This window comes from Lacerta agilis, chromosome 2, assembly GCF_009819535.1.
Source record: "Lacerta agilis isolate rLacAgi1 chromosome 2, rLacAgi1.pri, whole genome shotgun sequence".
In the NCBI taxonomy this organism is placed as follows: Eukaryota; Metazoa; Chordata; class Lepidosauria; order Squamata; family Lacertidae; genus Lacerta; species Lacerta agilis.
In genome coordinates, this window is record NC_046313.1 from 23,048,678 (window position 1) to 23,120,766 (window position 72,089).

Here is a 72,089-nt window from a genome sequence, read left to right on the forward strand (position 1 = left end):
ACCGTTTTTAAACAGCTAAACCACACCCCGCCCCCGCCCCAGCCAGCCGGATTGGCTGGCCAGGGTGTGTGATGTGGGCAAAGGATTCCAGTGACGGAGGGACCCAGCCATGCCCCCCATGAGCGCTGGAAGCAATTCCCACTCACAACTCCTCCCCTCAGGGAAGAGGAGAGGCTCTATTGAAACCATTCAATTTGCCATCCACTGTGTCTTCCCACAAATCCTTTCAAGGGGTGGGTTTTGTTCCTGTGTTATGTAAACATGGTGTAAAGTGAAACCACGTGGGTGGAAGGTTGTTGTTTTTTTTAATATCCCAGGAGTGATTAGGATGCTACACTTGCAACCGCAGAAGTAGAGGTAATTACATCATTTGAATGTTACATGCAAATGGTCTAAGTGCAAATATGTAAGTTCTAGGTGGTCTAAATGCAAACAGAATCTAAATGGCTGTTTTCCGTGTAAAGGTGGTCACACAAGAAGTGGATGTGATCTTGTAAACTTAATATAGCTTGTTTTTTCATCCTATGCCAATGCACTGTGAAATACTCAAGTCATGAGTTATGTTATCAAACTGTGCACATTTATTTTATTTTATATAAAAAGGAATAGAGCTATGACTTCATGTAACTAAATGCTTATCTTGCTTTCAAATTGTAGTCTAACTGGAGGAATTCTATATGGAATGCATACTGGGAATTCATTTCCGACCTTAACAATACTTAGTCATATCAGTCACACTTGAAAGGAGATTGTGGCAATGTCAAGTGGCTTGAACCCTGCTTAGATGCAGGAATCCAATTCATGATTGTTATATACCCATAAGTAGTTGAGCATTTAACATGAGCAGGAGTGTATGCTTTCTGGTGGGTTCTTTAAGAGACTAGATCACTAAATTAATTATATCTAGCCATAAAATGCAGGTTGTGGTTTTTTTACACTGGGATTTCTTGCACCCTGTGGCTTTTTCCAAGGACAGACCTGAAGATGACATCTTATTTTGGAATTGATAAAATATAATTATTACAAAACAAAAAGGCAGAACCGGAGAACAGATTACTCATCAAGAAAACTCTATTTTTAAAAAGGCAGGTACGAATACAAATTAGACTTGTCAGTCTGCAATCCTTCTGCCCTCCATGTTGATGACAGAGGGATGGGGCTATGATTTAACACAGGTTATGCCTATGATTTCAAAGGAAAGTGTAGTTTTCAACATGTCCTCCGCACTGACAATGGCGCACCCATTGCTTCTCTTCTAGGAAAAAAGGTGCTGCTACTTCTGAGTACCCCCAGAAGAAAGCACTGGGAGTACCAATGATTGGGATGGTGGGTGCTGTTCTGCAGTGGCAAGAGGGTTGACCTCCATCCAAGTGGGCAGTAAGCTACCACCATCAGAAAGCCCTGAAACGGGTTGTTTTAAGAGCATCAGAAACTTTGGGTCTGTGGGATTCCAAGACCCGTAGTTCCCAAAAGGGGTTTGGTCCTTGGCTTCCTCAGCTCCACCAGCCCTGGATAATGTTGAGCAAAAATGGGTAGAAAAATTCACCACCTTCTGTCCACAACAGCAGAAACTGGCAGGGGTTCAGATGTGGAAGTAGTTTTGCTAGCCCTGGCCCTGTCCACTTAGGAGTTCACATGGAATAATAATTAAAAAATGTATGTATTTTAAGCTTTTAACCAGGAAGATTTTATATGAATCATTACAAACACATGTAATTCAGATAACATCCTTGCTTTTATCTTTATAGGGGACACGGAAGATATAAACATGTTGTGTGTGTTGCCTAAAGTTCCTTGATAACACTGAGATGGCATCTCCTTGATTGGCGAAATTTTCTGTCTTCTGCTATTGAAGCATTGGCCCTTATAGTGGTTGTACAGTGGTACCTCATGTTGCGTAACCTCCAGGTTATGGAATCTTTGGGATATGGTCACAGCAAACCCGGAAGGGTATACTTCCGGGTTTCGCCACTCACGCATGTGCAGACGTGCTCTGCGTGCCGTGCGCATACGCAGAAGCGGCGCCTCTAGTTATGGATTTTTCTGGATGTGTACAGTGAATTAAATCCGTAACCAGAGGTACCACTGTACTTGGGAAGTGAATATAATAAAGTTAAGAACGACTTCATCACCAGAACACCAAAGAGTAATGGGTTAGCCTGACCAACCCTAACAGTTGAAAAAGTGCTGGTTGAGTGTTCAGTATCATCCAAACCTAATACCTTTTTTTCCCCTTTGGGGAGGGAAAAAAATCCCTTCCTTTGACATGAATAGTGCCTTTCATAGGAGGCAGAGAGTGCATAACTTTGCCAACCATTTACAAGAGTTCCAGCTCACTTACACTGGTTACAGGCTTCACCACGTCCGCTCCTGCTAAGGATGCTGTGCCCACCTTGATGCCAACATCTAGCCATTTTGGATTAGCATTTGGCTGCACAATGGCATTTTAAATCCTGCAATTTGAAATGACAATTCAAAATAGATTTTTTTGTTTTGTTTTGCTTTCAAATGAATTAATTTGTGTCAATGTTTCGGGAAACGTTTTGTTTCAAAGCCAAAATACATATCAGTGTTTCCAAATAAATATGGTCTAAAACTCCTGATTTTATGAATATTTCCAGCAATTTTTTTTGGGGGGGGGAGAAGCAGGGGTGTCATGTTAGCATAAAAAAATCTAGGCAAATGTGCAGAAATTTCTTCAGGATGGAAACCACGTTTTCTGAACTGTTTAACTCTATACATTTATAATGAAATGGTGCTTTATGTAAAACATAACATAGGAAGGGAATGAAGGGAAGTGAAAGGTAGCTAAACAGTATAAGAACTAAAAAGGGCACGAAACAGACCAGAAATCAGAGCACAAGAGAGCAGTTTATTTTATTCTAAGCATTATCAGAATAGAGCATTCCACAAGCACTTTCAAAATGCCTAAAATTTCCCCCCAAATGGATGCGAAAACCAGTGTTATTTGATGTGGAGAAAGAGTTAGGTCTTATTGTTTAGAAATTTAATTTAATACATTATTGGTTCTGTAGGAATCATTAAGTGGATACTTTGAACATAGAATACACGGAGTAGACTTTATCTGGTTAATTGCTAGAATTTTCAAGAAATGAGTGGTTTGTGGAGTGTTTTTTTGCTTGGTTTGGGTTTTTTTTTTTTGTTTGTTTTTTTGCCCCACTGAGTATGTTCCATCTTGGGTCTTTTCCTTCTCAGACCTTCATTGATTCTCTTTTGCTATTAGAGCATCTTTGGATGTTTGGAGATTCATTCAGGGGGGAATAGGAAACACAAGTATTTCTTCCCTGTGATGAGCTGTGTACATCATTACCACAACACTGTGGGCTTGCATATCTCACCATGAAGAATATGAGGAACACCTAAAATCATCATCATCATCATCATCATCATCATCATCACATTTGTATGTTGCCCTTCATCTGAAGATCCCAGGCTGGTTCACAACAGAAAATACAATCTAGAAATGTAGAAACAGGAAGTGCTACACATAGAATCATAGAATCATAGAATTGGAAGAGACCACAAGGGCCATCCAGTCCAACCCCCTGCCAAGCAGGAAACACCATCAAAGCATTCCTGACAGATGGCTGTCAAGCCTCCGCTTAAAGACCTCCAAAGAAGGAGACTCCACCACACTCCTTGGTAGCAAATTCCACTGTCGGACAGCTCTTACTGTCAGGAAGTTCTTCCTAATGTTTAGGTGGAATCTTCTTTCTTGTAGTTTGAATCCATTGCTCCGTGTCCGCTTCTCTGGAGCAGCAGAAAACAACCTTTCTCCCTCCTCTATATGACATCCTTATATATATTTGAACATGGCTATCATATCACCCCTTAACCTTCTCTTCTCCGGGCTAAACATACGCAGCTCCCTAAGCCGTTCCTGTTTCCCCATATAGCCCTACATGTTCAGAACTGTTATCTGTTATTAGTTCATTCAGATTGGACTCATAGAATCATAGAATCATAGAGTTGGAAGAGACCACAAGGGCCATCCAGTCCAACCCCCTGCCAAGCAGGAAACACCATCAAAGCATGCCTGACAGATGGCTGTCAAGCCTCTGCTTAAAGACCTCCAAAGAAGGAGACTCCACCACACTCCTTGGCAGCAAATTCCACTCAGTTAGTCCCCTACCCCATTTAACCTAATTCCCCCTTTCCCATAGTTCTAGATGATAGTTTGAAGCATATCCCGCCCATTAAATCAGCACATGTGAAGGGACATTTTTAGATCACACACACACACACACCATGGAACTTTCTGTCAAGTCAAAATGGCCAGTTGAACTTTTTAGCATCTGCCCAACAACACATACATATGGTTGTCTGCCTATAAATGATGTGGGCTGAACTTTCATCAGAAGGGGTGGGATACACACAGTATTTGGCAGAAAACCTCATTAACATCACATGATGCTTTTTTAATGTCCACAAGCTGCTACCTTCCCAAAATGGTCAAATCTATGCCTTTCGCTGTAATACTGCTCACATTATATCATATTGCATTCTGGTTGGAGGTCATCACTTGTATCTGCATTTGCTTATTTCCTCCTTCCTTCTCCATGCCTTCTTTCTTTTGTATTCTGTTACATTGTAACCCATTATTTATATTATTTGTATACCCTGCCTTTCTTCTATAATGGAGTTCAAGTCTACATACATATTGTTCTCAGGCAATCTCCCATCCAGCCGTTGACCAGACCACCCCCTGCTTAGCTTCATAATCAATAACATGATTTGTATGCTGCCTTTTTTCCATAGTAAATTACGTATTATCAAGGTGATCCACATCATGAAAAGAGATCACACGATTCACTAAGTTAACAAAATACAACAAAATCAACAAGTTGATGAAAGCATCTCATTAGGAAATATTCAATAGAACCAAACAATACCCACAGCATTCACAATCATGTCTAACAAGATACAAAAACATAGTCACAAAAAAGCAAGAACAATGGATCACCAAAACCATATCAGCCAATTAGTAGTCTCAGGTGCCTTCAGACCATTCCTGAAGAATAGATGAATGAGACTCGTCCACTGCAATCTTTGCACAGCACATTTAAGTGTAGTAATACAGGAATAGGGATCATTACAACGAGGATGCATCTCATTTGCATCTTGCAGTTCTCCTTATGCATGGTTTACGAATCTTGATTCCAAAAGAAATACATTGTCTTCTCCCGGGGCATCTTTGAAATTAATGAGGACATGAAAGTTCACAGCTAGTGCTGAAGACTCCATAGTAGACTTTGAGTACCTGACTTCACAGTGGTAAAGCAATCCAAGACTCACAACATCTGGCTCTCATGTCAACACATGATAACTTTGTTCATTATTACTTATGCCCTAAGAGACTAAAACAAAATCCTGTGGAACAGTCAATATACCAAAGGATTAGAAAAATGTAACTCATCCTTCATACAGATTACATGGCTATCCAACCCTCTATCCTTTCTGTAGATTTCCTCAACTGTCTTTGCTCACTCATTCCATCTAATAAATATCCCCTTTTTTATCTACTGAGAGACATAACCGTTTCAACTCAGCAGAATAGCTCTTCCTTACTGGTGCCATTGGAAATGCCTTCCACTATACCTGTCCCAACAGACTCATTCACTCACTGAAGTAAAGGATTGTATTTTCCTCTTCCATCTCTCTGTATTTAAGAAGGTGATGAGATCATTTATTGTTCTTAACTTTTAATGGAGCCTGTCAATGGTGTTCCCCCCCCCCTTGTTGGTTTTTCCGCTTGCTGCTGCTGCTGCTGCTGCAAAATCAGTAACAACTCCAAGCTACATGATGCTAAATCAGACCACACTTCACAGAAAAAGGAAAAAAGGAAAGAAAGAAAGAAAAAACTTACCACAAATGAAGAAGCAGTATGAGCTGGTTTGAGGTAATGGGGTGGGTGCAGAGGGAGTTAACATTGGATAGAAAATAACAAACTTTTACTCCCTGCGTCTTTCGTATATGTTGAAGAGGCAGTTTGGAAAGGAAATTAGTAAAAACAAACAAGAGTGCGCCAGGTTTTCTTTATCATACCTGGAGTAGGATATGCTAAATTCCACAAGCTTTCGTACTGGCGCCAGGTGCTGTGTTTTGGGGGGGAAATGGCACCCATGGCTCTATAAAATGTTCTGTTGTGGCTTCAAAGCCATGACAACCCTATGTGGCACAGGATGTACTCAATTAATTATGTGATTTTTAAATGACATGCGTGAGGAAAAGTAAAAATAAAAAACTCAAGACGAAAAAGTACATTAAAAATAAGAGAGACGGAGAGAGAGAAGTTAACTCAAAGGCCTTGTTGTCTGTCTGCCAAACAGCAGTAGCAGATAAGGCCTGTAGTTGCTGTGGAAACATAGGCCTGTAGGAGCCAGAATCCAATTTCAGAAACCACAAAATCAACATAAACGTGTGCAAAAATAAAAAGGTTTGTTTGGCAAGTAATAAGGAGAAGGCTACCAATGTAAAAAACAGATGAACCAGGGTGACCTTAGCCAACTTTAAGCCATAATAATGACGGCGTCCCACATAGATTTGGCACCTCCAAAATGAGCGGTAATGAGACACAGTCCATGTTGCCTACAGTTATCATATAATTGCTACCTTTTTAAACAGTGAACACCAGAGTGAAGTGGCGTAGAAGGAAACGTCATTAAAGCAACATTAGGAGATCTTGCAGATTACAAAAATCAGAGCAAGGCCTTTCAGTTTCAGAATTGCTCTTGCTAATGAGACACTTACTTTTTTATACCTGGATTAGGTTTAAACTACAGGAAAGTTGATTTAGGTTAAACGGAGAGAAAATTGAAGAAGCAGCTCACAAATTAGATAAGTAGCCCAGGAAAGTTTGATGATTCCTTTTTTTAAAAAAAGGAAGGTAATGGTGGTGCCCTTTTCTGACAGAGGTATAGGGCTGATTTGTACACAACTTACATCAACAAGCAATGACAAACCTAGACAGCATCTGAAAAAGCAAAGACATCACCTTGCCGACAAAGGTCCGTATAGTTAAAGCTATGGTTTTCCCAGTAGTAATGTACGGAAGTGAGAGCTGGACCATAAAGAAGGCTGATCGCCGAAGAATTGATGCTTTTGAATTATGGTGCTGGAGGAGACTCTTGAGAGTCCCATGGACTGCAAGAAGATCAAACCTATCCATTCTCAGAGAAATCAGCCCTGAGTGCTCACTAGAAGGACAGATCCTGAAGTTGAGGCTCCAGTACTTTGGCCACCTCATGAGAAGAGAAGACTCCCTAGAAAAGACCCTGATGTTGGGAAAGATGCAGGGCACAAGCAGAAGGGGACGACAGAGGATGAGATGGTTGGACAGTGTTCTCGAAGCTACTAACATGAGTTTGGCCAAACTGCGAGAGGCAGTGAAGGATAGGCGTGCCTGGCGTGCTCTGGTCCATGGGGTCACGAAGAGTCTGACATGACTGAACGACTGAACAACATACATCAACAAGCCTGAGCAAAGCTTGTATGCTCCTTTTGCCTCTCCTCCTGCAGTCAAGAGGACTTCTTCAAGTTTTAAATATTTTTGGCTTAGTACGATGTACAAACTGGGAATCCTGGTTTAGGCTATAACAAATGGCACACGCCTTCCTCATAAGCCATGGCTTGAAGTTTTGCTTAGCAGCCCACCATTGCTTGGTTTTAACTGGGATTCCTGCTCACTTGGGATGTACCACTAAGTTGAAAATCAAAGTGATCTTGGCAGATGTCGTTCTCCTGGCTGTGCAGGAGGAAGGTGTGTGAAGTGTGGAGTGATGTGTGTAGATGCTAGGAGAGAATATATTTATTCAAGAATATCCTTCCTCACGCTTGTGAGTTCAGCAGAGTGCATCCCTTCCCAGCTTAAAAGGGAACCTTTGAAAGGCTGGTTTTAAGTAATCCCGGATGCTTTAAGGCAGACTGGGTGTGCATGCACACGAAAGCTCATACCAAGAACAAACTTAGTTGGTCTCTAAGGTGCTACTGGAAGGAATTTTTTTATTTTTATTTTTTTACTATGGCAGACCAACACAGCTACCTACCTGTAACTGGGTTCTCTGGGTATTTCTCCCTTTCCTTCCTCTTCAAATAATAAACACCTGAACAATCTTGTAACTTCCAATTGGGCAAGATACAGAACCTTAGCTAAGCTCAAAGCACATTAAATAAAACCATCTATCGGTTAGAGGCAATGCTTTCATTTCATTCTTGTCCCATTTTCGTTTTCTGGAGTCAGCTTAGCCTTTCTGTTTCAGCAACCAGGAATAGCCAATTGCCTGTTGAGACAATTTGGGGAAATGGCAACACATTCCAACCTCCGGGTTGTGGGCGAGTCCAGCTTTGCCCATGACCCCTGCCAGGCTGCAGAATGAGACTGTTGGGGCGAGGCTATCCACATTGACACATTGAGGCTATCCAATGATAGGACCGGCCAGGTCTCAGAGTGAATTTGAAGATTTCTTCTAGTCTCAGTTTGAGGAGGAAGTGGTAGGTTACCTACTTGTCCACAGAATAGCCAAGCATTGCCACCTGCCATTTAGGACCAAGAAGCAATTGTGAGCTCTTTTCCCTTGATGGTTTGGGGAAGGTGTCCCCATTCTGCACTGTCATGTGCTGGGGACAGATGCAAAGGAAGTTTGTCAAAAGATCCCAACAGCCAGGTGGGGGTACACTGGAAAGCATTCTTAGGTATAACAGTAGTGAAGTGGGACAGGCTGGCAAAGCAACCTCTCACAGCTTGCTGGATGAAAGGGATCTGAGAAGGGAACCCCTTAGATCCTGACAGCTTCATTTACCCCCAGGGCTTTTGCAGGGATTCTTTGCTGGAGCTTCCCGCGCACAGGACAAGGTCAACTGCACGCGGGGTACCAGTTGCCGGGGGATCTGTGGCCAGCGCCTCACGTGCGTCCTTGCACGGGCACCGGCCAAGCCTGTGGACAGGACGGCCGGTAATTCCGGAGCCCAGCTCACACCGCGCCATGAAGTAGATTGTCCGCCAGGCTGAATCTGAAGGATGAGTGAGTTGATCGGATGAATGAATGCCTCGTAGATGGATCTGCAGGCACTTGCAACCTCCTAAGTTGTTCCCAAAAGTAAAGCACCAAAATAAAGGTGGCCAAAACGACAGCCAAATAAGAAACTAGTAAACGGTAAAATTCAAACTAAAATGAAATAAAGACAAATGACCATGGTCTCTTTTAAGATGGCTTTGGCTGACCCGCGTGGGCTGTTTCTTCTCTCTAGACCTTGCCACGCAACTTTCTCTCTGGGCTTGTCCGCTCTAAAGCCGTCTTTCACGCTAGCTAGCTGTTATCTTATCTCGTCTTACACCTATCTCAGATAACGTCATGATCAATACTTTTACCAATCAGAACACTGTTGCTGCCCTTGAAAAGGGCGGGAAGCAGATTAACTGACCATTAAACAATTTAAACTTGGAGCCAAAAAGTCCCAGCGGAGGGATCTCAGCGGCAAGTCGCCTACTGGATCCTCCTTTCACTTTCACTTTAACGCGGAGGTATACATCAAATAGCACATAATTGACAGTAAACAGATATAAACGACCGTAGGTGCAAGCGCACCCACGAAGTGTATTCCCACAGGCTTTCTGACTGGCAGAGGAAAATAAAAAAGCTGACTGGTCCCTGAGCCAAAAAGGAGACAGAGTCAGTCTTAGGATCATCTGATGCTATGTAACAGAGTAGAGTTGCTCTTTAGAAAGGTAGACAACAGAAGATCTGGTCTCCTACCTTCCACCTTATAAGCAGTCTAGGTAACCCACACTGTCCAATAAGGGGGAGAGGTTTAAACATACAGTGGTACCTCGGGTTATGAACTTAATTTGTTCTGTCTGTTCTTAACCTGAAACCGTTCTTAACCTGAGGCGCACTTTCGCTAATGGGGCCACCACCGCACTGCGCCGCTACCGCACAATTTCCGTTCTCATCCTGAGGTAAAGTTCTCAACCCGAGGTACTACTTCTGGGTTAGCAGAGTTTTTAACCTGAAGTGTCTGTAACCCGAGGGGTTTGTAACCCGAGGTACCACTGTGCTAGCTCTGTGACATCCTTCCTTTGTGATTTAATAAAGTTGTGGCTCTTAATTTAAGCAATATGTCTTTATTCTGGAGTCGGGAGGCAAGAATTCAAAAAACATTACAGGATCAAGAATTTCCAGGAGTGGAAGGTTGGTAATCCCATCACACTTCACATTTTATCCTGATTTCGTTTCATACCCATCTTCATTCGGTCTTAGATATTTGCATATCAGTATCTGTGCATACTCTCATTTGGCAAATAGGTGTGTGCATGTGTTAAATAAAATATGGGATGTAGTAGAACATTGTGAAATAAATGCAAACAAAAACAAAAATGGAAGAGAAAATGGAAGTTTGAATGATGAATGAAACAGCTTGTGTGCCAACGCATCCCTTATAATGCCTTGCTTCAAAAACTTTCAGCTTTCCTGAGCAAAAGCTTTATGTATTCTAAGGATTTGGGAAAGGGAAATAATGAAAAGAATATGAAAATTACCAACAGGAGGGAGGGCAAGAAACTTCCTAGAAGATTGATGTGTACTCTCTAAGCCACTGTCTGACTCTGCCATTCCCCACCTTGAGGGCTAATGTTAAGTCATTTTCTATTTCACTGGGCAAGCTTAATAAAACATGACTATATGGGGCTACCATACTGTGCTGGAAGTATATCATATGTGGTTTTGTGAGCTTTTGCATTGTCTGCAGTGGATAAAGCTATTAGGGCTCAGCTATCCTGAATAAGAGGCTGCCTGGCTTTCATCTCAGACATCCAAAGGAATTGCTCTGTCAGCTAAACCCAGAAACAAGGTGGCATACCTACAGTGCAATAGCCAGATCTATCCTTTATCCATGGTATCCATTTAAAAGGCTCACAAGTTAATCATGTGCTTCTTCTAAGAAGCTATAATGTCAATGCCAAAGCATTCTAATCACAGGCTGGAATTTGCTTTCCCTTCCGTCACTTCCTTGCTTCTCACATTTCTTTCAAGTGCAGAAGAATGGGACCAAGCCAACTGCACCCATATATTCTGCCTATCCATCCATTTTTTTAAGTTCGGAGAACGATCATAGTTTTACCTTCAGCTGGAACTCGCCAGAACACATTCTGGCACCTCTCAGGTTGGTGCCATTGCCATTCTAAGAAAATAAGGGAGGTGTTCAGGGTGAGTTACGGCACCTCTTCCTGAAAGTGAGAGCTGTTCGGCAGTGGAATTTGCTGCCAAGGAGTGTGGTGGAACCTCCTTCTTTGGAGGTCTTTAAGCAGAGGCTTGACAGCCATCTGTCAGGAATGCTTTGATGGTGTTTCCTGCTTGGCAGGGGGTTGGACTGGATGGCCCTTGTGGTCTTTTCCAACTCTATGATTCTATGATTCTTTTTCTGGGAGGATGTATCACAGAATTGTAGCCAGTAGATGTCAGGATAGTGAAACATGAAGGGAAAAGACACCTGGGATAATTTTCACTTTTCTGTTTATTTTAGCGAAAATCAGATGACAACTTCCAGTAGAATTATATTCATGCCCACTTGGAGTAAGTCCCATTGAGTTCCATGGGCCTTGTTTGAAGTAAGTACATATACCTGGGATTAAGTCCCATTAATTTCTATAGGACTTCTGAGTATGCAGAGTAAGGCTGGGTACACAGCATGCATTTAGAGCCCCCGGGAGCTATAGTTTACCCCTCACATAGCTCTGTGAGGGGTATTGTAGCTCTAAGTATTGCACATCACCCAGAGATCTCTGCCCAGTGGATTTCCAGTTCTACCTTTTGTCTATCCCAACCAGACTTTTATACTTGGCAAGTGAATTTCAAATGCTTCGTATTTATGCAAGTGAGCTGCTTATCTCTACAGCAGTGTCAAGAGAATCCAGCCTAATGAGACAAAGCAGCGACTGACAGCGATACTAGGAGATCATTATTTGTAAGAGGGAATACCTCTATTTACACAAGTGCCTTGGTGAGTAGAAATGATGGGAAAGGAAGTAAAGAGAAGAAATAGAAAGAAAATAAATGGGGATTTGGTAAAATATGTTTCAAAGGTAGACCATGCATGACAAAAGCTCTTTAAACCTATCTAGATATATTGTTTTATGTAATGTGTCTCTCTTTCTAAGTAGTTTACCAGTCTATCTGCGGTCAATGGCATCACAGCTGCATTTAAAATGATAAATATTTTTAAATGAACCTATAAATCTTTTCAGGCTTATGGCCTGTTTCTAACTTTAAAAAAAGACCCCACAATTTCAGCAAGTCGATCGTTGACAGTAGAATTTTGCAGCTGTCAAAAGACCCAGCAAAATTTGCTATAAGCCCTCATCCTGCAAACACCTGGGTATGAAACTTTGGGATGAAAGTACCATAAACTTGCATGCACTTAACCATATTCCGCATGTGGTCAGCACACCCATCACAAACCCACCTGCCCATATCCCTAATGGCTGGAATGTCAACTACCAAGAGGAGCAGCCTCACTACAAGAAAATCATTTGTCTTTCTACCAAGGAATGGGCCCCTTCTAAGGGATCGTTTCCTTCTTCCTTAGAGTAACCCCCTCCTTTTTCCCCAAGGCCCTCATTATCCACAGCAAAAGAAGAGCTGTCACTCTTGGGAGTGGGATGCCCCTATCATGTCCCTGAAATCTTTTTCAATAAACCTCTCTGCCTCTCTCAGCTTCCCCAGCTCAGTTACCTTGGCCTTAAAGCATTGGTTCTCAAACTTTTTTTTTCTCTGGCCCGCACTTTCAGAATAAAAATTTGCTCATGCTACCCCATTTAAAAAATAAATAAATTATAATTTTCAGGTTTATACATTTCAATAATTTTACAGTCATTTTAACATTTCAAAACTTGACATTCTTCCCCCTCTTTCTGTGGTTCCTTAAATTTATTTTTAATATCTTCTTCATATCCAAATTATCTTAATTTCTTCATTTATTCATCTACTTTAATCATTTTATTGATTTGAAATACATTGGAAAACGAAAACCAACAACTCCTAGCAATGCTTATTTTGAAAAGATATTTTGCAAATAAAAAAGGATAATTTGATTATACTATACTATACTATACTATACTATACTGCACTACACTGAAATGTTTAGATGTTTATTTGTCCTTGAATCTTCCTGCTACACTCACCATCCTCTCCTGCCATACCAGTGTGCTACACCACATCCTTTGAGAAGCACAGTCTTAAAGGAATAAACTCATTTCCTGCCGGCCAAATTGTACCGACCACACCCAGTTGCGGAGCAAAGGGGGTGTGGTGGGGGCGGTCCGCCACAGGTGCCACCACTGAGGGGGGGTGACAAAATGTCAGGTGGCACTCACCCCGGGATTTGCAGTGCGCCCGAACCACCCATCTCTCCCCAAACGGTCTGCCTGCCACCTCCCTCTCAGCTGTAGGGCGGCTGAGTGGGAGGAGGCAGGCAGACTCCTTGGAGGCCCCATGGAGCATCTTGCCATGACTGGTCCCATCCCCATGGGTGGCTGGCCCAGCCCCCGGACTCAGGACACGCACGCCACCCCAGGCACCCAATGGGCTTGCTCCACTGCTGAGCACATCCCAAGACTTCTGTCTAGCAGGCTGGTAGTCATCCATGAGACATTTTGCACCATATGCTAGATAGCTAGCAGGGTTGTCTGCATAACAACATAACTGTTATTGTTCTTTGCCAAGTTCCTTTACTTGGGATTTTTCAGGTGGAAAAAAAATGGGAGTAGTATGTCTAGTCTCCTCACCTTGCTGCCAAACCCACTTGTTACCTTGACACTTTGTCACTGGGGCTGAACACTTTATCAGGCGGGGCTCCTTCTTTGTTTCATTGCCCTACATTTATAGTCCTGCTGCAGCACTCAATAAGAAGAGGGGGCCCTTGCTTGGAAAATAAAAGAGGCGTGGCTTAGCTCCTAAACGGCTCCAAATTCCAGTGAATAGAAATCTGAGAGGGGGATTTCAGTTTTTTGATCCTCCCAGGGAATAGGGAATTTTTGGGTCAATGAAGTGATCAATGGGTGGTGATTAAGTGGAGGGGGGGATGTGCATAGTTGAAGCCCCTCTGGGAATATAAGGGCCTGACTCCCTGTGGAAAAGTAAGATGAATTTGCTTCCTTCCCTGTTTTTGTGCTTGTTTTATTGTGAAAATGGTATACATCATAGCAGAGGCCCTGGGGAAATGTCCCGTAGGATAAACGAAGAAAATGTGTAGGAGCTAGTGTGTTATTGCATTTTTTAAAAATAAAGAAAACAGTTTCAGGTTTGTGTTCTGCTCAGCTGCAACTAAAAGTCGCAGAAACTAATTTGACAGAAGTGGGTGTTTGGGCATGTGACTAGGAAAACTAGCAAAGAGCACAGAATGGACAAAAACAAGATGACACATTACTTCAACATTCCATCCCCAAGCACTTTGCTCCCTGTTAGATGTTAGACCTGTCAGTCACAAAAGAGCTTCTCCTTCCCTACCATAGTGTTTTCCTTATACACCAAGCTTGGAAGAAAGGTTTCTCTTTTGGGATACCTACTGTCCAGAGTTCCCCCACACCACCCCCATGTTGAAATTAATTTGGATGCCCCTGTTTTCATTTGGGCAAGCCCAAAATCTATCCAAATCAGCCCACTTTGGGCCAGGATTTGGCATCCATCTGAATCTGATACACTCCTAATATTTACACACCATCCTAGTGTTGATAACTTTTTCTGTATCATCATGCTACTTGTATCATTATGCTGCAAACTATCGTGTATCCTAATGCTACAAACTATCTTGTATAATCAGACTACAAGCGATTAACTCTGGATTGCTCTTGGAATGGGATATAAGCAATTTGCCAATGGCAGAAAATGCATTTGGATATCTTGGTAAGCTGAGTTGCCTGTGTCAATTGTATGCAACACATAAGAGGTATGACATTAGCTCTCTGCGCACCTGAAGAGAGCACATGTGGAGATGTACATAATATCCCCACCTCCCAGAACCTTGTGAATCCTCTTACCCCGTCGCATGTATTAAGTGTCATTCGGCAGCAGGTTACCTTGTGTATCCATGGAGGGTTCCCAAACAAGTGGGAACCCATGATTCTGGGGGATGTAGAACAGGCATAGGCAAACTCAGCCCTCCAGATGTTTTGGGACTACAACTCCCATGATCCCTAGCTAACAGGGCCAGTGGTCAGGGATGATGGGAATTGTAGTCCCAAAACATATGGAGGGCCGAGTTTGCCTATGCCTGATGTAGAATGTGTCAGATAACATCTGGATGGCTCCTACACAACAGCCTTTATTGGACATGGGGCAGGCAACTTTGGGAGGGGTTGCCTGCCAATAGAGAGTGGTTAAACAGTCATGTCAGTGTTTGTGGTGCTACACATAAATAAATAAATAAATAAATAAATAAATACATACATACATACATACATACATACATACATACTATAGGACTGTGAATATTACTGAGGGTGTTATAGAGTCAAATGTGCACACCTTGCTTTGTTTCTTTTCCTACCACTTCCAGAGATATGAATACATACAGCTTATGGATCTAGAATAACAGAATGTGCCCTATATTATAACTATGTAAACTAAATTGTTTTTAAAAGAAAAAAAGAAAAGGAAAGAAATTGAAATACCCCATTCTTTGATTTATACTTCTCCCTTTTTTCTTATGTATATGAAGAATGTTTTATTGTTTTTCCATTAAATCTTATCTTGACACTGAGCACAAGAAAGAAAGGGAAATGTTTGAAAAGCCACATTTCAAAACAGTGTTACAAGTCTGAAAGTTTGCTTTTTTAATGTTTCATGCATATAATATACCAAGGCTTCGCAGAGTCATTTGAGGTCTCCTCATAATGCATTTCGAGGGCTATAAAGCTATATATATAATATATAGTGGAATCTCACCTTTCAGCACCGAGCCTTGGCTTCTTGCAATTTTAATCAGATTTTGGCCAACAAGTGCTTTGATGGCCTCCCCCTCCCCATTCAGGGTGTGTGTGTGTGTGTGTGTGTGTGTGTTTTCTTTCCATTCTATCACCCAGTGCCAGAACTCAGCTTAGAAAACAGTCAGCATAAATGAGGTCTGCTTTTTGCGGCTCTGATTAAGCAAGACAAAATCAATTAGCATCGGAGACCTCACAGGATCCTAGAGGTGAACTGTTCAAATTAGCCAGCTCCAGAGAGTCAAATTAGGAGGCAATTAAAAGGAGCAGCTGTGATTTTGCTGACATAGTCTTGCTGCTGTGGTTGCCTCCTATGCTGAAAGACAGATTGATTAGAAAGGCTGCTGAGCTGTAAAGTCATTCTTTGTTGCCACCAGCTATGTGTGTACATATATGTACTGTTTGTTTGTTTGTTTGTTTGTTTGTGTGTTTGTATTGTTACAAAAACTGGGTGCCACCCCTACTCTTTGCAAGATTCCAGGCACTCAACCAGGGCCTGTGCTCCTTGGGAGAATTGAGACATAGCGGAGACTGTCATAGCTTATAGAAATATGGTTTATTCAACTATTTACACCTTCAGACTGCATGGAGGGAGTTCAGATCTCTCAGCATGGTCATTTCAAGAGGGGCTTGTCCCCCACAGCACTGCAGCCTTGGGATCCAAGGCATCTCAGCCAGCCAGCCTTCAGCCAACCTTCCCAAGATGGATCCCTGTCTTTTCTCTCCCCTTCTTCCCTCTCTTTTCCTGCCACTTCAAACATATACCCCATCACTTTGGCAATGCCTGTTTCCCCAGGCCAAAGGATTCTTTTCAGAAGGCCCATTAACCCCTTTTTGTCATGTTAACAGTTTGGTTCTTTGCTAGGCTGGCCAGGATGGTTTGCATAAGCCAGCCCAGGCATTCCTTGCCTGGCACAGTTCTGCAGTTTGTACTTTCATCCCTACCCCAATTAATTATAATTTATTGATTTCTAGGGTTTAGGAGGGTCCCCCGCAAATCCATATGTCTTCATCTGTAATGAAGCTGATGTCTAAGTAATAGTTATCAGCTATGTGGCATAGGTTTATATGAAAGGGATATATTGCACAAACCTAGGTATAGGAGTTGTTACTGTTATTCTAGCCTTCATTTCTACAATTCAGGACTATAAGTGATATCCAGACCAACCACATTTACTTATGGGAGTAAAAGCGCAAGTCACTTAAGGGACAGAACTGACATACTACCTGCTCACAAAAACTAACAAAAAAGTACCCCTATGTAAACTGATCTATGGTTTTGAATACTTTTTCTAAAGCAAAGTGGTACATCAGCATATATAGAGATAAAAATTCAGCAGAGTGCTATCACAAAACATTTGGTGCCAAGCTGAACTTCTGCAAACAATGCAGAAATCGAATATTGTGGTTCTGTTCCATGGCAAGACACCAACTGAATTTAAGATGGCAACGATCTCACCCTGTTTCCCTTTATTTATCCCAGCTCAATTGTCCTGTTTTCCCAAAGACATCTATTGTGCCTTATGCCAGCTAATTTGCAGTCAAATATGCTCTGTCATGCTCGGGACAGACGAAGGAAACGAAAACCAGCACGCTCCAGCCTTGATAATTTTCATTACTCATCTCCCAAGGCAACAGAGGGCTGTTGGGTTGGTGACGATGGGGTCATACTGCTTAGGGAAGAGAAACACTCTCAGTAAACAGATCCCCACGCCTCCCTCCCCTAAAAATTTACCTCTCACAAATAACAAGTCACTGATTCCACCCAACAGCAATTGGCTGAGTTGGTTGCTTGCTAACTCAGTTGTTCCCTTGACACAAATGCCCAAGCACTTCTTCTCCAGCAGCCAGCTTCACTCAGAAGCTTACAGGTTATTTTGTTTTGTTTTGTTGGAGAGATGTACACAAGCAAACAGAAACATACACAAACATTGGGTTACTTGCATGAAAATCTGGATGCAGAAAGTTTTTTGGGTTGTTTTTTTTAAAAAAAAGAAATAAATGGGGACTAAGCACCGGCACGTTGCCAAGTCAGTGGAGCTCAGCGGCGCGTTCCATTTGAGGTGTTGACAGTGCATAATAAATCCCGGCCCTACCTAACATTTACAGGAACATTATAAAATGAGTGAAACGGCGTGAGCTGGTTCCCCAGGCAACCAGACAAACATAATAAACAGTCAGCAGTGGCAAAAGTAACTTACACTGTGCTCAGTCGCAGGCCTGAAATATATCACTTAACCATAGCCCCTTCTCTGCTTTTGGAGCTCTTGAAAAAGCTTTGTATTATTGTTTCTTAATCATATGGGAGGAAGGAAGCTCGGCCAATTTTTTTTTTCTTACTCATAATCTTATTTGACTTATTGTCTGAATAGACCCTTGGCTTTATCGTTCTGACTTAGGCGAATAGTAATAATTTAGCTTCGTCATTGGCCTATCAGGCTTTTGCCGTTAGGGGCATCAGAGCTGAAGGAATATTGGTGAGACAGAAATTGTCGTCATGTAAAGATCATGAACTTCATTCAGAAAGAGGACATCTGTGAGTGACCGACTCCTCTAAATAAGACACTTTCTTCACTCATGGTAAAGGTAAACAACTGGAATGGTGACTCAGGTGACACTAAGTGATCCTGAAGGAATGTCTCCACACCCATTGTTTGGCCAGGACACTGAGGTCCACCTCCAAGAACCTTCTGGTGGTTCCCTCCCTGAGAGAAGTGAGGTTACAGGGAACCAGGCAGAGGGCCTTCTTGGTAGTGGCGCCCGCCCTGTGGAATGCCCTCCCATCAGAGGTCAAGGAAATAAACAACTATCTGACTTTTAGAAGACATCTGGATTTTTTTAATAAAAAAATCTGATGTTATATTATGTTTTTATATGTGTTGGAAGCTAAGTAGAGTGGTTAGGGCAACTCAGCCAGAGAAGCAGGGTATAAGTAATAAAATGATGATGATGATGATGATGATGATGATGATGATGATGAAAGCTTTAAAGGCAGTTATGGCAAATGGCTGTTGTTAATGCCTCCACATTAAACAATTTTCTACAATACTGTATTAAGGAATGTATGTCAGGGCTAAATGAAGGAACATAAGGACAACAACTTAAGAGTCCAGCTAACTCAGTTGAATTGTTTACCCCATGGTTAGCCAATGTGGTGCCCTTCAGATGTTTTGGGCTCCAATTCCCAGCATCCCCGACCATTGGCCTTCCTGAGTGTGTCTGATAAAGAGTTGTAGTCTGAAACATCTGGAAGGCACCTTGTTGGCTACCCCTGATGTATCCCGTCCATGATAGAGAGTCCAGCTGCACTTTTAGTTTTCTCCCTTTCCTATGACAAAATATCTCAAGGAGCTTAGGCAATAGGATGCTCTATTTTTTCTCTGGGTAATTGGATTATTATTTTTTGGGAGTGTTCTGATGGGACAATCATATTGTGATATCATATTGTGGGAGAGGCCAATTGTTTTCTGGTCTTGATTGGGCCATTGGAAGCATAGGGTCCCCCAGCTCCTACTTCCATGATGATATTATTATTATTATTATTATTATTACTATTACTATTACTATTACTATTACTATTACTATTATTGCTGCTTTCAAGACCAGACCAGGCCAAGGACATCTGTAATTGTTATTTGTAAGCCATGTTGATTCAGGGAAGAAGGTAAGACACCTTTAATTCCCCCTTTTTAATTTTCATGTATTATTTTATACACTGATACCTTATCTTTAACGTTCTTCCTTGTAAACGGCCCTGGAAATATCACTGCTCTAGTGGCATGGTACTTATATAACAGATATATTAATATGCAAATAATAATAATACTAATTAATAATTTCTTATTGCTGCTGAAAGGAAACAAAGTTGGGTGGGGCAATAAACACAAATTTTACCTTTGTGTAGCAGCAGGCTAGTTTCTTCATACATTCATTCCACTCACCATCTAGGCAAGCGAGACGCAAATTTATCAGTGCTCAAGGACAAGTTCAAGTCAGGCAAGAATACTCAAGGAAGGTACAAATCAGGGCTGCAGCTCGAGAAGGTGTGTGGCTTGAGGAAAGGGTTAAGACTTTTCAGAGCTGCATTTGGGCTCTGGGCTTCAGGTTCCCTGTCTCTGATATACACCCTTGACTACAAGCCCCAGTGATCTCAGTGGGGCTTATTTCTTTTTCTTTTTAAGAATTGATTTTTTTATTAAGTTTCAAAAAATTTAGCAGATTTACTTCACAGACATTGGATATATTTTTCTTTTTTTTACTTCCCATCCTTACTGGTATACTTGTTACCAAACCCTCAGTGGAGCTTATTTCTGTGTAGGCAATGCATAGGATTGTGCTGCAAGACGGCAGCCCTAAACCCACGTATGTGGAACTTACTACAAAGCTCAGTGTGACTTACTTCAGAGTAGGCATCCGCAGGCTTGCTCTGTAAGTGTCATGGCTCTTTCCAAAGAATCCTGGGAAAGGCAGTTTGAGAATTTTATTACAGAGCCCTAGCCAGCCCCTCAGCGAGCGGCTGTTCCCAGCAATCCCTTGGGAAACTGAATGGCTGTTAAACCAGTTTAAACGTGTAGAACAAATATGCTGGGTTCCGTTTTGCCGCACCAAGTAACAATCAAATACCAGGCAGTAAAATGGCACCAGGGTGTGGGGGCATTGCTTTGGGTACTGGGGCTACATCCTTCTAAGTTTTCTAAGAAAAGCTGACCTACATGGAACGCAGTCTTGCAAGTTTCCTCCTTTGTTTCTCCCCGTCTCATAAACATTTCCTTTTCTGGAAGACTTAACACCACAGTCACAATGAAGGGGCGGGCTGTGTCACATGCTGCTTGCTTCTTGGCGGTATATATGGGAAACTGTTCCAGCCTCCTCTGGTTTATGGGCTTTGGCTCTGCGGCCCTGCCAAGTAATAAGCTGCTGGCCTGGGAGCTTCTGGGTGGACAGCTGCTATGCAAGATCACGTCTGTTCATCATGATGTGGAAGCAGAGGGGTGAGGCCTGGAAAGCTCCTGCTTAAAAGGGAGGGTTAAGAGGGTATGGAGAAGGTTCTTCCTGACTTTTAAAGTAGGATTTGCCTGGAGGATAATTAGGCCAAGCGGGGTCTGAAGGACACGTCGTCCTGAATGACGTCAAGATGGGATCCAGATATTTTCATGAAATCTTCTTTTCCTCGAAGGACTGGGAAGCACCAGGGCCTTAAGGACTTCTGAGTCAGACTCTTTGGTCACGGGAACACTAATGTACACAGAAAATATAAAGAAGAATAGCGATGCATGCCCAGAGCAGATTGACATGGTTAACAAAAAAAAAAAAAACAGCATACTTCCTTCATGAATGTTTTGGGGATGACATCACTGTATGTTGTGTTACAATGTTAAAGGAAGAGCTTCAAAGAGTAAATCATTCAATGTTTGACCTGTGTGGGATAGTGATCTGTTTGTTCTCCTGAAACAGAAATGATATATTTATCAGAAATTTGGGGGAGGGGGTTATAGGACTGTATTTGGGGGGGGGGGTGCTATTGCACATGAATTTGTTGTCATGGAAGGCTTGGAAGCTTTTACTTCCAAATTTCTTCTTGGATTTTGGAGTTCCTGGAATTATCTGGACAGGCACCTGTATGCATCCTGCACTATCCCGCCTTTGTCCTCCAGACAAACTATTTAGCATTCATTCTGATTTGCTTTCACAAAGCTTGTGCTAGGCTATGTCCAATCTTTCTTGAACATTTGTTTTGATACACTTATGAGGTGCTTACATGACTATTAGCATTCATCCTGATATGCTTGCAGGCTGCTGATCACTTATTCCTTTTAATCATTCATTCATCAAATTCGTTTCCATGTCATCAGAGATGAATTTCGGTGTTTGTTGTACTTTGGTGGCAGAGTGAAATAATCCAGTATGTGCTTGATTGTCTTTCGCAAAGTACTGACTGTCAAATTACAGGCACCCCAAGACAATCACAATGCCTTGGCTCTGAGTTAGTAAAAAAAAAAAAGCTCAGGGTATCCACACTTAACAAAAACATATACTTGGCCATGTTACACCCATGTTTTGATACGTATTTTTTGAAAAATAACATGTATGGTGAAACTCACTTTAGAAGCCGCCCTTGGTAGACTTACTTTAACTGGATAATCAAGTTCCACATTTAGGTCTGGGACTATTTTGTTCCTTAAAGAAAGCCAGAATGAGAAAGTTAATGTATTCCATGAGGTATATACATGTGCATTTAGAAATGCCTGGGCATACTGGACTGAGTCAAACACATAATAAGGGTGAGGTTTGTGGTGTGTAATTATAGACTTCTTTGGCTGTGTAAAACTCTCAGACACTGAAGACTAATGGCTCACAAGACATCCCATTAAATGTATTGTATTTGTGTGCAAACACTTCAGCAAATCCCCAGCCCCGCTATTCAGCTTCCATGTGGTAGGGGGAGGAGGGAGATAACTCCTTTTGGCAGAAGAAGAAGAAGAAGAAGAAGAAGAAGAAGAAGAAGAAGAAGAAGAAGAAGAGGAGGAGGAGGAGGAGGAGGAGGAGGAGGAGGAGGAGGAGGAGGAGGAGTTTGGATTTGATACCCGCTTTATCACTACCCAAAGGAAGAAGAAGAGAAGAAGAGTTTGGATTTGATATCCCGCTTTTTCACTACCCGAAGGAGTCTCAAAGCAGCTAACATTCTCCTTTCCCTTCCTCCCCACAACAAACACACTGTGAGGTGAGTGGGGCTGAGAGACTTCAGAGAAGTGTGACTAGCCCAAGGTCACCCAGCAGCTGCATGTGGAGGAGCGGAGACACAAACCCGGTTCACCAAATTACGAGTCTATCACTCTTAACCACTACACCACTCTATGCCAGGGTTATCCAACCTGGTCCCCTCTGTATGTTGTTAAACTCCAACTCCCATCCAGGCCAACCCAGCATGGCCATGGTAGAGCTCCCCTCATCAGTTCTCCTCTCCATACCACCCTAACCACCACCACCCAAAGGCAACAATATCAGGGCACAGATATGACTGCAGCCTCAGACTTACCTGGGCGTAAATCCTACTGAACTGTTGAGTAGACTCGCACAGGATTCTGCTGTTGCATTAAGAATTTTACTGCGTAGAAAAATTGTGTACAACGCAAAGGGGAAAGGGCCCCATTGTTTCCCCACGAGTTGCCAAATTGCCTTCTAAATTTGCAGCTCTCAAATTTATTTATTTATTTAATTTTCATACCGCTTTATATTTTTAAGAAAAATCTCAAAGCGGTTTACAGCATATCAAATCAATAAAACATAAATAAAACAATCCAAAGAAAGTCAAATATAGAGTATACAGTCAAAGCAACATAACTTGAAACTAAAATATTATCTTAAAGATTTAAAAAGCAAAACAAAAACAAATGCAGTGGTGGTGATGTAGTGAGGAAGGGATTTTGCCTCAACACTAATGCTAATTAATTTTATTCTTTATCATTATTGTGCTTTGAGGGCTATCAAAAGAGAAGGCAAATGAGAGGCAATGCTTTTGAATTATGGTGCTGGAGGAGACTCTTGAGAGTCCCATGGACTGCAAGAAGATCAAACCTATCCATTCTCAAAGAAATCAGCCCTGAGTGCTCACTAGAAGGACAGATCCTGAAGTTGAGGCTCCAGTACTTTGGCCACCTCATGAGAAGAGAAGACTCCCTGGAAAAGACCCTGATGTTGGGAAAGATGGAGGGCACAAGGAGAAGGGGACGACAGAGGATGAGATGGTTGGACAGTGTTCTCGAAGCTACTAACATGAGTTTGGCCAAACTGCGAGAGGCAGTGAAGGATAGGCGTGCCTGGCGTGCTCTGGTCCATGGGGTCACAAAGAGTCGGACACGACTGAACGACTGAACAACAACAACATCCCTTTCTTAGATCACTGACAAACAAAACATCAAAGCATTTGGTATAACTTTGAGCTTGAAGACCTAACACAATTCTAGAGCAGATAAACCAAGAAAAAGCATTTATTTGCAATTCAGAGTAAATAAGAAGACATTGACAAAATATACATTTTGAAAGAAAAAGAAAAAGTCATTCCAGCTTCCTTACTCTAGCTATGCACTGATCTTAATTTGCAGGGTTGACTCTAAAGACTGCATGGATTACTGCTCTATGACTAAATATTTCCATATCAATTATGATACAAATATGTGGAAAGAGACACCTAACCAGAATTGATGTGCTTCTTCATTCTTGCCACTAATTTATTGGGAGGTTCTGGAGAACAACTCTATGGCACATCTCTGGTTATTTTCTGACGCATGGTTACATCAACTCCCTCTCATAGAAACCTTGTGATCACTTTTAATTTCTGTGCATTTTTTTTTCATCTTAAGTATCTGTTGCAATCGCCTGAATTCATCTTTGTGGTGGAAAAGGCAGAATAGAACAGGTTCCTTCTCGACTCTTTTTACAAGGTCAGCCCTGCTGATTTGGACATTTCCCTAAGCACACTATTGACTTCTTCTCTGAACTCCTTCGAAAACTGTTTGGCCTGGATTGTTTTCTCAATATTTTCTCTCAGGTTTCCTTCTAGCCGTATCCGGTCTAGGTATTCGGAGTTTGCAACTTTCACTCTCTCCACCAATGGCTCCTGGTTCTGAAGCACCGAGGAGATCATTTCCTGGAGCTTGGTTTCCATGCTGATGACTCCTTTGGTGGCACGGTTCAGCTCCCCCACCTGCTGCTGAGCCCACTCCAGTTTCTTAGGGACCCTTTTCTCCTTTGCTTCCAGCCAGAACCTGTATCCCTCCATATGCACCTGCACATTGCAAGCACCTGAAAAGACAAAGAAGTGGTTAAGCTCCAACTTGACCTAAGTCCAAGAAAGAAGGCTAATTGTGTTAGTCCCAAGAAAGCTAAACCCTTCAAGCAGCAAAGCTTCTAACAGTGGCCAGCTGTCAAAGATATTGCCATGTCATGAAATCTGATTATTTCCACTTTACTTATCAGCGACACAGTTGTATACATACATATATGTCTGTGTGCATGTGAGCTGTAATACAGTCATTTGGCAATATTAAGCCAAGATTATCCATGCCACTTTCTTGTAAGAAACAAATCCCTGGCATAACCCCATTGGCATGCTCTTCACTGAAGCCACTCTGGTGAATTTGACCCATAATCCCATGGCTTTTTCCTGCTATTCATTCAACACAAAACTATCAGGTATTGGATAAGTCTCTCTAACGAATTCTGATCTAATCTCTTTTCACATTGCCCTCTTGTCTCTCTCATTGTTGGTTTCACAAACGCTTGGCTCTTCTTTCTGAAGAGGGCATTGTTGAGCTTTTGGCATGAGTTTAGAAGGCTGGCATTACATAGGAAGGATTGGATTTAAAGGCATGTGAAGAGGTAATACACAGGAAGTCAAAATCTAAAGAGTGGGGAAATAATATAAGGCCCTCCAGGATACAGCATTCCCATGCAATGTGCAACCCAGTCAATAGGTTATTCAACAGAAAAAAATAAAGCCTACAATCCTTAGCATCTTGATAACTTACAGAGGCAGAAAAGCAGGAAGCTGAATTAATTAATCCAGCCAAGTTTCTCCTGAAAAGGAGCCTTAAGGCTAAATTTCTGCCCATATGATCCCCCAGTTCTAAACAGCAGGATCAGCATATCTGCCTGGTAGCTGACAGAACATTCAACAACATTAGTACAATGTCAGATCTTTTACCTCTTCATTGTGTCCAAAACTACAAGTGTTATTCTAATCCTACTAATGATTTTAACTGTTTACAATGTTTTTTTTTTAAGATAAATAAACTGAATCCCATGCACAGCATGGATGCTAATTTTAGGATTGGGCTGACTGTTACCTAAAGATTGAATTGCCGCTGAGAAATCATGTCTGCTATCTTTGCTTCCACCTAACATTGCTACCTAAGAGTAGCACAAGTCATCATTACCCACTACTTAATAATAATCATCATTTTATTATTTGTACCCTGCCCATCTGACTGGGTTGCCCCAGCCACTCTGGGCGGCTTCCAGCATAAGAAATGGTCGAACTAATTTTGGATGGCATTTGTAATGTAGGTAAAGGTAAAGGTAAAGGATCCCTGGACGGTTAAATTGAATTTGACTATGGGGTGCAGTGCTCATCTTCGCTTTCAGGCCAAGAGAGCTGGTGTTTATCCACAAACAGCTTTCTGGGTCATGTGGCCAGCATGACTAAACCGCTTCTGGTGCAACGGGACACTGTGATGGAAGACAGAGTGTAGGGAAATGCAATTTACCTTCCCACTGCAGCAGTACCTATTTATCTACTCACACTGGTATGCTTTTGAACTGCTAGGTTGACAGGAGCTGGGACAGAGCAACAGCAGCTCACCCCATCACACAGATTCGAACTGCCAACCTCACGATTAGTAGTTTAGACCACAGTGGCACCCACATCCCATTGGGAATGTGATGCTACCAAACAGACCACTCAAAGGACAACAACTTCTCTTTATTTGAACCTGATGGAGAGGCTGGTGCAGAATTTATCTTAAGGTAAACACCCACAGTATCCTGGCCATTGAGCCAAATGCAACACGGTGTCAGAAATAAAAGAATTATATCATGATGTGATAAACGTATATAAATGTCCTTCTTTATGATGGACCAGGTGCATGAATATATATGCATCTGTGCAGTTATGTTCCACCCCCTCATGGGTTTCTTGCATAGCTTTGCCCCTCTGTCCCTAATCCTCCCATTCTGTCCTTTGACAGGGTGCTAGAATAGGGTGACATGCTAGCCTCTTTACCTGTACATGTATGTTCCTTGCTACTTCAGCCCTGCCAACAAAGTCATGTTCCTCCTCCTGTGCCAACCTTTGCCATGTTCCTGTTCAGGTTAAGTCCCCTCAGGATTTTGAACCTTGACCAATTCTGGTTGTAAATCATGTGCAGAGTCTGCATACATAGAGAAGGATACCAGCTGCAAAGATTGTCCTGAACATGCCAAAAATGGTTAAAAATGGAAATTGCTGGATTCATAAAAAGGTATACATTTCCTACAAAAGAGACACACAACTTTTGATTACTGTGTTTGCTAAAGCTATCCAATATTAGAAGTGCACACGGGGGGGGGGGGAGGCAGCAGTTGTTTTTTGACCATAGGTTTTATGGGCATTTCCCATAAAACTGGGGCTGCTTGCCCTTTACACGAGTAACATGTGAAAAGGGCTTCAATGCATCATAAAACAGTCTATTGCTATGATATCTGGGCTCTGCAGATAAGACATCTGGGATGCAGGTGGCACTGTGGTCTAAACCACTGAGCATCTTGGGCTTGATGATCAGCATGTCAGTGGTTTGAACCCCCGTGACAGGGTGAGCTCCCATTGCTTTTTCCCAGCTCCTGCCAACCTAGCAGTTCGAAAGCACACCAATGCAAGTAGATAAATAGGTACCATTGTGGCGGGAAGGTAAACGGCATTTCCGTGCGCTCTGGTTTCCGTCACGGTGTCCCATTGCACCAGAAGCGGTTTAGTCATGCTGGCCACATGACCTGGAAAGCTGTCTGTGGACAAACGCCGGCTCCCTTGGCCTTAAAGCAAGATGAGCGCCGCAACCCCATAGTCACCTTTGACTGGACTTAACCATCCAGGGTTCCTTTACCTTTACCTTACCTTACCTTACACTGACAGAGATACTTGTAACTTAAACATGCATTTGGGGACCCAGTTCTTAATCTTGTACCGTCGTTAAAATATATGGTAATGTTCCTATTGAGGCTTACATAGGTTCAGGTCCCCACGTCTCTTACCAACCAGATGAAGAGCTGCTGGGCAACTCCAGGAACAAAGACTGAACTAATCACCTCAGGTTCATGCATAAACCCACAATGCTAAAATGGAGGGCTTGGCCTTCTCAATTTTCACACTCTATTTTCTTCAGCATCATTTCTTCCACCAACTTACTATGCTCTTGCTGTATCTTCTCTATGCATACAGAAAGACTGCTTGCGGGTGAACAGCAATAGGTGTCTTTGAGGTCCTGGATGATTTTCCGGATAGCCATGCAGTGGCATTGCTGCTTGTAGAAAGCCTCAGCGATGTCAGTAAACAGTGTGTCAATCTCAGGCACATTGACCCGTTTCACGGCAAAGGGTTTCTCTTTGTTGAAAAGAACTAGAAATATGGAAGCCCATAGAAACTTTTGGTTAGTGTGTTATGTAAGGGGAGGGGGGGGAGAAATATGGAAGCCACAACAATATTTGAATATGATTCCTGAAACTAACAAGAATAAGTATATAAGATGGATCAGTACAAACAAATTTACAAAGATTATCTTGTTCCCATTCCCATTTTTTAATGGAATTTCCCTCTTACATATCGTATTTTTCACTCCATAGGGCGCATCGGACCATAGGGCGCACCTCGTTTTTAGAGGAGGAAACAAGGGAAAAAATATTTTTCTGGTTTTTCTCCTCTAAAAGCCCTGGTTGTTGTTTTTTTAGGATCAGCTAAAAGTTTTGCAGCTTTTTTGCAAAGGGAAAAACCCTGTTGTTTGAGGATCAGCTAAACGTTTTGCAGCTTTTTTTGCAAAGGGGGAAAAGCAAAGAGTAAAAGCCCCATTTTTATGGGGTTCAACTCACATTTCTGCAGCTTCTAGAGGAAAGGGAGCCTTTTCTACAGTTTCCAGACAGATAATCTAATCAGCCAGTCACATGTTGCTGGGGAAACAAACAACCTCCCTCTGCAACACATTCAACAATGGAGGCCTGGGCAAGAGGGCAGGGCTGAAAGGGAGCTGGGGACTCTTACCTCTCTCCTGATCTCTTGCTGATCAGCTGATCAGTGGGTCCTTTCAACACACCCTTTTCTCTTTGTAAAATAAAAAGCATGATCCTTTTCTGGCCCCTGGGCAATTCAGCTCCAGGGACCACCATTCGCTCCATAAGACACACAGATATTTCCCCTTACTTTTCAGGAGGAAAAAAGTGTGTCTTATGGAGCGAAAAATACAGTATTTACAATTGCACACCTATTTTTCTTGAGGGGAGGGGAATCCTTGAAATTATTACATTTTAACTGTCAAAGCTACCCACTTGCTTAGCAGTGTGGCTGTGGCATTACCCCCACATTATTTCTGTGAGGCTTAGCCTTCATGTGGTGTGCTTCAAGAATAATGTTGATGGCCATTCTTGTTTCATGAAATGTGTTAAATTGCCAGCAGAAATGGCCAATTGAGAAAGGTGCAATCTGATAGTGCCATATACTTCTTTTCTATATCCAAGGAAGTCTGGTTCTCTAGCCCATGTCAGAGATGTTGGGTTGAATGAACCATTAGTCTGGCAAAGTGCGACTGTTCCTCTTGTGCAATGATGACTAGGTAGGCTGAGGTTTTCAAGTACATCCTAAGGAAAGTTCAGTGCCCAGCTGCCATTAATTTTAATGGAAACTGGCACTCCAAATCCCTTGGAGTCAGCTTTGAAAAATCACAGCCATCATATCCGGAAGGCAGTTTCAACAGAATAAGCACGGGAGCCATAATTAAACCTTGAATTATCCAATTGAAAATCAGACCAGTGGTTCCATGACAACACGGTTTAGACTAGAGTTTATTTTTCAAACCTGCAGAACCTAATTGCATCTTTCCAAGCAATGGAATACATGATCCATTTGCTGGTAGTATTTCCAGCAGATGTCACAGAGACTTTTAAAAAGAAAAAAGGAGAGAGAGAAAGAAAGAGAGAGAGAGAAAAAAACTCCTGTCAATTTTTTGTCTACAAAGAATGGTCACAGTATGCATCTCTACTGCCAAATTCATTCCGAGAACATTTGAAAAGTATCTCATTTCTGAAATAACAAAATAAAACAAAACATCATTATTTTTCTTTGAACGTGTTTGTGGGGAGCACTTAATTCCACATTATTTTGGAAGAACCTGAATAATCCAATCCAGCTTTCTGAATTGATAGTATAAATGTAAATGATCTCATTTGGATTAAGCACTAATGTACAATGGAACCAAATTTTTGACTATAGGTGGTTTTTACTTCAAAATTCAAAGTATCACATAGAGAGAGAGAGAGAAAGTAAAACATATTTTAAGTAAATGATTAGAGCAATTGAATCTGTAAGATATATTGAAGTGGTTCATTTTTTTCCACTCTTTCTGTATGTTTCACCTGCTTCTGAAGGGTGTAGTGCATTGAATTTTCCTGAATTTAGTTTTACTAAGCATATTTTATTTTGGAGCATTTTATTTAATCACATGAGCTGAGTTATATATTTGATTACGTGAGCTGAATTATGACAAATGTTTGGTAAGGGATATTGATTATTGTTGCATAGGGTGGAACGGAAGATGTATATACCTTTTCTGATTCTGTTAAATGTTCAGTTTCCCCAAAACTGAGCCCAGATACAGTCCAAAAAAATATTTAGAACCTCTACAGCTTGATGACGCTGAGAGAAATATGTAGATGCATGTCCGGGATAGGAGCCAACTTCCAGGGGCTGATGTCCCTTCAACTCCCTCAACAAAATATTTGAGTAGGGCCGCCATACATTCAGCTTTTTTTAAAAAAATTAAAATTAAAATTAAAAATGGCCTCCTCATTGCCATTCAAATAGTATGCATGCAACGTGTCATGTGATCGATTATGCAGGGTAGGGCTTACTTGGCCCCCCTCAATATTTCATCCAAGTTAGCACCCCTGAGTTTGACCTGCCCAAAGATTTAGAGTGTATTTGAAGTGCAGATTGATGCTGGGCCTAATCTAAAATGTAGGGTAACTTTGGGAGCACGAATTCGAATCCCCTTCATACAGATTCTTCAAAACTCCTTGCTTTGATCTCACTCTCAGCTATTCTCATCTTTCCTCTGTGACATCGTCACATGACTTGTTACATAATATACCGATTCTATCCTGTTCGCTACAGGATCCCAACACAAATAACCCAGAATGATGAAAGAAGCAACAGATAGGAATGGGAAATGGCACCAAAGAAGTTTGGTACAAAGTTGACTTATCGTAACTGTTGCTGATGGTGGGTGTTTTTCTTCTTTAAAATATGTCTACCCATGCAGAGTGACTGATTTTACAAAAAGGAAAAAGAGAAAGAAACGATAGTATATTAGTTGAAGCTCTAATCACAATTGACATACATAAAAGTATTATGAAGTATAGGAAAACAAAAGCAAGTAAAATGACTCAGAATATTACCACTTTTGGTGTCCTGATGAGATTGTCTGGAGTGCTGTGCATTGAGAGGTTCCCTCTGTGAATACAGCAAGATATTTAGAAATTAAGTGCATATTCTTTCCAAATCCACAACTCATTCTACTACCCTCCTCTTCCACACTTGTCTCCCCTCCGTTGAATTATGTGTTGCAAGCCCCTCAAGTAGAATGCAGTGCACACTATATTATTATTATTACTAAATAATAATAATAATAATAATCCTGTTTTCCACTATTTGGACTCAAAGCAGTTTTCAGCAATAAAGCATACAGTATGCAGAATTTAAAACATAAGTTAAACCTCCAAAACGTAAAATCCTTGGGAATTTAAAATCTCAAATATATACATACATATACTCAGTGCTTTCCCCTCTAAAAAAAAAATGTTTAGGAGCACTCTCATTTTCCTACTCATATTGAAATATTGCCCCTCAATGAGGCCAAACTTAGATTCACAAAATGTTTAGGGGTATGCATACCTTTGCATACCCCCAGAGAAAAAGCACTGCATATACTCATATATTGATAAAAGTGCCGTGAGTGCCAGCACAAAACGGCTGCCATGGCCATAGGCCACAGGGAAGCACTAACAGTGCTCCCTCCCCCTTCCAATGATTTCAGTCATCTACTTGGCGGTGAATATTACAAAAACACACAATCCTATCACTGCAAATAGAACTATTACTGTACTAGTTCATGTTAACATGAGGACATGCACAAGATTGGGTTGTTGATATTTTGTTCTTTCTCTTGGGCTTTATATGCACTCACTTGCTCCCTGAGTTATTGGCTGAAATGGGATGTCTGCTTTACTCATTGAATATTATGTAAACTGGGAGTACAGATTCTATTCTATGAGTTGGGAGATAGTAAGGCATTGGGAAATCCGTGTTGTGTGCATCCATTCACTGACTCACAAAGAGAAAAGGTAATCCCTGCTCACATGCAGCTCTGGTACACTCTTAAGAGTTTGGATATCATTCCTTCTAGACCAGTGATGGCCAAACTTGGCCCTCCAGCTGTTTTGGGACTACAGTTCACATCATCCCTGACCACTGGTCCTGTTAGCTAGAAATATTGTGAGTTGTAATCCCCAAACAGCTGGAGGGCCAAGTTTGGCCATCACTGTTCTAGACAAATAGGATGAAGTCGCAAGGGCTCTGGATGTTATGTTAAGCAGAACTGTGAACGTGGAAACATTGAATATATGTACTAGAGTTGCAAGCCTTTTAAGTCAAGAAGAAGATCTGTGAATAAAACTCTTATGGAAGGAGCAAAACTGAAGGCTAGGCTAAAATGCTTGCTTCAATGTTATTCCAAAGTAAAAATTTGAATAGAAAGGCTAGAAATCTATATTAACCCATTTCCCCCATCGCTAAATATTACTCAGAATGCTCATAGGAAACTGAGCCAAAGAATTAGGTCATTCTTCCTAGAATATTGTATAGTTCTTTCATTACATAAAAAGAAAGGTTCTTCTGATCACCTGTAACAAAGTGTTTCACAACCTTAGGACCTGTCATCTTACACTACCATTTCAAGTTTGGAAGTGTGTGCTTTGTTTGTGAGTTGACAGACCTTTCCCATTCCCTTTGGAAAATTATCGGCAGGTTTGCTGCATTCCATGATTTGCTCCACTTTTTTCTGCTTTCCATAGAGAAATAATAATAGTAATCATGATAATTTTGGAAACTTTGTAGGAAAAAGGATCCTGCCAAAAAATAAATAAATCTAATTTTGGGTGGAACAAAGCAATGACCTCTGTCTCAGCAAGTGTAGCATGCCATGCCATTATTCAGACACAGAATCATGGCAGGAGCAAAGTTTTAGATTCACCTCCAGTAAAGTTAGATCTTTGGGGAGAAGTAGATCTTTGTTTCTGCTGATATATTAAGAATTAGCCAACAAATGTCTGTTGAATGTGAGTTGTTTTTGCAGAGCCAAATAGACAGATCGTTACCGTATCTTGTAATATTCATTTCATCACTAGGTGATGGAAGTTTTAACATATTCTTGAGCTTTTTAAAAAAAATATACAGATTGCTTTGGTTTTTAATTATCATCTAAGGGCCCTGCAACCAAATCTATGGCTGATTTCTTGGAATGAAATATATTATTGTTCCCAATCACTACCGCTCAAAATCCTCCCTCTCACCCTTTCCTCTCATTCTTCTCAAGCCTTCGTCAACCTGGTATTCAGATGATGCTGGAATATAACTCCTATCATTCATGATCATTGGACATTCTGGCAAGGAAAAGGGTGCAAAGCCTCAGGAAGGATCAGGTTTGGGAAGAATGCTCTAGTCAGTACCTGCCCAACTCCTACACTTCATTTACCCCTTTGAAATCCTGTTCCCTTTCAGCCGCGTCACCTTGGTCTTCTATTCCTTTCCTTCCTCTGTCTATGCTGCCTCTCTTTAAAATCCAAGAAGCTCAGTAAATGCCAGACTAAACTTATTTCCCACTCCCTCACTCCTTTTCTTTTGCACACACACACACAACCACACCAGGACTACACTTCAGAAGCTGATGACTTCTAAAAGTTTCATTGTGTCCATTACCACAAAGTCCCTTATTATCAGCAAAACAGATAAGTGCTGCAATCATAAACACAATTGCTCGGAATTCCTCATTGTACTGTAGGATTGTGCTGCAGTCACATTCATTGGTGAGACCTTGTTACCATTATTTTTGTGTTCTCCGTTAAAAATGTACACTCTACTTTGGCCTGCTTGTACAAAATATGCAGCAGCTGCTGCTACTGTTAGCACCGCCACTATCATGAGTGTGGAGATCTACCACAATGAAGTAAAGATGAAAAAGATGCTCTGAAATAAGCACAGCTTGAAGCTGTTCCACAAAGCACAAGTAAACTTTTGAACCTACATTTATGCCTGGCTGTCAGAATTACGACATCATGATTCAGCTTCCCTAACAGCTTCTGATACATGTCTAGCTTGTTATACTGGGTTTTCATTTTCTTTCATGCATTTATTTACTAACTTTGCTGGTCTCAAAGTCCCGTCAGACCTTTAAAGTTAAGCAAGTTGGGTTTTTAGATGTGGGGTGGGCGGGGGTCTCAGTTACTTCATCTACTGTCACCGAGATGGACTTCAGGGTGTCTCTCTTTCAAAATCAACCAGTGTTTTTACCTTTTGTAGGCCCCAAAGACCCTGCCTTGACTAGGGATGCGGCAGAAATTTGTTTCATTTCACGGTAGTAGGTGGCCCTGCTAAATCTGCACTTTTCGAAACCGAAAAACAACCCTCTTTCAAAATTCACACTTCTCTGAATTTTGTAATGCAGCCAAGTAACGTGTACAAAAGGGGATCTACGAGGATAAAATGCCAGGCCATGTTTCTGGCAGGAAGGTGCAGGAAACTGAACAGAGAGGAGGTTTACTGAGCACCTTACGACATCTTTGAGCGTGAAGGACATTTCACAAGACTTTCTCCTCAGGGCTCTGGGGCCCGTGAGCAAGGTACAGTGTGCCTCTGAAGCAAACATGCCTCACCCAGCTGGAATTGTTGGCCCTTCCCACAAACTTGAACAGGTGTGGCTTAGGGATAGCGGCTGTTAGAACCACTGCCCTCCCCCCTGGGCATAGCCCCCCTATACACCTGATCCTGCGGATTTAATCACAAGTAAATAAACGTGAGGGACCCAGGTGGCGCTGTGTGTTAAACCACAGAGTCTAGGGCTTGCTGATCAGAAGGTCGGCGGTTCGAATCCCTGCCACGGGGTGAGCTCTCGTTGCTTGGTCCCAGCTCCTGCCCACCTAGCAGTTCGAAAGCACATCAAAGTGCAAGTAGATAAATAGGTACCACTCCAGCGGGAAGGTAAACGGCGTTTCCGTGCACTGCTCTGGTTTGCCAGAAGCGGCTTTGTCATGCTGGCCACATGACCCGGAAGCTGTCTGCGGACAAACGCCGGCTCCCTCGGCCTATAGAGCGAGATGAGCGCCGCAACCCCAGAGTCGGACACGACTGGACCTGATGGTCAGGGGTCCCTTTACCTTACCTTTAAATAAACGTGGCCCTATTTCAACCCACTAACCTGTATCTAACCTCTTGATTTCTGTCAATTAAATGTGCATCTTAAGCATCATGCACCTGCCTGTTTGACTTCTCTGTACAAACTGAGCTGTCCTGTTTCCTAACAATATTTGCTAAGAGCAGCTCAGGATTTGCAGCACTTTTGTTTCCCCCAATGTTTTTCCCCTTGTTTGTTTTCCTCAGATCTCTTACCTCTCTTGAAGCAACTGGGAAACGGGGACAGCAGCAGCAGCAGAAGGAGACGGACATGCTTTTCAAAGCTATAAAAGAGAGCTTTTTTTTTTTCTTTTCTTCCCAAAGAAAGCAAAAGTTAATGAGAACTTGTCAGGTCACGTGCCTTAATGAGCATGCACCCCACCTTGATTAGAATTAAAACTACACAACAAGTGGCAGAAACCGTTTCAAAATCATTGTGCGTGGCACGGCAAACTAGGGGCAGGATTCACAGTCAAGCTGCAGTTCTCCTTGCATATTTATCTTTGCAGACATAATTGTCTCAGACAAGTCAGACCTGTTCCTTTAGCAAACAAACTCTGCATTGTCCAACCCTCTGGACTTGAAAATGTTACTTCCTCTACACTGGCACTCCTGGAATGTACCATTGCCCCCAATGGGGGTGGAATAGGGAGAAAAGCAGAAGGAATATTCCAGTGTGCTGACATAATGGATCTTGCGTGCTATCTAAGCAACTGCTCAGTGCCAGAAAATACTGGTAAATCAGCTTCTGGTTTTTATAGCAACAGTATATTTTATGCAGTTAGCTGGATGGACTGAAACTCCTGTAGCAACTTTTAACTCCACCCAAGATTGTTCTTTTTAATGGAGCTGTATGCCATTTCATCTCCTTAGGTTGTGTATATGTGTGTGTGCATATATATATATATATATATATATATAGAGAGAGAGAGAGAGAGAGAGACTTCTGCACTCCACACAAAAAAGGTAAAACAGTTTGTTGATTGGTTGGCTGAATGAATATTTCTGGGCTACATTTCCTATTTATCAAGGATGATCAAAGTGTCATATCCTGAAGCCCTGTTCAGATGTTTGGTTTTTTCCTCATGAATGTGTGTATGATGGGTGGGGTGGGGGGAGAAAAACAGGATCCACCCACCACCACCATGTGTGTCCAGTCCAGACAGCACATCTGCACTGTGACTATCTATGTGCAAGCATGTTTCCACATGCATAAGCATATTGCAGATGGGCAATGAAACAAATATATGGCAGAGAAAGAATTTGGCAAATTTACAAGACTGCCTCTGCCCGACACACTTCCATTCAAAATGTGGAGAGAGGCACCTGGACTGAGTGCTTAAAGTGCAATCATATGAAGAACAAAAGACAGGTGCCCATACTGCCCCCCTCGCTGAATTGCTTAGTGCATCTCTAGAATTAGGCCACAAACATTATCTTGTTGCAAGTAGTGTGTAGTTCCAGGGGCAGCATACAGCAAACCCCCCTTTCCTTATATTCCACAGGTTGTCACATCCCAGTTCCATCCAGTCATCCTGACTCCAGCAGCAGAGTATAGTATAATAACTTGTGGGACCAAAACACATTAGCCTAGTGATCATTGTAGCCCAATATGACCAGTGGCTCAGCACAAGTACTATTAATTAAAACGTTTACCCCATCAGCCATCTTAAATCATGAAAAGCACATACTTGAAAAGATCCCGTCTCTCTTTGGACAGTAGAACACCATCAGAGCAACCATTGTCAAAAAGTTTTAGATAAAAATCCCAGAACATGTAGATGCTACTGTCTATTGTTAAGCATAGTGCTTCATTAAATCTTCACCTGTAATCTCTTGCCCCCCCCGATATTCTGTTTGTTATCAATGTATCCCCCCCCCCCCCCCCCGTTCTTCTTTGCCTTTTTCAAACATGGATCCCAAACTGTCTTTCACACTTGCATTTCATTCGCAATCCTCTAGTTAGTCCTCTTGGCCGTATAAAATGGAACAATTAATTTATGGCTGCTTCAAACACAGTTGTTTTATTCATCATCTGTCTTGAAGGCCACTCAGATGTAGCCCCCGGGGATGTAATATCTCCATTACTAATGCCAGGAGAGAAGAGAACTCTGAATATTGGAGGGAAGCTGGATGGAAGGGTATTGTTAAAAGTATATTTATTTAGTAGTTATGAAATGGTTGGAAGAGACCATAACATGCTCCAGCAAATAATACCCATGATTTGACTACAGGAGAGGGAGTTGTCCACAAAGAAAATAGCAATTTACTGACAAATGAAAGATAGCCATCTCAAATTCCTTGTTTATGAACTCCTTCAAAATAAGATAGAAAGAAGGGCTGGAGCTCCCCCCAGTCTCCAGACTCCCTTAGTTTGACCTCTGCTGGGACTCTTCAGATATAAATACCCAATCTCTGTTTTCCATAGCTAGGAGCCTTCTTAAATCCTCCTCTTCTAGATTTCTCCCAAGTTTTTGGACCTCCAGATCACCTGGTCTTATTTCTGATGTTGACCTGAAGCATTATGACTCTTCTGTTGTTCTATAGTTTAGTCATGCTGGCCACATGACCTGGAAAGCTGTCCCTCGGCCTGAATGCAAGATGAGCGCCACAACCCCAGAGTCACCTTGACTGGACTTAACTGTCTAGGGGTACTTTACCTTTACCTTTACTGTGGACACACAATTTGCTGTAGTTCCTTCAGTTTTGGGGGGATTTTCTTCTTTGCACCCTGCTATGTACATTTACCAAAAAACCCTTGATAATCTTAATATGGAGGGCCACATGCCTCATCTCCACATATTGAAAGAACATGTGAATCGTGGCCTCAGGGCTGTGTGGGTTAGCCTTGACCTAGTAAGTGACATGGTAATTTCTTTCGTGCCAGCTGCACATAGCAGAAATGCTTTTCCATTACCTCCATGTTTGGTGAAGCACTAGTTTGGGCCTTTCCACAGCTGCAAGTGGGAGGCTTGCAAGGTTGAATATCTCAGTCAAAGGATGGTCCTCTCTCTCTCTGCCCTCACTCAGGTTGATTCAAGGACTCTTATGGCCCCTGGGACACAATTTCAAGGATCTTAGGATCGACCCTGACAAAATCATTAAAATAATTCCATCCAGTGAACAGGCTCGGCTTCCAGTGTGATGCATCCTCCTGTTAACTGGCCGGCAAACATACTGGGAGATCCCACATGACCAGAGGATAGCTGAGGAAGCACTGTGTCTCTGGGTGCTCTATGAAGCACCCACCCAAGTGCCTCCATCTTCCCAGGGTTCCAGCTCTGTTTATTGGCCCTCATGTGGTCCACAACTGTGCCCAGACAATGGACCAGATCATGCATGTCCTCACTTAGCTATAGCTGTGTGTCATCAGCATACTGATGACATTTTGCCCCCAAATTCCTAATAATCACACCTGGTGGCTATATATAGGTGCTGAGAAGTACCACAGCTTTCAGTGTGGTACCTCTGTTTTGTGCAGCAGGTGCCTACAATCTGTACTTTCCACCAACAGTCGAATGCATTTTTTGTTTCAACAACCTTTTCAAGCTGGGTGAAAAGGTTTCTGCCTTAGGTGCTCTATTTTTGCTATTTTAAAATCTGTTGCTTTTTGCACTGTTTCTAAAACGAGTCAAGCTGTTTTTATGATATGAATTGATGCACAAATGTTATCACTGTGACAAAAGTGTGGTGGGAACATGGTATTGTCAAGATCCTAGCAGCACAATGTCTCTCTACCCTGCCATTATCTTAATTCTTCCTTCCCATCAGAGACAGACTCTTTAACAATTTAATAAAACAACACCAACCTATACAATCTGAAGTTCCTCACATTAGCCAGAACTACAAAGTATCTAGCTTCTCTGTTTCAAACCTATCCCTATTATCTAATTATGGTTTATTGCAACTCATTTGGAATGACCACATATACTGCTGAGGGGGAGAGAAGTAGCGTATGTGGAAAACCACCTTGACACACAGAACAGGACTGTCAAATGCGAAGGTTGCCAGACTGCCATTACGAAATATAGCTTGTGAGCAAAGTGCCGCTGCCTAGCTGTCTTTCCTGTGCCAGGGGATACTGAAACGTTGCCCTGTTGGCACTGGCTCTATTTACCACAATGGCATCAACTTCATGAGCTGGGGACCATTTTGTTTGGGTAGCCCCAGCCAAGGTCATCGTTGCGTAGAGTGTCAACCCACGAATAGCAATTTCTTGCTATTTCTGAGGTGAATTACTAGTCTCCGTTTGCATCAAAAGCTGTGAGGAATCCCTGCTACACTTGGGACGTGGCAGGACCGACTTAGTCAGAGTTTCTTGGATTAAGCCCTTAAAACAAATTAAGCAGGGGGAAAAATCTGCTAAAAATATGAGTCACTACTATATAAAACTCATTCTGTACCATCCCACAGAAGTAAAAAAAAAAAAAAAAAATTACCCATGGTACAGAAAATTTGAGATCCAATTATCTGTAGAGATGTACAATCTACATTTGTATATTTACCTCCAAGACCAAATTATGATGAATGATATAGCCAATTCAGTTGACCTTCCTACAGTAGCATATGTGGAAAAACTTGAGGTGGGAAACCTCAAGTCGAAGGGCCAATTACAGCATCCAAGCCTCACTGTCTGATCCTTGGGGGCTTTTCCCAGGTCAAATCCTTCACTAGCCCTGCTCTGCACCCAACTGAAGTGCTTTTGCCTTGAACTGTAGGCTACTAATAATGTCCATTGCTTTTCTCCACTTCTATTCTATTTGCCACCACTTATGATGGCAGTGGTACTGATTTTGGTGTCTGTCTCTTTGCCAAGAGACCAATTTATATCTCCCAGTTTTTGGGCTGCTGCTTCATTCTGAGGCAGTGTGTGTGTGTGTGGAGGGTGTGATGCCACCCTTCACTGGCAGCCACTATTCTTTCTCCAGAATGGCAGGAATTTCCTGTTGGAGCACCCAAAACAGTTCCAAGCCCAAGGAAATATAATCTCTCCATGCTTATGGTTTCCTGCACCATGAATGTATGGTGAATGGGTACCACTGGGGTAATGAAGAAGAACCCTACTGGTATCCATTCATTTCTCTTTACTTTGATTTCAAAAACCAAATGAAAATTGAACCAAGTGAGTCCCATTCAGTTCAATTTTTCATCTGTTCCACAATGGAGGCGCACACCCCTCTCCCCCTAAACATATTTGTTTGTTTGTACCTCCATCTTTCAAGAAGATGCCCAAGTTGGCTGATAGCAATTTAAAAAGGCAATGTACAGTAACATCAGTGCAGATTAGTTATTAACAGAGAGTGAAAAGCACAGCAACTGCAACAATACAAAACCACAAATCCATCAAGATGGCTAGTTCCATAGGTTTCCTTATGGAGTTGCCCAAGATTATGATCATAATATTCACAGCACAAACACATTAATGTCGGCTTACTGATGCCCACCCTGTATAGAGATGGTCATTCCATATAAAATTAAAGGATGCAGTTTACATGACAGGTAAAAGCATTGCCTTAGCAATATGTATTTAAATTAAAATATGTTGTGTTTTCTCTGAAGGCACTTGAATTATGAAAGGAAATTAATCTAGAAAATTCAGTGAGGGGAAACAGGTTATCATCCCTGACACAACTATTGAAACCATATTGCCAGAAAATGTTTGGAAGCCAAATGATAAATTATAGGGATCTGAATTATATGCTAGATGGATAGATTTCATGGCTTTACCATAGTCTGACCAAAGTACTACCTTCTGATGCTTTGTATCAGTGGTTTCCAATTAACTAATTACTGAGGACCCCTTATTTTTCAAAAGCCAAGCCACAGACCCTCTACTTTTGAAATTTTAGATGACTCATAGTTACCTCTGCAAAGCATTTTTTTTAACAAAATGTGGGGTAGCCCCTAATAAGCAGAGGTTTTTGGGGTATACTAAAAAACAAACCATAAAAATTGTGATATTACCATGCAAAAATGAAAAAAAATTGTTAAGAGGGAGGCAAGGGATGGGGCACTGGACCCCCCCAAGTGCGTTTCACGGACGCCCAGTGGTTCCCAGACCCATAATTGGGAACCGCTGCTTTATATTGTTTAATTCAAGCTTTTGGTCAAGTGTGTGGATGTCCTCACTTTGCAGAACAAGAGACACACCTCCCTGCCTTTCCTGCAGTCACTGCAGCATAAAGGAGACACCTCTATATAAAACACAGCTGCAAGCCATACAGACAATTTACAAGTCTCAGTGTTCTTATTTAGGTAGAAGCCCCACAGCACAGATATTCTTAATGGTGGACCCCGGTGGTGGAATGCCATTAATCAGATGGTAATGGACAGGAAGGTGGGTGGCTGCTGATAGTTTTGGACCATTTGAGATGGTTTTGGAAAGCTGCCAGCTTGTGTGTTAAAAAAAATACTTTGATAAGTTTCAAACAATATGGGCTTTACAATGTTGTAAAATATGGGGTGGTTGAAGCTGTTTTTGAACTGGACTGATGCCAGCGAGACCTCAGGATTTCAGTCAGCTGTAACCTAGAGTCAAATGTTTGTCTGAGCTGTTCAAGGTCATCTGTTTTCCTTGATTTGTGTGCCCTGAGGTTTGTGCGGTGCCATAAATGAGATACTGCTCCTTTGCAGAAGACAAGAACTCATTGCAAAACTCCCAACTTCTTTTGCATATTCCCCGAATGCAGACTTGTTAGAAGGTTGAATTTAACACCTTCTTGATCTAAAGTAGAACCAATCCTGCCGGGATTACACTCCAAATAGCCCATGATGAATGGGGATAAGCGTAGAGGCACAAAATTCTAGCTCTGCATGTTGGCCAACAGACAATTGCAGAATGAGATTTGAAGGTATCCCTAAAGTCAAGAAAACGGTGGATTGCTAAGTGATGCAGCTCTGGAGCAGTGCAAGGAAGGGGTGGATCTTAGAGTCATCCTTAGCTAAATCTAATGCATTGGTGAAGGAAAATAATTTTTCAGTTAGGTATTATTGAGAACTGGAGCCATAGGTGAGGAATCTATATACATAGATTGGGTAACTCCCAGATTCTTACCTATTACAACTCACAAATCAGACCTGTAGACAGTTCTGATTTGTCTTGTTTAAAATGTTGTATTATTTAAACAAACAAAATCTGAGGGATCCTTTCCTCGGATCAAACCAGCGATCCTTATCATCCATATGAACATTCATAGACTATTACCATTTGCATCATCCTAACTGCATAAACTCAAGGGTTTTTGTCTTCCAGACTATGCCATTATTTGATCCTGAATAGATACTGAAATACTGAATCATTTTCATTATCATCCTGTATAAAATATAATCACTTTCTTCTCCCCATTTAATATCAGCCATAGAACTTTTTTTTCCTTTTGGTGTGGTTGTATAAACCTAATACCTGAAGCTTTTCCTATGCATAATTTGTCACAGCTGTTAAACCCCAGTAGAAATAGCCTGTCAAAGAAAAATACTCATCAAAAGTCAGATGATAATCCCAAACATCTGAAGCTATGTTTCCAGCTGAAACATGCTAATGGAAACAGAACATTTCAAGATTTCGACCAAGTTTGGGTATCCTTTTCTCCCCAATGTTTTAGAAAGGAAGTGCCATGATCTGAAGCTCATGATTCATGCTGATTGCAATGTTTGACCACAACACAATAAAGACAAGATGGAGGTTAACCATGGTGTGACTGAAATATCTGTGATGTGATGACTTTTATAACAAATGAAAGCATTCACAGTAAGAATAGAGTGTTAGAAAGTTTATTGCTATGGGCTTTGCAAACGTCTATCTACTGAATATAACTTTAAAGGACTATTGAGCCTACTTCCACCTAGATTATCAAAACTGGCTGGAGTCCTGAAATCCACTCACGTTGAAGCCAATTTTAAGCCAGTTCACACTGAGAGGTTTTGAAGGCTGCAGCCATGATGTGTGTCAGGCCTAATCCTCATGTCAGTTTCCTGCTCCACACCACTGCAAAACCCCACACTGATTCTTACAAAGCTCCCTTGTGCAGAGCATTGGTTCCTCCTGGCTCAATATTGTCTACAATGACTGGCAGTGGTTCTCCACGTCTCCAGCAGGAATTATTTCAAGTCCACCTGGAGATGTCAGGGTTTAAACCTGGAACATTCAACATGCGAAACATGTGTGCTCTGATGTTAAACCATGGGCCCATCCCAAAACGATCCCTCTGGTTGCTTGCATTGCTGCTGGTTATTGGGAAGTAGAGAGGGGGGAGCAAAGCAGTTGTGAGACCAGTGCAGTGCAAACGCACAAGCAGGAGTGCTGAGTTGTCTCTGCTGATGCATTTGCACTGCATTGCCCTCACCGTCTCCTTTCCCCCATGCTAGTAAACATCATTGCCACGCTAGACCAGAGATTGGGTGAGTGCTGCCAGTCTGTGCAGCCTGATTCTTGGGTCTTAGCTATATTTTTATATGGGAAGAAGTATCACTGGGTTCAAGCAGAACCTACCTGGCAGCATTCCCTTCTTGTCTGGGACAGTATGCCCCATGAGGATAATGTTTTGTGGCTGAGCAGAGCTTTAAAAAGCTGTTGGCTCCTTACTGCAAGGCAAAAGCTGTACCTATCACACCACCCTGCCTTATCAAACTAGCTCCATCTGGTACGGAGGCTGAGACCCTACCTGCCCACAGACTGTCTCACCAGAGTGGTGCACGCTCTAGTTATCACCTGCTTGGAGTACTGCAATGTGCTCTACGTGGGGCTACCTTTGAAGGTGACCTGGAAACTACAACTAATCCAGAATGCGGCAGCTAGACTGGTGACTGGGAGCGGCCGCCGACACCACATAACACCGGTCTTGAAAGACCTACATTGGCTCTCAGTATGTTTCCGAGCACAATTCAAAGTGTTGGTGCTGACCTTTAAAGCCCTAAACAGCCTCGGTCCAGTATACCTGAAAGAGCATCTCCACCCCCATCGTTCTGCCCGGACACTGAGGTCCAGCACCGAGGGCCTTCTTGCGGTTCCGTCACTGCGAGAAGTGAAGTTACAGGGAACCAGGCAGAGGGCCTTCTCTTTTTTTTTTTTTATAAGAATTTATTGACATTTTTACTTATAACAACATACAACCTTAACCACACCTACATTTATACACATACAAAACAAATACAATTACACATCTAATACAAAAATTGCCATGATTTTTCTTCTTAATTAGACATCTCAAAAAAAAAAAAATTCTTTTTCCAATCTTGACAGTTGACTTCCCCTCAGGCAGAGGGCCTTCTCAGTAGTGGCGCCCGCCCTGTGGAATGCCCTCCCACCAGATGTCAAAGGAAAAAAAAAACAACTACCAGACTTTTAGAAGAAATCTGAAGGCAGCCCTGTTTAGGGAAGCTTTTAATATCTGAAGGACTATTGTATTTTAATCTTTTATTGGAAGCCGCCCAGAGTGGCTGGGGAAACCCAGCCAGATGGGTGGAGTATAAATAAATAAATAAATAAATAAATATATTATTATTATTATTATTATTATTATTATTATTATTATTATTATATACTTGGACATCATTTGATCTTCTGGGGTTCTGGGTTGTCTTGAAGAGAGTATAGAATAAGCTTCGCCTCCTCCCAAACTCAATATTCTTCCTCTCCTGGGCTTCCTTTGTGTCAGGGCTCACCTGAAGTCAGCTCCAGCATCTGTTTTCAGTTCCTGGGTTCAGCCCCAGAGAATATAAAGTTGGAAGATATGCCCTATCAATGAATGTAATATAAGTTACAATGCAATAGAAAACCAATGGCAGTTCTGGCATCAGATAAAGGAACACAACAGGAACATCACGGACATATGGGTGTAAAAATAAATAAATTATTATATTGAGAGTGAATTGAATAATGTTAAATTTTGTGTTAAAACCTCTTTAAAATTACATATATTTATATAAAAGGGAAGATATGCCCTATAACAGGTATCTGCATTTTTGTCACCACCAAGCAATGACAGAAAGTCCTCCCAGCACAGCATGGATTACTGGGGTTGCACTTCAGCACAGAGCATGCAAATTCCTGGAGCACTGGCCTTTCTTTCTCTTCTTCAAATGAAGCACACTTCCTCTCCCACCTTACATGACCTTGCCTGCTAAGCTGACCGCGCTCCCCTGCTTAAATATTTGGCAGGGGCAGTAGCACCCGGAATGTGGTTTCTCTGTGTTCCTTGTTAAGCCAGCATCTGAATGGGTGGTTGACAAGTGAGGGTGTTTTCTGCTTGGAATGAACTAACGCACAACTATTTCATCTGCTGCTGACCATTGCAGAGCAAGGCACGGGCATTTTCAGTGAGACTGTAGAAGGCAAACAGTAAATCTACTAGCATCAAATCAAAACTTGGCTGTGGTCCAAAGACCCACAAAACAATTTCAAAACTAGATACAGTTAAAACGACCAGACAGACAGATGGAAGAAACCAAGGCAGTCATTTAGTTTTATCTGGGGCATAATCAGAGGCATAGCAAGATGGGGCATAGGGGGTGGGCCGCCCCATGTTCCATAATGGAGGGGGTGACAAATTAACAAGGAACAATTACTGCCCTACTAGGGCGGTTCATAAAAAAACTTCTTTTTAAATGCCTGCTCCAAAGGTCTTATCTTACTATACGAGGGATTATATAGCTATATATGATATTTCATGCATATTGATTAATATCTTGACCATCCTCCACCAAAATAGCTGTTTACTTGGCTGTTTTCCTATGTCATGAAGGCTGAAATTTCAGTTCAGTGGAGCACTTACTGTTCCCAACCCTAACCCTGTGGAAAGCCATCTAATTAGACTTTAATTTGATTTTGAGATGTTTTGGGGAGGTAATTTAATTATTATTTGATTTTATACCAATGTTATGTATCTGATGTTAGCCACCCTGAGCCCGACTTCGGCCAGGGAGGGCGGGATATAAATAAAAGGTTATTATTATTATTATTACTTGTTATTATTCCTTTGTAACAAAATATGAAATAACGTAAAACCATTTTTTGCAGGGGGGGGAATCAATGGGGGTGACAAGAAATTTTCCGCACTGGGTACCACCTGACCTTTCTACGCCTCTGGGGGGCAGGGGGTTGACAATTTTTTCCCCCGGGTACCAATTTACCTTGCTACGCCCCTAGGCATAATGATCTTTGTTTCTTATAACTTCTGAAAGAAACTTTGACACGGCCAGTGTAATATCATTTGACCTGTCTTCCAAAAGATATTTAAAATGGGAGGTTTCAGATTTCCCTGGCAAATTTGCCAGTAAAGGTTTGATCAATTGCTTGCTCATATTGCCCTCAATGCAGTAGGACATGCTTCATACAATCGATGTTCTAGGAATATAAACAAAGCCTATTCTGATAGGGGATTACTCTTAGCCTGCCATTTAGAACTTCCGAGGGAAATACATTTAGTCTGGCTTTGGTAAATAAACACCGATAGGTAGGTACAGAAAATTCCTAGCATAGAACATGGAATCCTGCGTGGCCAGTTGTGTGGAAGTGCGTAGAGTAACTCAACCAAGTTTGTAACTCTGGCGAACAGCTCGGCAGAACTCAAGTCTTGATGCCGAGCCAAGGAGCTTAAAGGGGAAGATGTAAGAGCAAAAACAAAAAAACTTGCGCTTCTAGTCAGCTCAGAGGTTGCCAAGGCTATTTCCCCCAAATCTGCGCCTAGCCTATGTCCCACTCCTCCCCATCTCATGCTCACTTCATTAACTCTGTGACTACTGCTGTGAGTCTTAGACATTATGGACTCTTTTTCTTAATATAAATTATGCTGCGATTATATAGGACTTTAAGGGGCAGTAACATTAGAAGCCGCTTCAATTTTCCTATAAAAATAAAATAAAGTTTCTTTAAAAAAGGAAGGAGAGAAAGAATCTTTGCTGGGAAGGAAACAGATGGCATATAATCTTGTGGCTGTTTCTTTCCCTCTTTGCTCCTCTTCCTCCTTCCCATTTATGTTGCAAGTGGCTTTTAATGGCAGAAGAGGGGAATATATTGCGGTTTCACACACAGAACAGATTTTATGGTCACTTATTCCTAACTAGAAGATAGAGAGATACAGTAAATAAGAAATTATTCTGGATGAATTGACAATCCCATTTAATAATGTGTATTTAAAATAATGTGCATTTAAACATATTTATTTACGTGTGTGTGTGTGTGTGTGTGTGTCCCAATAGTCTTTACAAAAATAAAAATTCAAAGTGAATAACATTCTGGGGGAAAATGTCATAGGATGAAAGCCATCAAAGAAAGCATCTTATCAAAAGTAATAGTAAACAAACAAACAAACAAAAAAACCCCAGCAGCATAAATAACTGAAACATAAGCCCTGTTAAGCTGTTCAAAGAAGTCCCAGCTTGCCTCCTCACAGCTCCAGAGGGTGGCAGGAGCTCAGCAGAGAATGTTGTGCCTGGGCCACCCTTGCCCCCCCCCCACCATTCCTCTGCCTTTGGTCCACTCATTTATTGAGTGAGCATCCTGATTTGCTTGCACCAAGCTTGTGCAAGCCAGACTACGGACGATCACTATTTTGCAGGGGGAATTTGAGGGAATACTAGAACTTTAGGTTTGTGCTGTTAAAGTACTCTGTTGACCTGGCCTAGAAGAGCAACCCACTTTTTCAAAGGATTGGACCTTTTGAGGTTAAAAAGGGATGCATTGAAAAGTGTGGGGGGGGGGTTGAACAAATGGTTTGGTTTGTATTTTCATGAGGAACTACCTAATTCATATTTATTGAACCAATGCATGAATCAAAGCTTTGAATTTGCAATTCTTTGAATTTTGCTATGCAGTTCTCCAGCTAATGTGCACACAAATTCATATATCCAGGGAAAGTGTGCACGAAAATGCATATATTGGTGGAAAGCAACACATAGAAATGCATTATATTAGGGAATTTTGCTTCCAAAAAATGTGTATACTAGCACATTTTGTTCTAATTGCGAATTGCCGCAGAAATGTGGAGAACAGAATTCAAGATTGGAAAAATGAGGAACCGAAACTGATTTTGGTTTCCCCATTCCTAGTTCCAGTATGTGCTTGAGTCCCTCCTGTGAAATACTGATCATTTGGAAGCACCCTGCGGGAATAAGCGGGAATAAGCATCTAAAGGAGAGAGAGAAATCCTGGTAAAAAGGGAGGGGAAAGAGCAAAACCTGATCTAAGCCATATGCTTGTGGGCCTTGTGGTTTTAAACTCACCGACAGCTATCGGGAAAGTTTTAGTCTCTATTCAGGATTACAACCAAGCATGCTAAAATTAAAATGGAGCAAAACAAAATAACAAATAACAAAATCCTGGAGGGGAGTCAGAGGGGTGGGGGAGGAGGGGTTATAGGAGTATGATTTGTTTGTTTTGATCAGTATGTATGATTTGTTTAACTCATTTAATGGATTTGTATATTTTAATTTAAAATTTCAATAAAGTTATTTTTTAAATAAAAAAATAAACAATAAAAAATAATAAAATCCTTCCAGTAGCACCTTAGAGACCAACTAAGTTTGTTCTTGGTATGAGCTTTTGTGAGCATGCAGACTTCTTCAGACCAGGGAGACTCTTCATTACCCACCTGCCACATTTTTAGATTTGCTGTGATACTAGGGTGATCTGTTCACTTTGCATGCAGTTAGGGACAGAGGTAGGTCTCTGTTCCAGACAAACTCAAAGGGGCAATGAAAAATGCCATATTTCATCTCACTCTGCCATAATTCTTGTGGTTTAACTCTACAAAGTTGTGTCAAGGTGCAAAGGGGGGTTTATTGTTCTTCAAAAGCTGCCCAAATGCCAGCCAGGGATGACATTTGGGGAGCAATCTAGGTTAAAAGTTTCAAGATGCCAAGAACATTTTGAAAGGCCCAAATCCCAAATGGGTGGAAATGGTCATAAATGTACTGAATTCAGGGGAAATGTCACCCCCCTCTGCAAGAGACCATTTGAGCAGAACTGAACAAAATATTTTAGTGTAAGTGGATAGTTTTAAGTCTTTTCATAAGGGCAGGATGTGGGTGTAGGGTACCCTCTGCGTTCTAAGCAAAGTGTGTTGGTATTAAGATTGGGCAGATAATAAGTCTATTTAGTGGAAGCCAAAAAGGGGTTTATGTGCCATACACAATGGTTGGACAAGGCTGCCTTTGTCAAGAGATTTACTCTTATATCTATTGTTTTTCTGGGCAATGCCAATAACTATATCAAAGACTGATGTCAGGGAATTTGCACCTGCTTGCAGCTGTTCCACAACAGTGAATGTTAAGGGCATAGCTCTTTGACACTGAGGAATTTTTGTTTATCAAAAGCTGACACGCCCAGGATTTTTTCAATATGAATAATAGAATTGTAGAGTTAGAAGGGACCCTGAGAATCACCTAGTCCACTCCCTCCTTCAATACAAGAATGTGTAGCTGTCCCATACGGGGATCGAACCTGTAACCTTGGTGTTATCAGCCCCATGCTTCAACCAGCTGAGCCCTCCAAGTATTTCTCAGCCCTTGGTTAAAAGGTATAGCTGAAATGAATTAGCACACCAAAATGCTCCTCCAGAAATCTCCTGTGCAAATGTTGGTGATGGGTATTTGCTAAATCAGAGGTTTCCAAACTGTGTCTCCACAAGTTTCATCCAGGAGGTCTGGACATACATCTTTGGATATACGTCTCTTCAGGTGTTCTCCATTGTATTCTTTTGTTTGCTTCCTGCATCAACCTAAGGCCTGTTGTTAATTTTAGATTGTTCACCCATTTCACAGGTGGTCAACCCCTTGGATTTTTAACAAATGTAGAGTCTACACAATAACACTGCCTTGTTCCATTGGCTTGAGTTGTCTCTTGCCCCAAACCCATGTCTTATGGCAACCTCTGCTGACCCCATGATTCTTAGTACCCTCTTTCTCTTTAGCTTTCTGACAGCTGTCGAATTGAGATTTCCGGGAATGCTGGGAACTGGGGGCCTTGTCTCATAATTGAGGGTGTTAGACCTTACCATTCTATGCTGGCCTGATTGTGGGTTGGAATGGACCCTTCGTCCTTTAGGACAATAGACCCAGTTGAAACAGTTATCCCACTACACTTCGGTCATCAGAGCCTCATTTGCATAAACAGGGTATACCAAGTCCAGAGCAGACAGAAGGTGGGGGTCGACATTTGAGTAAGAGAGGCTATATATTACGCTTAATCGCCCCATTAATCATTAAATAATAAGCAATGGCATCACCCAGCAAATACATTGTGTTGAATCCAACTGTGCCCATCTGTCAGAAGGATATTTGATGCAGTGGACATCACCAATAACAGAAAAGGAGCGGAAGGGTTTGTTTTGCTGATTTCCCCTTCTTGTTGAAGCCCCATTATCCAGAAGATTACAGATCCCTTCAGAACAGCATGGAAGGTGGCAAAAGTCCTCCACTTCCTCTTCAATTAGCAGAGACCTTCCTAGATCAAAGATTCTTCCGCAAATGGGAGCATTGAATGTACAGCCCATTGTGATGTACCCTAATCTGTTTTCTCTTTTTTTCAGATTCTGAGTACTGTTGGGGGGGGGGATACTTGCTACAGACGTCATTATTCTGAACTGAATCTGGTAGCCTTGTAAGCTTTTGGTTTATGTTTTTAAACGTATTTTAAAAATACGTTGGAACATGGAATTACTTAGGTTCTTAAATGAATGTTAGTCTTACAGCAGTGTACATGAGACCAGAATCCGACCCCATAACCCTTTTACCTTTAAATGGATATATTTTCTTTCCACCGTTGCCTTCAAGTTATATGATCTCCTACTTAAGATGCATACAGGCCGGGATGCCACAAACTTCCTCGGGGTTCCTCAAGGGCTAAAACTAAAACCTAATTATACCTATTTGGTCAGACCGACTGCTCTACCTTTTGTTTCTTGTCCACTCCCCCCCCATTTTAATATTGCCTCCTTCCCATCTTTTTCTGCTTGCCAAAAAATCTCCTGAAGAGAAAATAGAGATTGTTTTACTTTTGCCTTAAAGGGCTCCTTGTCTTCCTTGCCTTATTAAATAACCACACCAGAATATCTAATATTCTGTGGACAGCTCCAATGAAAATGAAGCATAACACTGGTGGAAGGAGCAAGTATGGTGTTGTCCCTAATTTGGTACCCAGCCAACAAAAAGTTTGCGTTGACCAACTTGAGGACTCCAACACAGCTTTCTGCATTTTAAGGAGACGATATATCAAAAATAACCAATCACTCTCAGTCCCAATGTGATCGGACCCTATTCATATAAACCCAGTGAACTAAAAGGGAATGTTTTCACCAAACCATCATTTCCCAAGTGTCATTCTAATACTACATTTGGAATATCTGCAGGATGACAGGAATTTTAAGTTTGGGGGCCCTTCTGCAAAAAGGCCTATTTGTCGTCCCAACATACTATTAAAAAAAAGATGGAAGTTCTTTTCAAATGCAATTTTAGTTTTTAAAAAAGATATATAAATATATGTTTAAGTTGACTGATAAAGAAGAATGTACCACTAACCCGAAAATTATTTTTATAGAAATTAGGCTGCATGCTAATTTTGAACATTACTCAATCAAACTAAATACCGGTACTAAATACAGTGGGTTGTATCCAGTGTGAGTCATAATCAAAGTAGACCCATTGAAATTAATAGGCACGACTATCTTAGGCCCACTAATTTTAGTTGGAGACAACTGAATAAAAATGATACCTAGACCTTGTTCACATAGGCAGCCATTAATCACACAGGGCTGCTGATATCCAATAGAAGTTAATTTATTTGGTGTTACTATTTGGCTGGCAATCCACAGATCTCCAAAGTAATATGATTTATGTGCTTACATGCATGGAAAGAGAGTTGAACAGGACTGGGAAGGGTAAAGAAGATTTATGGAGATATTGATATTGAATGAGATTAGGCTCTGTTTGTGGAGATTACTAAGGTATTTCAGGTTCTCTTGTAGTTTGAGAAACAAATGTTCCTATATATGAAAGATGTATTTGTTTCACACAAAAAGCGATTAATGACTTCTATTTACAATTAACAGACTGATCAATCTATCCCCGAAACTCGCCATTAGCTTATGGAATTCACTGACATAAAACACGGATAGTGTTCAGCAGCTTTAAATGGGGAATAGACAAATGATAGAACTATCAATGGCTTGTGAATACCAGTTGGTGGTAGCAGGAAGCAGAGGAATAGTGGAGTGAAGGCTGTTGACTTACTGCCCTTCTCAGGAACTTTCAGGATGCATATGGCTGACCACTCCTGGGATCAGGGTGTAAGAATAGATGGACCTTAGTTCTGATCCACAAAGGATATTCATAAGCAGTAGGTGGCCTTATAGCTGTGTCCAAGCAGTTGTGGACCTTGGGGTCTCAAATTTCAGTGGCACCCTGTGCAATGCCATAATTTGCTGGGGGGGGGCACCTCTTGTCTTCCATTCTACATCCCAGTTGTGATGCCCCCTGCAATGCCCGCATGCCTCCACACCCACTGCAACCGAACCGGCTGCATTCTCCTAAATCCACCTTTGGTCCAAGAGAAAAACACAGACATCATCATCACTATCATTTTATTATTTGTACCCCACCCATCTGACTGAGTTGCCCCTAGCCAATCTGGGCGGCTTCCAACACATATATATAAAACATAACAAAACATTACACGTTAAAAAGCTTCCCTATACAGGGCTGCCTTCTTATGTCTTCTAAAGGTTATATAGTTACTCATCTCCTTGACATCTGATGGGAGGGCATTCCACAGGGTGGGTGCCACTACCAAGAAGGCCCTCTGCATGGCCTTTTGTCTTTTTGCTGTTTCACTAGATGTGCAAGGAGATATACAGAGCCTTTTCCAAATTACCTAGAAACTTACGCTTACACATGCTTCGACTTTGGCTGCATTGGGGCTCATTTCATTTCCCTACCATGTCAGCTTATGAGCTCCAGAAAGACATCTGACATGTCTACCTCATGCCCATCTGACAAAAGCTGCCCATGCTGCCGACTCGCCAAGTCCTGGCCATGAAATTCTTATTCTGGAAGGAAATAAGGTTTAGAGGCTGGAGCAGGGTTGTGTGTGTGTCAGGGGTGGGGGGGTTACTTCCTTTCTGTTAAAACATCTCCTACCTGAGGCACCGGCATCCTGTTCAACTTTCAGATCCAGAAACAGCAAACTCAATCTAGCTGTGGCAGGCAAAGGCTGAACTGGAATGCCAGCAGCAGGCTGGGGCTCCCAAACCACATTCTCCTGGAAATAAGACGAGACCCGGAGAAACCACACCAGCCAAAAAACCAAGCATTTTCACCCTGTTTGTTTAAAAGTGCTTTCAATTTGTCTGCGCATGCCAGCAACCTTTAATATATCACTTTAATATTTTTCCTACAAATCATTACTAAATGTTCAATTTAAAATATATATATCCGCGTGGTATCCTTAGATTCTCTTTTTCTGGATCTCTGTGTCCTCATTATGTCATCTGCTAGAAGGAATGTGGAGACCCACCAAACCACAATTTTGCTCGACGTTGTTGAGAACAAGTTCTTATCCATTATATGATTTGTTACTGGTGTTTTGTTTTGGTTTCTTTAAATCCATTTCAGAGAAAAGGAGAATTCATCCAAAGAGAATTTGCTTAATATGGTCAAAGGCAGATTATCAAGAAATGAGCACGTAGCAGTTAGAGAATGAGAAATGTGAAAATTTCGAGAGGGTTTGCTGTGTGACAATTACTCTCAGTAGAGTATTCCTATAAATATGTAACAATTTTATAAATTTTTACTTGTTTGTACTGCTATGCCACCAGCATGAAGAATGTATTGTATTAAGAAACTCTTGCCTGTCCTTGAAGAAACTGAATCATGTTATAATTTGACAGCCATCTTACATTCTTATTCGTCTTGATTTTTTTGACAGATTGGATATAATTAAGGAGAGCAACAATTTCAAATGTTGTAACAGAAAAGAGGGTGGAGAGATCAGTAATAGAGTACTAGGTTTGCGTGCACTGCCTTTCATTACCAATTAACATGGGGTGGGGGTTAGTCACCAGACTGCAAGTTTCCATTTTGAGGTTCAAGCTACATTCCTAGAAGAGCTGCCACATCAACAGTTACTAAACATGATGTCTATGTTTTACCTCCACGTTTGGAGGGAGGAGAACAGTCGTTGGGAATCACGGTGTCTGTCTGAGTGCTGTTTCCCCTTGGTGATCTTGAGGGAGTTAACTTGTGAGACTAGGAGAAATGAGATTGTCCACACACACACAAAACCCCACCTGAATGCATTGATGAATTGCAACTAATCACCAAACTTAAAACCATGGAGAAACCTGGTCTGAACAAAGACATTGGATTCTTATCTCATTATACATGACAAAGCTATCTTTAGCCATCTCACCCCTTGCCTTTCCCTGCAAGACCAATTGCTGCCGTTAAGAGTCGTCAACAGGTTTTCCACACCTATCAATTGATCACCCATTCCCACCACCAATTCTGAGTAATACCCCTCCCCACTCCCTCACTATATTTAAGGGTCTGGTGACTTCCGTTTCAGTGTATCTGAAGAAGTGTGCATGCACACGAAAGCTCATACCAAGAACAAACTTAGTTGGTCTCTAAGGTGCTACTGGAAAAAAATTTTTTTTTTATTTTGTTTTGATGAACCTTGACACTTGATGCATTTGGCAAGCCTGAAATGGGTCTGATTGTGAGGTATGGAAAATGACATTTATATTCTACAAGGAGGGTTCCCCTCACCCTCTGCTTCTCTTCCCCTCCCCAGTAATGGAGCAGTTTACATTTACTTTAAAAAAAAATAAAGTCTTTCTATTCTGTGGGAAGTGTTTTAGGACTTTTCGTACACCTGCTAGTTCCATTTCATTTGTTTAAACACACTTTCTAACGGCAGAGTTTATATATACTTTCCAAGAAAATAAAAATGCTAAAAATATACACATGGTGTTGGGGAGACTGTCGGCAGGTAGCTAGGTTGGGGACCCGAATGATCAAGGGACCTCACACTGGTGTGTGTTGCATTTCATGCCAACTATAGCACATTCATCATTATCGTGGGGATTGCCCTTGTGTGTGTGCATACTGCTCTCTCTTCCACCCTTCCCAACACCCAGGCATACGCTCCCATGCAAGGGTGATGTTAATATGTGTCTGACTAGGGGGGGGGGAGAGAGAGACTGTTTAGGGGGGTGGACAAGAGGCCTATTGGGCACAAGCACTGCTTTATGGCTAATTACAGTGTTTTCTTCAGCAAGGTGTTACCGCTATTAGCCTTGAAGCAATTTTATGCTCCATTGGTAGGATATGCCTCAGCCATTCTTGGTGTAGTCATTGCTTTGGAAGGGGGCCAACAAAGCTAATTTCCACACAGAAACACTCTCCATTATTCAGTCCCCTGGAAAAGTCCTCGGAGGTGAGCCCAGCTCGAGTCTGCTCAAAAGAGAGAACCTGAATCGCATCTGCCATGCTAGTGACCAAAATGTGCATTTATTACCGACCTATAACAATGCATGGCATCCTTATGCCGTGGGGGTTGCCCACATCTGAGAAATTCCTTGCTTCTTCTCTCATCTTGGAGTAGTTTTAATTGGGAAAGCAATTTTATGCGCTCGGCGTTTCTCCCAGCTGGTCTTATGGTTGGGGTGGAATCATAACCTTGGGATAAGCAGATACAGACTGAGATTATGGAGAAAACATATGAAGAGCTCAGAGAATCCCACTCTTTCTACTGTTGGGGTGCCTTTGCAGCCAGCCTTGGGATGAGGCCAAAGTGGGGGTACACTTTGTGACCATACCATGGTTTTCCAGGGAGTGGGGCAGGATGAGCATTGAAGCTTAGCTTCACCTCATTGCCAGCTTCACAGAACCCACTCATTGGCGCTTTCAGTACAGTCATACCACGGAAGTCCAATGGAATCCGTTCCAGAAGTCCATTCGACTTCCAACACATTCGGAAACCAAGGAGCGGCTTCCAATTTGCTGCAATGAAACTTCTGCAGCCAATCGGAAGTTGTGGAACCAACATCAGACGTCTGGGTTCCAAATAACGTTTGCAAACCAAAACACTCACTTCCGGGTTTGCGGCATTCGGGAGCCAAAACATTCGGTTCGCAAGGCATTCTACTTCCGAGGTACGACTGTACAAGGAAAGTTGGTCACTATGGGGCCAAGCAGGTTTTTTTGTTTTTGGCCAGTTGGTCGGAGGGCAAGATTAGACATATGTTAGATAAACAGCCTGCAGTTATGTATCTATTCCGCCCCCTTTATTTTCAGGCCTTGGTGGTGGTGGGGAATAAACCTTATCAAGAAGGCAGCTCATGGGGAGGAGAGGCTTCTCTCCCCCCCCCCCCGTTGTAATTGGAATCGCACACAAATTGAAACCAAATCAGAAACATCTTTGCCTTTTCAACTAAAAGAGGAAAAAAGAGCACAGCCTCAAGACAGGGAGCCTCCCTGACAGCCAAGATGACTGACAAATTCTTGTGGTTTTTTCCAAAAGTCAAACCAAAATCCAGCCACCAGCCAAGCTCAGCTCTGGCAATTCTGCACTGCCTGGAAATGAGTGCAATCATATCCTAATAGCTATTTGGATAATTGTTCATAAGAGCAATCTGCCAACCCATGCTGGACACGAGTCTTTATTACAAATATAGCATGCTGCCTAATCTGGAATATATTAAGTTGTTATTTCTGTAGCTGCTTTTCCCCAACCTTTAAAGAATGGTGAAACCATTTATCAGCCATCAAGGAGAAAGGTTGTACATATAGTATTTCTAGGCCAGATTGTTGTGCAGCAGAGGGAGGGGAGGGGCGGGCGGAGGGGGAATTAAATAGTCTGAAGCAAATCTGTTCCCGAACATACACAGCAGTTTTGGTTCTCCATTACACCATCCAGAAAGCAGTTTGGAAAGGAACCACCCAGAAAGAAAGAAATCTCCTCCCATTTTTGTGCCAAGAAGGTTATGTGCTGGTTGTGCTCCTTGAGAATTCCTGTAGATGCAGGGACGTCTTAGCCATTGAGGCTACCGGCGCAAGGCGCCATAGCGCCACGGCCTGAGGAGGGCGCCTGCGCCCTCCAGCCCCACCGGCAGCGCCGCTCTCACCAACCTCTTCTCAGGCTGCGGGTGTGGGGAGGCCATTGGCGAGCTTCCCATTGGTGCTGCAGCCAGGGCTCCCTGGACGGCACCACTGCTTCGGCCGAGCAGGCAGCATCCCAACCCGCCCCTCCATGTCCTCCTGCTGCTCGCTGCACCTGGCCCTGCCCAGCAGAGCGCGAGGTGCACCGGAGGAATCTTCGTGCCAGGGCGCCAGATTTACTTAAGACAGCTCTGTGTAGATGAGAGCAGATTCAAGATTTAGGATTTAGTCTTAGCTGACTCTTTAACAAGGTGCCCACTAGGTTCACTTCCACTGTTTGTGACATGTGATGCAGGTTCTGCATTCAAAGGTCAGAACGTGCAAGCACCCAATGCTTGTAGTCTCTCTTGTTTTTATTTTATTTTATTTTATTTTATTTTATTATTTTATTTATTACATTTATGTCCCGCCTTTTCCTCCAAGGAGCACATAGGTGGTATGCATGGTTTCCCCCTCCTTATTTTATCCTCACACGGGTGGTGCTGTGGTCTAAACCACTGAGCCTTTTGTTAGCTATAGTAGTAGTAGTAGTAGTAGTGTTAGGAAACATTTCAAACTCTATTCTGGAAGCTTTGTTGAATATGAAGTAAGGTACCTGTGAGGAAAGTTCAGGTGTCAAGTAAGGTACACTGAATATGGTGAGTAGGGGGACAAAATGGTCAGGTCAGCAGGCCTCATGCTGTGGTCTAAACCAGTGTTTTTCAACCTTTTTTGGGCAAAGGCACACTTGTTTCATGAAAAAAATCACGAGGCACACCACCATTAGAAAATGTTAAAAAAATTAACTCTGTGCCTATATTGACTATATATAAAGTAATTTTCCCACGGCACACCAGGCAACATCTCACGGCACACTAGTGTGCCGCGGAACAGTGGTTGAAAAACACTGGTCTAAACCACTGAGCCTCTTGGGCTTACTGATTGGAGGGTCAACAGTTCAAATCCCTGTGACGGAGTGAGCTCCCGTTGCTCTGTCCCAGCTCCTGCCAACTTAGCAGTTCAAAAGCATGCCAATGCAAGTAGGTAAATAGGTATCGCTGTGGCAGGAAGGTAAATGGCAAGCGAGATGAGCGCCGCAACCCCATAGTCGCCTTTGAATGGACTTAACTGTCCAGGAGTCCTTTTTTACTTTTTTTTACCTTTTTATCCTCTCAACAACCCTGTGACGTAGGTGAAGCTGAGAGGCAGTGACTGGCCCAAGTGAGCTTCAGGGCAAAGTGAGAATTCAAACTCCTGTGTCCCAACACCCCAACCATTTCACCATCCTGGTTTAGAGCTGACCCACTAAACTGAAGTTATATATTAAAAAATCTATCTCCTATAAACCATAGGAGGAACATGGAATTTATAGACTAATAGGCAGAGCAGACATCATTTCTGCTCATGCCTTTATCTCAATCTCAAACCTTTCTTGGCATGTAGACAAAATCCCAAAAGGTTCTGTAAATTAAAACCACTCAGCAAAATCCGCATCAAACAATTAAAATACTGTTTTATAACATTCACGGATCCTCATTGAGCATTGCAGAAACCTGGCCACTGTCTTCATCTCATCCCCATCCTGGGTAAACGTTAGGAAGGCTACATTGCATTTGTCTGACTGCCACTCCCTGCCAACAACCCATTGATTAATGAACTTGGATCAAATTGTCTGGTACAAGGGGCAGTGCAAAATAACATGCACGACTGATTTTATATGGCTGGATCTAGACGCATTAAAAAAACGTTACCGGGAAACGCATTATAAACCTCATAATGGGAAATGACATTGCCGAGAGACGGAACTCCACAGTGCCATCTGGTGCCACATTGTTATAACACATTTATAACGCTTTTTTTTTTTTTTTTTACTAATGTAGCTGAGTCCTATGACTCTGTCCACAGGGACATAGTCTCTCTGTGAGTGGTGTTTTCTAGACTCTCTCCTGTAGTATTGCCGATGTTAGCACACTTAGTCTCACTTGCATGTGTGCCCTGTGTTGATTTGGGTTGGTCAGGTTAGTCATGCGTTTATAATTTATTGAAGGGGTGTTTATGGAGGATGAAGAAGAAGCGATGCATGAAGCAATGTGATGTGGGAATGTTCATGGTGGCAGGAAAACAATAAAATATTGTTTATGAATATCCTTCCTAACTTGCGCTAGCAAGTTCCTTTACTTAGCAGAGTGCATTCCCCTTTACACAGCAGAAAACTTGTTGCAAACAAGTTTTATTCATAAGTAACAAAAAGAAAGTTTACTCACAATCAGGCAGGCAGAGCTTAGTGTGATCCCTGAAGTCAGGCTTTAGGCTTAAAGTTTCAAACATATACAAACAGGTTTACCCCATAAGGGAGATTTACCTAGTGACTGCAGGCTAACAGTCCAGCAGTTCGCACAACGAAAGGAAGATAGCATGCCTTGTCCTTTTACCAGGTCTGGAAAGGTCATCCCCACCCACTAGGAAGGCTGCTCCACCCCAGGAGGAACAGGAAGTTTTGACTGGCTGGACCAAACATCCCCTTGCATGTCCACTCTAGGAAAAGAAAGAATGTAGTACTTGACTGCTCTCAGTGGATTACATCTCACATGTGAGATGATAGTTGTCAGCATGAATGAAGAATGGGATAAAATAGGGAAGAATGGGAACTGTACAGGACAGTTATGGCCACAGTCCAACCCCCATGGTAGGTTGCCAGGAACAGATAAGACAAGGAAAGTTCTTACCAACAGCTTTTTATTCAATATTCACAGACAGAGGCTTAGAAATGCAGCCACTTGGGAGTAATGGCGTTGTTCCGAGTGAGTCTCCACCCCCTCCCTCTCTCCCATTATGCATCATCACTACGGGTGCTGAGATGTGACCTCTGCTTCTGAGCTCTCTGCTCTCCTACTTTCAATGCCTGCTGGGATCTGGGAGAAGGGGGTGTCTGGAATGCTTTCTAAAGACACTGTATCCATCAGCTGTCCCCCCCCCCCGCTCCAGTGCTTCTTCTTCCTCCTCTCCCATTATTTCCCAGCTTTCCCTCTCATCTGCCTCGAAGTCATGATCTTCCTCAAGCCCCTGTTGTAATTCTGAACTGTCTTCTTCTCCTCTGGAAGGGTCAGGCTAGGGAGGCAGCCTCCACCATTCCTCCTTTGCCGAGTCCCTGGCAATTTGTGACATCATCATATTACTGTTGCCAAGTCATTATCAGAGAAGGCTTCTACACCTTTAACAGCGGCATGGAAGCAGGAAGAAATGCAGCAGGAAAGAACTCTCCCATTCTAGTACTGCAGTGATAGGAACAAATGGCCCTACAGTAACTTGCAGTGGGGCTTTGAGTATGTCTGCCTCTGTTCTGTGGAACAGTATTCCCTCCAAGTTACAACAGACACCCAAAATCCGTACTTTCCAGAAATAATTGAAGGCATGCTTGTTTTGTCCAAGTCTTCCAACTGGATGAAAATATGTATTTTTTTTATTCTTTTTAAAGTTATTTCAGTTGCTTTTTGTCGTATTTTTCAAACTGTTTGTAACTGTTTGTATGGTATGTGTGTAAATCACCTCAAGACATATGCAAAAAGTGATACATAAATGAGAGGGGTTAGTACCCTTTGCTCTCTCTCTTCCAGAGTCCCTGGATAGTTTGATAGTTTATCTTACTGATTTTATCGTAACAGAGATTGTGAGCTGCTTTGTGAATCCCATAAGTGATGGAAGCTCTGGGGTTTATTACATTTCTTCTCTGGCCAATACATAAATATTTGAGCATTACACTTGACAAATATTTTGAGGGTATATTTAAGAGTTGATAATATTGATTCCAAACAATGCAAAAAAAAATGAGTTTTGTTTCTCTGTTTCATATTTCTTAGTTTATATCTGTTGGCTGGTGTCTGATCCTGTCCACTGAATGACTAGTTCTGAAGATAATTGCTGACTTATTCCATGTCTAAATGTTTGATGAGTGTTCTTACCAGCTGCACTGAAAAGCATTCTGTCTGAAGTGTCTGTGATATGAAACCTTGTGACTGGTATGGGGTAGCTGTTTCAGATATGCAAGTAAACACTTGATCAGGGGTCAGCAAACTTTTTCAGCAGGGGGCCAGTCCACTGTCCCTCAGACCTTGTGGGGGCCCGGACTATATATATATTATTGGGGGGGGTGAATGCATTCCTACGCCCCACAAATAACCAAGAGATGCATTTTAAATAAAAGCACACATTCTACTCATGTAAAAACATGCTGGTTCCCAGACCGTCCGCAGGTCGGATTTAGAAGGTGACTGGGCCGGATCCGGCCCCTGGGCCTTATACCCATGCACTTGATGATAAAGTCATGAGATGGATGTATGAATCAGCCTTACAAACAACAACAACTGTACCCCCCAATTTGGGGGCCAGTGAGAATTTGCTGGAGGTCCTAGAGATGATTAAGTTATATGATGAGTTTTATGTAAAAAAGAAGACCCAATCAATGCATGGAAGTCAGGTGGGAGACAAAATGTGACCTCACTTCACTCTTCCCCACCCCATTAATTAGTTGTATCCAGAATTAAGGGCATCTAGGCCTGTGTCTTTTCCAGAAGCGATGGAAGGCATTTTCATTCAGGCAAATATTCTGAGGCAAATGATGAATTAAACTATGTGCACAATACACCTTAGTTAACTGACTGCCTTAATTCTTGCATCTAGCTCCCTCCCCCTTTTAAAATACTGGGGGGGGGGCTAGCGGAAAAACTGGCATTTATTTGACAGAAATTAATTGTCTTTGGCTGCTGTCTGAGCAAACAGGTACAAGGTGTGGGGCTCGCCTTGCTTTGACGTCTGTTGTATTCCCCACAGAAGCCATGCAAGGGAATCAATAACCCCTGTGTTTTCTGACTATGCCTAGCAAAGGTGGCACACAGAGAAAATACTCTTCTATTTATACCTAGAACTTAATGAAGTGAAATTATCACAGCCCCGACAGGCCTCGGGTGTTGCAACTCCCAGGCATGGCTTGCCTAGGTAAAGATTTGCAGGCTGTTTTTATTCCATTTTTAGAAGCGGAATTCAATCCCTTAATCACTTCAGATTTACATATTCATGGCGTTCATTCCTCTAATTCACTCTAAAAGATGGCTGATTGAATCAATGTTATTTCACAGAGCCCCCCCCCCCCCCCCGATTAATTTCATATGCGCTAAACAAACCCACCGGCGGCCACTCTTAACACTATTGTATCTTACAGAGGCAAAACCAGCAAATGCATTTTTACCTGAAGCGGCAAGGAGAGGTGTATTGTTCCCTCTGGTCTTCCTATCTCTCCTGGGGCTCATACTCTGTTAAATGAAGTGCTACAAATTTGAATTTTATCTTGCCGTTCTAAAGGCTAATCTTCCTTTTCAAGCTGCAAATCCACCTTGCTCTTGTAGTAAACGTAACTGTGAAGAGCAACAAAGCATGGACATTTCTAATCTGAACATGAACGGCCCTGCTTAGTTGTGTTTCAATGTTAAAATCCTTTAAGTGGGATGAATCCTGATATTTTCTGAATGCACTGTTCCCTTTGCTTTCCACACTAATGCGGGGTTGGGTGGAGAAGCAGGGTGGTCAAAAAGGTTTGCTTTAACTGCAGCCATGTGGGTAAATGTTACCCTTTTTCGGCTCCTTTTCTTTGAATAGTATTCCTTTGCTGAAATATACCTGGCATTTTGCGCCACAGAAAACGTTTTCACCACAATCTCGTTTTGCTTTATATAAATATTCAGGCTGAGATTACAAATGTCAGTATTTTAAATAAATGGCTCAATGGAGAATAAAGAGGGCTTTAGCATGAGAAAATGTGAGGGGGGGGGGAACACACTGACCAGTCTGATCCAAAACCAGGCAGGTGGTATTGGCAACTTTTCTTGAATTAGAACAGTCTATCACAAGAGACCAGGGCCCTGCGGGATTTGGCATCTTTCCGCAGGGCCTGCAAGACGGAGCTGTTCCACCTGGCCTTTGGGCTGGTTTCTGTTTGATACTTATGCTTCATTCTTTTATTGGTGGGCTATTTGAAAATGAGACTGCAGTTTTAGTTTTGAATTTTAAATTTGTATTTTAATCTGTATTTTAAATTGATTGTTTTTATGTTTTTGCTGTGAATTTTAATTAGTGTTAGCCGCCCTGAGCCCGGTTTTGGGCTGGGAAGGGCGGGGTATAAATAAAAAAAATATTATTAAATTTATTATTATTATTATTGAATTAGACTTTCTATAGTATCTATCTATGTGTGCTAGTTGTGTGTTAAAAGTTCTTTTATCCTTGCTTTTATCCCTGCTTTTACTGTTTATTTTAGTAAGTCACTTATTTTAGCAAGTTTCTCTTTCTCTCTCTGTGTGTGTGTGTGTGTGTGAGTGAGAGAGAGAGACTAACAAAATAGCAATAAATAATAAAAGGAGTCATAAGTGAAAACCATTCCTTTCCTCTGGTCACTAAGAAATGCCACAGCTAACGAGGGACTCACTTCTCAGGAGCGTTTCCCCTGTGAAATCTTGAACTCAAATGCACCCTGCCCGATTTTACATATCTGAAGCGAAGAACCTGTTTTCTCCCCGGCTGGCAACCCTGTTTTATTTTGCCTTGCAACATGTGGCTTGGCCCATGAGTTATCTGGAACTGTTTGCTCCCCTGGTAGCTTTCCGTGGTGTACCTGCTACCTGTTTTTAGCACACGATGGTCCAGTTTGCATTGCTGGTGTGGTCCTGCATTTTGGCAGGAAGCTACCTGTAGACTAGATGGTTTTTGGCGGTTTCCAGCCCTCTGATTTTACTGCTGGTTAAGGGTGGGGGTGGGGGAGCTACTTTGGCTTATATATGCCCAATGAGCTTCTGCCTTTCCTCCCTTTGAATGGCAGTTCATTATGCCATGTCACTAAACTGAATTTGAAACTCACCTATGTTTCAAGCAAAGGTGGACAATTATGTCAATTTCAGTTTCTCCGATTTTCTTATTTTTCCAGTCTCAACTTCAGTTCTCCCCATTTCTGTGTATTTCCCCCCAAAACTCCTTATGCAAATGCATCAGCGTTTTAGTGTGGATTTCTCCTGATACGGACATGCTTGTGTGCAAAATTAAAGGGGGAAATAACTGGATGTACATTTCCAAAATATAGGATTAAAAAAACAAATAAAATAAAACCTACATAACAGCAACAGTGTTTTGTGTTGTGTGTATGGACCTATTAGGTCCATAAATTACCATATACAGTGGTGCCCCGCTAGATGAATGCCTCGCTAGACGAAAAAACTCGCTAGACGAACGGCATTCGCTAGCGGAAGGTTGCCCCGCAAGACGAAAAAGTCAATGGAGCTGCCTCACAAGACAATTTTTTTTTTTTCGGCGTGAAAACCTCCACGCTGCATTGCTGCTTCGCTAGACGAAAAATTCGCTCTATGAAGACACTCGTAGAACGAATTATTTTCGTCTAGCGGGACACCACTGTAGCATATATTCAACACAAAAAAACAGACAATTTGTTGTTGACAAAGGACAGCTGGACATATAAAGGGCCCTATTACCTTCAGTAGCTTTGTTGTTGTTGTTGTTCAGTTGTTCAGTCGTCGTCTGACTCTTCGTGACCCCACGGACCAGAGCACGCCAGGCACGCCTATCCTTCACTGCCTCTCGCAGTTTGGCCAAACTCATGTTAGTAGCTTTGAGAACACTGTCCAACCATCTCATCCTCTGTCGTCCCCTTCTCCTTGTGCCCTCCATCTTTCCCAACATCAGGGTCTTTTCTAGGGAGTCTTCTCTTCTCATGTAGAGAGCTTAGTAGCTTAGGGCCTCATCAAACCTAAATCCGGCCCTGTGCAGGAATCTCAGCTAAGGCATCCATAAGAAGTACGTCTGCACACAGCACGCAGTTAAACTATAGGATTCACTCCCAGAGTTGGTGATACCCACCAGTTTAGATGGAGAATAACGTTATCAGTGACTATTAACCATGATGGTTATGCTTTCTGCCTCCACGGTTGGAGGCAATAAACTTTGGAATACCACTTGCTCCAAACCAGGAGGGGAGTGTGATGTTGCGCTCAGGTTCTGTGTGCTGGTTTCCCGCAGGCATCTGATTGGCCGCTGAGAGAACAGGCTGCTGGACTTGATGGGCCATTGCCCTGATCCAGCAGTCTCCTCTTATGATCTTAAGGTTCTTAAAAGATCGCTGTGTTTCAGTTCGCATCTTGTTTTGAAAAGTGCACATTGGGTAAGTTTGCCTTTAAATGTGAGCCGAATGCAATTTTGCTTCCCTTCCTGGTTTCGAGTTTGCTATGTGCGTTGTTTGAGAAATATAAATCCAAAGGCCCATTGAATACACAGAACCACAGTTGCGTGGTTCTTTGGATCCAAGCCAAGGCTTGTTATTCTCCTTAGTCACATTCCCATCCTGACTAGACTGGGTTTTATTATCTTTTTAAAAAAATAAAAATAAAATATATATTTGTGCATGGCGCTTAATTTGTAGCACAGCTATCTTTGTAAACTAGTTTAAAATATATTTAAACCGCTGTTTGGTCGCCGCGGTCTGTGGTTGTTTTTGTAGTCACTGCCTTGTATGTAAGATTTGGAAATGTGTGAATGCTTTACAATCTTACGTGTGTGTGTGTGTGTGTGTGTGTGTGTTTACCCCAAAGAACTTGACTGTTTTTAGTTGCTGTTGCTGTTGCTTTGAAATAATCTCCTGCTGCTGCTGTTTGTGCTTATTTATATTTGCAGAGCCTTACTGGGACATTTTATTGCTGTTTTTGGGCCCGATCCTTTCTTTACTTTATAAACTACTTTGAAGGCCTTGAGTGGGAAAGTGATGTATAAATATAAGCAAATCTACACTTTACACATCGACCCAGTTCAAACCTTTTGGATGTGGTTCCTGCTCCCCTATATTAGCCTGCCATACAGCATCAATAATGTCTAATGTTCCACAGCCTGTGGGCCACTAAGTTTATGTGGCTTTTTAAAGGCAGCGTACAGTGGTACCTCAAGTTAAGAACTTAATTCGTTCCGGAGCTCCGTTCTTAACCTGTAACTGTTCTTAACCTGAGGCGCGCTTTTGCTAATGGGGCCTCCCGCTGCCGCTGCCCCACCAGCGCACGATTTCTGTTCTCATCCTGAGGTAAAGTTCTCAACCCGAGGTACTACTTCTGGGTTAGCGGGGTTTGTAACCTGAAGCGTTGGTAACCTGAGGTGTTTGTAACCCGAGGTACCATTGTATTCCCGCTTCCATCAAAGCCATCAGTAGTGGCACAGGTAATGTGATCTGAGTGCAGAAAAGTGGCAAAATATACTTTATCAGCCAGGAAGTGTCAAAAGATTACTGCTCACACCATATGGAAGGATCCAAAGTTGGCCCTAGGATCCATTGTTGACAGGGGGAATGGAGATTTGGAGCAAGAGGACTTGTTAAACCTCATTTCAGCAGCAGCAAGTGAACATTCATTTATCTTAAAGCATTTACAAATGGCTTACTATTGGGGTGTGTGTGTGTGTGTGTACACAGGGCAACCAGGGCTTTTTCAGCCGGAACTCACCAGAACTCGGTTCCAGCACCTCTCAGATGGACCCTGTTGCCATTCTAAGAGAGCAAGGGAGGCGTTTGTGGTGAGTTCTGGCACCTCTTTTTTCAAGAAAAGCAGCGCTGTAAGCAACATAAAAGCAATACCTATGTTATCAAAAATTAAAATACATAGTCAAGAAGCACACAAAAGCATAAGAACAAATAAAATCAGAAATTTGAAGGAAACAGAACCAGGATCTGATCTTTCGGGTCAGGGAAAGCCTGGGTAAAAAAAATGAAGTATCTTGTACTAAATAAAACATTTGTTAACTTAAAACAACTTCTGGCTTTGTTCCCTTACACAAGTAACAATGCATGCGGGAATTCCCTTCCGCCCTGCACAATTGCTTATTATTTTAGGAGGGCTTTTTTTTGTATTAATTCCTTTGTCTTGGTTGGGGTTACCTTTCCTCTCAATTCCTTATATGAGGTAGGGAACTGTCATTGTATCTCCTTGTTTGGCCCTCCAGCTGTATTTATCCTGCCTCTGGACATCCATGCGTGGGTGTAACAATGGTTATGCATAAAATGCGGTGTGCATTAGGCTCTGTGAGAGTTTGCATTTTCCTCCCCCTGCAGCCGCATTTCGATTTTTGAAATGAACTAGCAGACAAACCACACATCTTGTATAGTTTAATTCGTTCTGGAGCCAATAAGGAGTAGATTCAGATCACCAGGAGCTATGAGGTAGAGATGGAAAGCACCATGCCTTTTAACTAGGATGGCTGTCAGCTGGCTGTTGCCTCCCATCATGTGTTGAAGCCCAGTGGTGTCATCACTTGGCTTTTCAGCTGCAAAATAAAAATCTAAGGAAGATGTGAGATGGTCTTTATTGCAATTGTCTTTATTGCAAAGCAATAACTCTTCAAACTTCTATAAAGTATGAATAATTGAGATGTCCAGTGTGAAAAGCCTTTCTTTTCCAAATGTCCCTGCACATTTTGTCTTCTAAACTAGGATTCAAATCATATTGCTTGGAATTTCACCTCCAGTAATCCAAAACTTGGTAGTAGAAGACAGAAATACAGAAGTCTTAATGCCTACCTTCTTTATCGCCCCACTCCCATGCCTGAGACTCACTTGACTGTGTCTGTTTCCTTTCCTTTCTCAAAACAAGGATAAGCTTTTTATTAGTTTGTGAGTTTGACAGAAATGCCCTTAATTAGGTTCCTCTTCCTCAACTGCTTTCAGTGGCACATTGAGCTCCCCAAATGCACACAAAATTTAGTGCTTCTGCTGTAGCACTTCTCAAAACAAACAAAAGATTTGAGAAGTAGCCATCCAGCCTTCGGAGTTATAAAAGTGCATTTGCTTCTTTTTTTCCTCAACATGTACACATACAATCAGGGCCTTGTAGCGAGAAAGTGCTCCCCCTTCCCCATGGCTGCGCACACACACACACACACACACACACACACCACTTAATCCATTTGTCATTTGGAAAGAAGAGTGCCAGAAACTCTACCACTCCAAATAACACCAGCTCTCAATGAGCTGCAAATGGGCAGTTGCCACCCGAATATTGCACTCTGGAAACAGGCACACACACAGTGTATGAGCGTGCAAGGGGGGGAAATCACTTCTGGATATCGTTTGTTTTCATTGCTGGAAGCTTTGCTTGTGTAGTGTTTCATTTGGCAAAATCCCATTTGTTTCAGTGTGTATTAGTTGGCATTGGTGGCTTTTTGGCATTAGATTTAGCTTTCCCCCCATTTCTTTTATTAGGTTTTACTGCCTGTAGTGGCGGCAGCAGGAGGAGCTGGTTTACATGGCTGCACCTGGTGGCTGCCATTTTGTTTTCCTTAGAGCGTCCCAGATGTTGCACCATTCTGGGGCATTGTGGGGAAAACAAAATGGCAGTCACCGCAAATAAATGGCAGCAGTCTCTAGCAGCTCTCAGGTTTTTTCATGGAATGTTGCAGAATTATATAACATTTAAGGCAGGCATGTCCAAAGTCCATTTCAGGGGCCTAATTAGACCCGCCGGTCGGTTTAATCCAGCCCCTGTGGCAGTTTATTTCCTGGGGTAAAATCCCCAAGAAACCTCAACAACTTCATTCCTAAGAAAAGTTCAACCACTTCAATCCTAAACAAAAAGGTTAACAACTTTGGTTGGCCCTTTGGTCGGCCCTCACTGTCACTTCATGAAATCTGGCCCTCTTTGAAAAAAGTTTGGACACCACTGATTTAAGGCATTGAGGGAGGGGGACAAAATAGTTCACACCAGGAGGAATCAGAGCAGCCATCTTTTAGGGCAATTTGAAGCATAAAATTGAGCCAAATAACACTGATGTAATTTGGTTTTTCATTTGTCCCCAAACGCATACATACCTCTAGAACATAGTGGTGGCAGAGAATCTTAGCAGCTAAACTACTTCCAACCACTGTATGGAAACAACTGTAGTCTCCGTACTTCTATCAGTTACAATTAAGCAAACACCATAGCAATTAATGGTATACAGTGGTACCTCAGATTACATACGCTTCAGATTACATATGCTTCAGGTTACATACTCCGCTAACCCAGAAATAACGCTTCAGGTTAAGAACTTTGCTTCAGGATAAGAACAGAAATTGTGCTCTGGTGGCGCAGCGGCAGCGGGAGGTCCCATTAGCTAAAGTGGTGCTTCAGGTTAAGAACGGTCTCAGGTTAAGAACGGACCTCCAGAACGAATTAAGTTCTTAACCCGAGGTACCACTGTACACATGGCTTTGAGCCCCTCCAGACTGATGCCTTATTGAAGGTTTATTCTGCATCATGCTCTTTATTCAATGATAGTACATTAATGGTGGGTGTATTTTGGTTTATTAGTCATTCTACAACAAAATAAGGTTATAATGCAACAAAAGGAGCACAGAAATAAACCAGGATGTTTGTGGAATTAAAAGTTATGGGTTTTTCACAGGAAGATAGAGGGTATGAAATGAAATAGTATGACCACACCAAATTCTATGCAGACAAAAACTTATTGAAAGCAGACTCCCTTATGAGTGCCCTAATATCATCACAAATATATGAATGTGCAATAAAAAGGACACATGGAGGGGCACTTTCCACAAGAAGAGCTGCTTTGATGTGTCATGTGGGGAACACATATTTGGCCCTTATGAGACTTTTGTCCAAGGGGAGTTGGAGGGTGGGATGAGGTGGGGACAGCAGCTACAGGACTCAAGGTAAACGAGATTAAATGACAGGAATAACTGGGTAGATTCAGTTCCATGGGGCAAGTGAAAACTGAGCCAAATAAGATGTTGACAAGTCTCTGTCATTCAACGTGGTTCTTCCTGAGTCATATAGAAAGAAGGGAAGGATTTCAGTTTCAATACTTAGTGGCTCACAGCTGAGAAGTGCAGAACTTTCTCTACACACAGTGAGATTTACAACTCTTTAGTCTATCCTAGACCAATGCTTTTTATTCTCAGCCAATTTCCAGTACCTGAAGTATGGTTTGCTAAAATAAAAGCACTTGGGAGGGAAGTGATAGGGCAGGTTGCAATGAGAAGCGAGAGAGTTATGGGCCCATCATTTATCTTGCACTTTTTCCCATTGACCGTGGACCCCATAACAAAAGCTACCAAGATACACAGCTAGAACATGCCTAGGCTAGAGGTCTTTTCTGAGATGTTTACTCACCAAAGTGAAAGTAAGAATCAATTTTGAGGGTTCTTCTTCTTCAGGCTAAGTATCCAAGGAAACTCAAAGGTTTTCAACAAAATGAGTGGAGGTTCTCACAGGGCAGGGATGGGTTAACCTGTGTGGCCCTCCATAAGTTGTTGGAGTCCAACCCCCATCAGCTCCAGCCAGCTTGGTTGGGATGATAGGAGTTGGAATCCGGCAACATTTCCCATAGTTGTTTTCCATACCTCTGCATTGCCGTGCTGTTTTGTAAAAGAGACAAGAGACAAATTCAAAATTAATTTTGAGGTTTCTGCCTGGGAGAAATATCCAAAGATTTCTGAGGGAAGCCAAAAGATAAGACTTGCAGAATATCCAAAGGGGGAGAGCATTCACACACCACTGTGACAAAGTTCCATTCACAGAGATGGCCAATTTGATGAAGGCTGCTTGAATTTCCCAAGGCACACACTGGAGAACTGGAGATATATTTCCCAGAACTATTAACAGGCAAGTATAATGAGAGAGAGAGAGAGAGAGAGAGAGAGAGAGAGAGAGAGAGAGAGAGAGAGAGGAGTGAAAATAATTTCAAACATGGTGTCTTTTCACTACAAATACTGACTGTGTCAGGAGGGAACCTGCCAAAAGGAGAGTTTAATATCGTATGAAAAGGAAGAATTTTTATAATGGTTCTTGGCAGGATCTCCTCTCTCCCTCCCTCTGTGACAGAAGCTGGTGATATTCTCCTGCCTCGATACAATGAAAGCAAGAGTAATTTCTTTTAAGGCAAACAGCTGTAGCAGGTTCAGCCTACAAGCCTGACAAACAGGGAATCAGGAAATTATTATTTTTAACATGTTCAGAGACCAGTAAATTTAATGACAATCTTGATGGGTGGGTGGGTTTAGGAAAGGGGTTGGCAAAAATTTCAGGCCTAGCAGCCATATTCCTTTCTGGTACTTTTCCAGGAGCCATATGGCACTGGTGGTTGGGGACAGTGTCAAAAGTGGGTGGACAATGAGTACAAGTTTTAACTTTTTACAGCATACCCTCCAACATTTCTTCAATGAAAACAGGGATGTCCTATTCCATAATAATGATAACAATAATTTTATTATTTATACCCGTCCCATCTGACTTGGTTGCCCCAGCCACTCTGGGCAGCTTCCAACATATATAACAACATAATAAAACATTAAACATTTTAAAACTTCCCTGTGGTCTTAATCACTGAGCCTCTTGGGCTTGCCGATCGGAAGGTTGGCGGTTCAAATCCCTGTGACAGAGCGAGCTTCAGTTGCTCTGTCCAAACTTCTGTCAACCTAGCAGTTCAAAAGCACACCAGTGCAAGTAGATAAAGAGGTACCACTGTGGCAGGAAGGTAAACGGCATTTCCATGTGCTCTGGCTTCCATCACGGTGTTCCATTGTGCCAGATGTGGTTTAGTCATGCTGGCCACATGATCCAAAAGCTGTCTGTGGACAAATGCCGGCTCCCTTGGCCTGAAAGTGAGATGAGCGCTGCAACCACATAGTCGCCTTTGACT

The 72,089-nt window shown here is 42.1% G+C and overlaps 1 protein-coding gene across 2 annotated transcripts; it reads right to left on the reverse strand.

Annotated features, from left to right (window-relative positions):
- Positions 1–23,957: 23,957 nt before the first annotated feature.
- LOC117040863 lies at positions 23,958–35,537 on the reverse strand. Of its 2 annotated transcripts, none has more exons than XM_033138922.1 (4): positions 35,451–35,537; positions 31,187–31,241; positions 27,933–28,142; positions 23,958–24,796 (listed from the first exon to the last, which is right to left on the reverse strand). In XM_033138922.1, exons 1-4 carry the CDS (start codon positions 35,505–35,507, stop codon positions 24,429–24,431), a joined length of 690 nt encoding a protein of 229 aa, XP_032994813.1. In that variant the 5' UTR covers positions 35,508–35,537; the 3' UTR covers positions 23,958–24,428. The 2 variants fall into 2 exon arrangements, with proteins under 2 accessions (XP_032994813.1, XP_032994816.1); XM_033138925.1 differs by lacking the exon at positions 35,451–35,537 and adding an exon at positions 29,589–29,670 and having other exon boundaries at positions 31,187–31,227.
- Positions 35,538–72,089: the final 36,552 nt, after the last annotated feature.

Excerpts from the sequence above, each read along its gene's own strand:
- LOC117040863 (XM_033138922.1), bottom strand. The coding sequence starts at position 35,507 with ATGTCCGTCTCCTTCTGCTGCTGCTGCTGTCCCCGTTTCCCAGTTGCT. Across the intron at positions 28,143-31,186 it reads TCATCAGGACACCAAAAGTG|TTCTTTTCAACAAAGAGAAA; the intron begins GTAATATTCTGA and ends CCATATTTCTAG. Across the intron at positions 24,797-27,932 it reads GAAGATACAGCAAGAGCATA|GTGCTTGCAATGTGCAGGTG; the intron begins GTAAGTTGGTGG and ends TTGTCTTTTCAG.